The sequence below is a fragment of the Bos indicus x Bos taurus genome, chromosome 16, assembly GCF_003369695.1.
Source record: "Bos indicus x Bos taurus breed Angus x Brahman F1 hybrid chromosome 16, Bos_hybrid_MaternalHap_v2.0, whole genome shotgun sequence".
Classification (NCBI taxonomy): domain Eukaryota; kingdom Metazoa; phylum Chordata; class Mammalia; order Artiodactyla; family Bovidae; genus Bos; species Bos indicus x Bos taurus.
In genome coordinates this window covers 38,028,311-38,086,188 of record NC_040091.1, presented here as the reverse complement: position 1 = coordinate 38,086,188, position 57,878 = coordinate 38,028,311, and the positions used below count along the sequence as shown (strand labels likewise).

General features: G+C 39.2%; 1 protein-coding gene across 1 annotated transcript; it reads right to left on the bottom strand.

Annotated features, from left to right (window-relative positions):
• Positions 1-20,526: 20,526 nt before the first annotated feature.
• Positions 20,527-51,073, bottom strand: LOC113906523 (putative dimethylaniline monooxygenase [N-oxide-forming] 6). Its single transcript, XM_027564779.1, has 8 exons — positions 49,394-51,073; positions 42,474-42,662; positions 41,099-41,261; positions 38,281-38,423; positions 36,308-36,507; positions 26,646-27,001; positions 23,195-23,267; positions 20,527-21,489 (listed from the first exon to the last, which is right to left on the bottom strand). Exons 1-8 carry the CDS (start codon positions 49,523-49,525, stop codon positions 21,147-21,149), a joined length of 1,599 nt encoding a protein of 532 aa, XP_027420580.1. The 5' UTR covers positions 49,526-51,073; the 3' UTR covers positions 20,527-21,146.
• Positions 51,074-57,878: the final 6,805 nt, after the last annotated feature.

Genomic DNA, 57,878 nt, shown 5'->3' with positions numbered 1-57,878 from the left:
CTTTGCATGAAATGTTCCCTTGGTATCTCTAATTTTCTTGAAGAGATCTCTGGTCTTTCCCATAGTATTGTTTTCCTCTATTTCTTTGCATTGATCTCAAAACCACCATGAGGTACCATCTCACGCTGGTCAGAATGGCTGCTGTCAAAAAGCATACAAACAATAAATGCTGGAGAGGGTGTGGAGAAAAGGGAATCCTCTTACACTGTTGGTGGGAATGCAAACTAGTACGGACACTACGGAGAACAGTATGGAGATTCCTTAAAAAACTGGAAGTAGAACTGCCATATGACCCAGCAATCCCACTGCTGGGTTTCCACACCAAGAAAACCAGAATTGGAAGAGACAGATGTACCCCAAAGTTCATTTCATCACTGTTTACAATAGCTAGGGAATGGAAGCAACTTTAGATGTCCATCAGCAAACGAATGGATCAGGAAGCTGTGGTACGTATACACAATGGACTATTCAGTTCAGTTCAGTTGCTCAGTCATGTCCAACTCTTTGTGACCCCATGAATCGCAGCATGCCAGGCCTCCCTGTCCATCAACACCACAGTTCAAAAGCATAAATTTTTTGGCGCTCAGCTTTCTTCACAGTCCAACTCTCACATCCATATATGACTAGTGAAAAAACCATAGCCTTGACTAGACAGACCTTTGTTGGCAAAGTAATGTCTCTGCTTTTGAATATGCTGTCTAGGTTGGTCATAACTTTTCTTCCAAGGAGTAAGCGTCTTTTAATTTCATGGCTGCAGTCACCATCTGCCGTGATTTTAGAGCCCAAAAAACTAAAGTCTGACACTGTTTCCGCATCTATTTCCCATGAAGTGATGGGACCAGATGCCATGATCTTAGTTTTCTGAACGTTGACCTTTAAGCCAACTCTTTCACTCTCCTCTTTCACTTTCATCAAGAGGCCTTTTAGTTCCTTTTCATTTTCTGCCATAAGGGTGGTGTCATCTGCATATCTGAGGTTATTGATATTTCTCCTGGAAATCTTGACTCCAGCTTGTGCTTCTTCCAGCCCAGCGTTTCTCATGATGTACTCTGCATAGAAGTTAAATAAGCAGGGTGACAATATACAGCCTTGACGTACTCCTTTTGCTATTTGGAACCAGTCTGTTGTTCCATGTCCAGTTCTAACTGTTGCTTCCTGACCTGCATACAGGTTTCTCGAGAGGCAGGTCAGGTGGTCTGGTATTCCCATCTCTTTCAGAATTACTCAGCTATAAAAAAGAATGCATTTGATTCAGTTCTAATGAGATGGATCAAAGTGGAGCCTATTATACAGAGTGAAGTAAGTCAGAAAGAGAAACATCAATATAGTATATTAATGAATATATGTGGAATTTAGAAAGACAGTAATGATGATCCTATATGCAAGGCAGCAAAAGAGACACAGATGTAAAGAATAGACTTGTGGACTATGTGGGAGAAGGTGAGGGTGGGATGATTTGAGAGAATAGCATTGAAACATGTATATTACCATATGCAAAATAGGTGACCAGTGCAAGTTTAATGTATGAAGCAGGGCACTCAAAGCTGGGTACTGGGGCAACCCAGAGGGATGGGTTGGGCAGGGAGGTAGGAGGGGAGTTCAGGTTGTGGGGACATGAATGCACTTGTGGGTGATTCATATCGATGTATGGCAAAAACCACCACAATATTGTAAAGAAATTATCCTCCAATTGAAATAAATTAATTAATTTAATAAGAAATCATTCTTACTAAAAAAAAAAAGTGTCTGTCTTTTTATATTGCACCAGTCCTTAAAATGGTGCCCAGTTCTTCAAATTCCTTGTATTTAAAGTTCCTTTCCTCTAGTCTGTACTCTGGTCTGCCTAGATGCTTTTCTGGTATTTTGTAATGCATGGTGAATGTAATTAATCTAGAGATTGTTCAACTCACCTTTAGCCTCCTTCACTATCTCCATCTTTCTTTCATGCAGTTTTTCTTGATCTGCCTCTACAAAGTCTTGCAATTTGAGGAGGAGGGGTGGCAGAGTGTTGCACACTGTTATTTGGTGATCTTTCTCTCTTACTCACAATTACTTTGCAGTTTTGGCATCCTCTGTCCTCAAGTTATACTGAAGGAATGTTTTGGTGTAGAAATTACCTTTTATTTCTGCTTGTTTCAATTTTTTTTGATAAGGAGATCCTTGGAGAGGGGTCATATACAGCTGTCACTATCCTCAACTGCTCCGGATTTTTTTTGCTTATATGTAGCTTGTGTGTATGTGTTCATTTAGATAAATTCTTTTCAAGCAGGATTAGCTATTTTTCCCTTACTAGCAAAATGCTTTGCATGTCCTAGTTGTTGAATAATGATCACATTCAGGATCAATTGATTTTGAATGAAATGGTACCTTAATCCACTAGGATTTCTTGAGGATTATTGACATAGTCCTACCAATTTTAAATTTAAGGCAAATAAAGTGATTAGTATTTGCCTTTGAAGGTATCAGTGAAAAATCAATGAAAAGTTTGAATAATGATTACTTTTAAAGTATATAACATGGTTCACTTTTTAATGTGCCACGGACCTCAGCAGGCATTTTCTTAGCAAAGAGATCATCATTTATAATTTCCATAATTCTAATTTTATGCATTTTGTGCTGTAATAGTAAATAATTAGTTTTTCTTAATTAGGCTAAGTATTCTCCATTTAAATATTGTTCTTTTATTCATTTTCTTTTCAATTTGAAAAACAGAAGTCATAGTTAGCAAGTACTCTACTCATGACATTATGAATTCTACATAGAGATTTAGTGAGATTTATGACAGAATGTGGTCCACTGGAGAAGGGAATGACAAACTACTTCAGTATTCTTGCCTTGAGAACCCCATGAACAGTATGAAAAGGCAAAATGATAGGATACTGAAAGAGGAACTCTCCAGGTTGGTAGGTGCCCAATATGGTACAGGAGATCAGTGGAGAAATAACTCCAGAAAGAATGAAGGGATGGAGCCAAAGCAAAAACAATACCCAGTTGTGGATGTGACTGGTGATAGATGCAAGGTCCGATGCTGTAAAGAGCAATATTGCATAGGAACCTGGAATGTCAGGTCCATGAATCAAGGCAAATTGGAAGTGGTCAAAGAGAAGATGGCAAGAGTGAACATTGACATTCTAGGAATCAGCGAACTAAAATGGACTGGAATGGGTGAATTTAACTCAGATGACCATTGTATCTACTACTGCGGGCAGGAATCCCTTCGAAGAAGTGGAGTAGCCATCATGGTCAACAAAAGAGTCCGAAATGCAGTACTTGGATGCAATCTCAAAAATGACAGAATGATCTCTGTTCGTTTCCAAGGCAAACCATTCAATATCACAGTAATCCAAGTCTATGCCCCAACCAGTAATGCTGAAGAAGCTGAAGTTGAATGGTTCTATGAAGACCTACAAGACCTTTTAGAACTAACACCCCAAAAAGATGTCCTTTACATTATAGGGGACTAGAATGCAAAAGTAGGAAGTCAGGAAACACCTGGAGTAACAGGGAAATTTGGCCTTGGAATACAGAATGAAACAGGGCAAAGGCTAATAGAGTTTTGCCAAGAGAACACACTGGTCATAGCAAACACCCTCTTCCAACAACACAAGAGAAGACTCTGCACATGGACATCACCAGATGATCAACACTGAAATAAGATTGATTATATTGTTTGCAGCCAAAGATGGAGAAGCTCTATCCAGTCAGCAAAACAAGACCGGGAGCTGACTGTGGCTCAGATCATGAACTCCTTATAGCCAAATTCAGACTTAAATTGAAGAAATTGGGGAAAACCACTAGACCATTCAGGTATGACCTAAATCAAATCCCTTATGATTATACAATAGAAGAAGAAAGAAGAGAAACAGATTTAAGGGACTAGATCTGATAGAGTGCCTGATGAACTATGGACGGAGGTTCGTGATGTTGTACAGGAGACAGGGATCAAGACCATCCCCATGGAAAAGAAATGCAAAGAAGCAAGATGGCTGTCTGAGGAGGCCTTACAACTAGCTGTGAAAAAAAGAGAAGCAGAAAGCAAAGGAGAAAAGGAAAGATATAAGCATCTGAACACAGAGTTCCAAAGAATAGCAAGAAGAGATAAGAAAGCCTTCCTCAGCGATCAATGCAAAGAAATAGAGGAAAACAACAGAATGGGAAAGACTAGAGACCTCTTTAAGAAAATTAGAGATACCAAGGGAATATTTAATGAGTTGACTCATTGGAAAAGACCCTGATGCTGGGAGGGATTGAGGGCAGGAGGAGAAGGGGATGACAGAGGATGAGATGGCTGTATGGCATCACCGACTCGATGGACATGAGTTTGAGTGAACTCCGGGAGTTGGTGATGGACAGGGAGCCTGGCGTGCTGCGGTTCATGGGGTCACAAAGAGTCGGACATGACTGAGTGTCTGAACTGAACTGAATTGATTATCTTTATAAAGCCTCTTAGAAAAGGAGATGCTCAATTCCCTTTGTAACTCATTCTCTTTTAGCAGTCCTCACTCTCAGGGAGTTCTTTATTATGTTTAACTAAATCCTTTAAATCTTATTAGCAGTACACTTTCCGTATCACTAATTCTTAAGAAAACAAACAACTTGAATTTTTACTGGTTTTCTTCTCTGCGGACACATCTGTAACTTTTAATTCTAGTATATTTTGTGTAATTTAAAACTACATGATTTTACTTTATAAATAAAGGATGATTTCTGGTCTATTTTTGCATATTCTAAAATACATACTTGGATTATAGCTCATATATTTTTTAAGGAGATTATTTCATGGATTGAAAGCTTAATTCATAGAATCTTGGGTAAAAGGGTGAAGCTGGTCAACTGTTATAATATTTGAATGAGGGGATATTTTTAAAGAAATAATGAATATGTGCAGTTACTTAGTAAATATTAATTGAGTGCTAAGTGTTTGCCAAATATTGCACATACTTAAACAAGTTATCAAAGTACAATTTGGGCTGGTTGTAGCCCAATCAGAGTCTTTCAAGAACATACTTTCAAAAATAAACAGTCATTTAAAACTTCCTCATTAGTCATGTAAACATGATTGCTACCAAAGTATTTAAAATGTTCTGTACTTTGTAATATTTGTTTTCTCTTACAACTTTTTATAGTACTAACTGTTCATGAAATTTCTGTTTTATAGAAAAGAAAAAGGGATACTTTACTCACATCCTTATTGGAATTATCACATCTTCTGAATTATTGAAATAAGGCCTGAATTATTGCAATAGGTTTCTAACTAGTCTTGTTTCCACCATTGTCCACTTACAACACATTCTCCATCCTGAAGCTAGAGAAATTTCTCATATTGCTAGTTTAACTTATGCCACTTCTTTGCTTAAAAAACGCTATTTGGTTTCCCATTAAAATTTTTTGAGCCTTTTAGTATATGTTATAAATATTTTAGGCTAGTCACATTTTGCATGTGATTTGTGTGTAACAAATTTACAAAACAAAATTTTCACTATACGGATGAAATGATGAATCTAGTCAACATCAAACTGTGTCACAACTAGATAATTTAAAAAATGCACAAACCTAATAGAGATGTGGAGAAAATCTCCACATTTTAGAACAAAATCCATAATCACAGTCTCTGTGGCTCTAAACTCTAGACAAAGCAAAGTCATTTACCTTTTTCTTCTTTCTATATTATTCCTCCAGTTTTATGATTCTACTTTGTGTTTCCTTTAAGCTTTCAAGGCTGCCCTTGATTTTTTTGTGACTGGACAATTATGACACATGGGGAAAATTAGAAAGGTTGTTGTTATGGTTCAAAGGAGAATCCTTTGTTGACTGAGATGGTTGAGGAAACTAGAGAAAATGGGACTGTACTAATAAGAAAGGAGTAAAAGATTAGTAGGGAGAAGGTAGAGGAGGTGGTTTGTTTGGTACTGGAGAATGCAGTAGCAGGGGGTAGAAAGGGTTGAGAAGATGATGAGAATGACATGATAATCAAAGAGAAGCTTTGAGAGCAAGTAGAGGTGTCTGATGATTTTTCGATGAAGTTTTCCCTTATGGTGCCAGATGTATCCCTCTGTTTTCCAACAGGACAATCTGAATTGTTTGCTAATGCTTCATGGAATTAGATTTATTTAAGGGAATAGTGAGAACAAGAGCAAAGGTTGCCAACAAAATTAATTAGTTTATTTTAAGAACAATGTGGAGAAGGCAATGGCACCCCACTCTTGCCTGGAAAATCCCATGGGTGGAGGAGCCCGGTAGGCTGCAGTCCATGGGGTCGCCAAGAGTTGGACACGACTGAGCAACTTCACTTTCACTTTCATGCATTAGAGAAGGAAATGGCAACCCACTCCAGTGTTCTTGCCTGGAGAATCCCAGGGACGGGGGAGCCTGGTGGGCTGCCGTCTATGGGGTCACACAGAGTCAGACACGACTGAAGTGACTTAGCATAGCATAGCATAAGGACAATGTACTCCACAGTCCAATTTGTGTATGTCTAGATGGAGGAGAGCAGGAAGAATGTGCATATGTTTGTTTGACCTTTTCTATTTTCAGGACCTGATGACTTAATAATAGCTATAAATAGCTAAGGAGAGAGAGGGAGAAAGTAAAGATTATTTGTAAGATTTTTGGCCTTGTAGACCATCATGTACTTGGAACAAGAGCCTTCTTGGTGTAGCCTATTTGGAATTGGCTTTAGAAGTGCTGCTAGAATGCCTAAAAGGCAGCAGAATATCTGGGCCTGAGCAATAGCCAGGGTAAGGGCTAAAGATAGATGAGGTGAGAAGTGAGAGTCATGGCAAAGAGAAAACTCACAGAAGAATGAGCATGTGAGCACTCTAAGGTTGGACTTAGGAGAAAACCTTCTCTCAGTATTTTACCCAGGAGTGGTGGGAAGGCTCTGATCAGATAAATGCCTCTCCATCTGCTGACAGATGCTCAAAGTCCCACTCTTGGGTCTTTATCCATTTCATTTAGGTGAAGTCTTTGATACTTTTTTCCCTCCTGTAGCATTAGCACAACACCTTACCAAATAGTCGCTACATTGATGATTCAGACACCCTGGTGTTGGAGTTTCCAGGTGAAATACAAATAATCCATAGGCTGCATTTATACTAAAACATTATTTGTTGTTTACCTGAAATTTAAAATTACCTGGATGTTCTGTATTTTTATTTGCCAATTTTATCAGCCTTCTTTGGAAGGGCTCACCAGTGTTAGCAGATGTCAGTCATTGAAAATGGAGTGTAAATTAATTTGTCAGATTTTTTTTTTACTGAAAGAAGTTTTTTTTTTTTTTTTTTTTAAGAGGAGAAGTAAATGTATGGGCCAACTGTGAGCAAAAGAAGAGTCAGGTCAATGACCTCCAGGAATAACCACTATGGAGAAAAATAAATAATAAAATATCAGGAGTTATCCAAGGGGTTGTAGAAATGAGTATGAGGTCATGGGGGCTATCTGGCAAGGGGAACAGCATGAACTGTTGAGGCAAAGCAATGAGTCATTATGGTATGAGTTTAGGAAATATGACCTGTCCAATGTCACCAGAATATAAAGAGGGCAGCAGGGAGGGGTAAGAACAAGGTAGGCTACAGCCAGATAATGGGTTTTGTATGCTATCAAGCTTGAACATTATCCAAAGGGTATGGGAAGCTTTTGAAGGATATTAAGGATGGGCTTGCTGTGCCAGCCTTGTAGCAGTGTGAAGGAGGATGGATGGGGGTGGCAGGGCATTATCAATATCCTATTATTATCTCTTTTGCAGTCCTGTGCATTTTTCTGGATGATGTATTATGAAACATCATTTATATCAGTTACCTGGAGACTTTCAGAATTCATTTTTTCTTACCTTTCTCTTATCTATAAGGCAATGTATACTGTTATTGGCTTGTGACACTCTGACCCCAGAGTATTTATCCCACAGGCTGGGCATTGTGAGTTTGTCCACAATCTTGCCTGAGCTTTTGTTAACTCATCTATGACTGTTTATTCTAATGAAGTGCATTCTAGTAGTGAGTACAAAACTCTCTAATTACAGTGCTCTAAGATAGAATTACAGTAAACATTGTTATATAATGGATAAAGCTCATATTATATGGTATCATATTACCACAGGGAGTGGTAATATGATATACACCACAAAGGAGTGTCACTGAGAAAGCACGAAAATTAATTTGCAGTTGAGGCTGGAATTCTTAAACACAAAATCTTTCATTTCCTCTTGTCTTCATGAAGTTAACCAATCAAACATCTTGTAGGTGCTTTGTAGGCTGAATGATACCTCTTAAAAAATCTTAAGAAAGATATATATGAACATAATCATATTGAAAACATATATGTACATATATATACATGTGCATGGCACCCCACTCCAGTACTCTTGCCTGGAAAATCCCATGGATGGAGGAGCCTGGTGGGCTGCAGTCCGTGGGGTCGCTAGGAGTCGGACACGACTGAGCGACTTCACTTTGAATTTTCACTTTCATGCATTGGAGGAGGAAATGGCAACCCACTCCAGCCCTCTTGCCTGGAGAATCCCATGGAAAGAGGAGCTTGGTGGGTCGCACAGAGTCAGACACGACTGAAGCGACTTAGCAGCAGCAGCATTTACATAAATGAGAAAACATTGCACATATTATTTAATTACTAGTTTTTTTTCATTAAACAATATGTTTTGTAGAGTTCCATGTCAAGTTGATTTCATATATTTTACAGTATATTATTTTACATTATGGTGGATATTTGACTTGTTGCAGTTTTTCATGATTACAAACAAAGCTGCATTGAATCTCCTTGTCCATCCATCTTTGTGCATTTATGCAAACATTTGTATAGGATAGTATCTGGGAGGTAATCCTGCCTTTTTCAATATTCGTTTAAGTAATTAAAACCATAGTTTGGAATTAATTCAGTGCTTTACTTTTGGTTGTTGAGCAAGTAGATAGAACATGACTCCTACATTTGACTCTGAAAATTACAGACATCGCAGGGCTAGTCACCACTGTGAATGAATAGTAATCATACTGGATATGTGACTAGAGGCAGTCAGTAATCTGAAGGCTGCTCCAGAAGGTCATGAATGAATCATATGCCTAAATAGGTATCAAAGAGGAGGCTGGATATTGTGCAGAAAACACAAACCTCTATCAAGGAATGAACTAGGCAGTCTTTCAAATTCCTTTGAACTTTGAAATGGTGACTATATGAAGGCAATACTTACTGTTTCAAGGAAGGCAAGAAAGATATCTTAAACTAGAAGCCCCTGAAAACTGTATTTACTGGCCTGTCCCAGGCTGAAAAATCTCAAAAAAGTTGCCATACACTAAAAATCCAGAAAATAAAATAACAGATATAAATATCAATACTAAGCTTTCAAAAATTTTAGAAAATTTGATTGTAATGGACCTGCATTCTTCCCTTTTCAATTTATTGGAATTATTTGAGATGGATTGGTGTTAACTCTTATTTAAATGTTTGGTAGAATTCAACTGAAGCCATGTGTTCCTGGATTTTTGTTTTAGAAACTTTAAAATTATTAATTTCATTACTGATAATTTGTCTGTTTATACCTTCTATTTCTTCCTGATTTAGTCTTAGGAGATTTAACATTTCTAGGAATTTATTCATTTCTTTTACCTTGTCCATTTAATTGGCATATAATTGTTTATATATTCTCTTAAGGATCCTTTGAATTTCTGTGGTATCAGTTATAACTCTTGCATTTTATTTATTTGGGCCCTCTCTCTTTTGTTCTTGCTGAATCTGGCTAAGGTTTTCATCAATTTTATCTTTTCCAAAGAACCAGCCAGCTCTTAGTGTTATTGATATTTTAAATTGTTTTCTAAAATTTCCATTTTGTTTATTCTCTGCTCTTTAAACTTATTCCTTCGACTAACTTTGGATTTTGTTTTTCTTTTTCTATTTCCTTTAGGTGTAAGATTAGATTATTTATTTGAGATTTTCCTTGTTTCCTGAGGTAGATTTGTATCACTATAAACTTTCATTTTAGATCATCCCATAGATTTTGGATCATTGTGTTTTCTTTTTCATTTGTCTTAAGGTATTTTTGGATTTTCTCTTTGATTTCTAAAGTGACCCATTGATTGTGTAGTAATGTATTGTTTAACCTTTATGTGTTTTTGGGTTTTGTAGTTTTTCTCTTGTAGTTTATTCCTAATCACATCCTGGTATAGTTAGAAAATATACTTTGATATGATTTCAAGCTTCTTAAATTTATTGAGACTTGTTTTGTGGTCCAGCAAGTGATCTATCCCAGAGATTATTCCATGTGTGCTTGAAAAGAATGCGCATTTTGTGACTTTTGGATGGATACTGAAAAAAGCTTGAATTTCCAGATGATTTTGGGGTAAGTATTTTTAAAGGCAACATTTGGGGTGATGGCTTGATGGCTGCATGATGTGTGACTTTACTTTTATTAATTGGTGGTGAGGTAGCAGGGTGGTGTTCTAGGAATCTTGTGCTCGGAAGTTACCACCCTCTGTCTCATCTCCCTGATTATTGGGTTGGCCAAAAAGTTTGTTTGGGTTTCCCATCATATCTTATGGAAAAACCTGAATAAACTTTTTCAACAACCCAATAGCAACTGTTAGAATCTGCCCTTTGGAACTCAGGGAAGATCTGGGAGGCTGAAACATTTTCTCTTCAAATATGAATTGAATCAGTTCTAATGAGGTGGATGAAACTGGAGCCTATTATACAGAGTGAAGTAAGCCAGAAAGAAAAACACCACTACAGTATACTAACGCATATATATGGAATTTAGAAAGATGGTAACAATAACCCTGTATACGAGACAGCAAAAGAGACACTGATGTATAGAACAGTCTTTTGGACTCTGTGGGAGAGGGGGAGGGTGGGATGATTTGGGAGAATGGCATTGAAATATGTATAATATCATATATGAAACAAGTCGCCAGTCCAGGTTCAGTGAACAATACTGGATGCTTAGGGCTGGTGCACTGGGACGACCCAGAGGGATGGTATGGGGAGGGAGGAGGGAGAAGGGTTCAGGATGGGGAACACATGTATACCTGTGGCAGATTCATTTTGATATATGGCAAAACCAATGCAATACTGTAAAGTTAAATTAAATAAAAAAAAAACTACCATTGTGGAACTAAAAACAAACAAACAAACAAAAAAACCAAATATAAAATGGAGAGAACAGAAAGGATTTTTTAAACAAGAGGGACCCATAGGGTTCTACTGTTTCAGTGACCCCTTTTCTTTGATACTCCTCAGTCTTGGGACTGTAAGAAGACAGGTTAAGGGGTCCTCAGAGAAAGAGAAGCTTAAAATTTCTCTGATTTTTGCTGTTTGAGGAAACGTCGCTTTGGGAAAGATCTCTAGTGTTCTTACTTGCTGCTGCTGCTGCTAAGTCGCTTCAGTCGTGTCCGACTCTGTGCGACCCCATTGACAGCAGCCCACCAGGCTCCCCCATCCCTGGGATTTTCCAGGCAAGAGTACTGGAGTGGGTTGCCATTGCTTTTCCATCTTACTTGCTGCAAGTAATAATAAATACTTCCTTTCCCTGACCTTTGGTGTGGCTGTATCTTTTGGCTTGACAGCCACCAAGAGGTGAACCTGGCTTTTGGGTAATGGGACAAGAAAGGGTATAAAATTTTGGATAGAAAGGTTAACTTAGCAGAGGAACTAGGTTTTAGGGGGAGTTGGTTTCAACCACTCCTGTTTCAACCTTCTCCCAATCTTTGAGGGAATGGGGTGGTAACTACTCTGGCTATTTCCTGCTTAAATGGGACATAGTTCTGCCTCAGTTTGTGGAATGGACACCAAGGGGTTGGAAATTCCCTGAATTCCAGGTTGTGAATCAGAGTTTTGCGATTAATACCTCAGCCCCCCTTGTACACCATTTTGAAGCTATTAGACCCAATTAGATTTAGGAGGAGATGTGACAAGCTGAGTTTTAATAAACTTTGGAAAATAAACCTTGTTCCCTTGTGGATTCAGGGGAATAAGTCTAAAAACAAGTCTGGACTTGGCATTTTGGGTTAGGCTTGTTGCGACCAACACAGATTTTCTCCTGAGGACTTCATGTTTTAGTGGATCATTTTTTCTGATCCATAAATCTGTGTATTCATTTGAAATAATAGTATAATTATCATATTATATCTTTACACAATACTTAAACACCTGACAGAGAAATATTTTCTCCCAGATTTGTCTTCATCAAAATTTTCCAGGCTCCTTTTTTTTTTGACTGATTTCAGATTAATTTTGGAATTGTCATTTAATGGACAATTTGTATTTGTTGGGTTTATAAACACCTCAAAACTCCTTTCTTCATATTTCAGCATGTTACTTATTCCTAGTTTCTACTCCTATCTTTCTAAGTATTTCTTTTTAATTTCCTTCTTTTACTTTTCCTACTAGGGCTGTCTATTTTCTTTTGACACTACATGTTCTCCCTAGCTGATTTCACTCGTGGTTTTAGCTTCAACAACTGTTTTTGCCCATGTTAATTTTGAAACTCTCACTTTTGTCTTCTAGAACTATGCTTCCAAATGCCTTTGGGACATTTTCAAAAGAATTTCAAATTTCGCTCACCCTAACTTGTCATCACTGTTTCTAATCTGAACCTGGTCCTTTGAGATTATTTAGTTCAGGTGGAAGAGTTACCATCCACTTAGGTTCCCAATGGAAACTGTAATGTTGTCTCTGTCTCTACCTTTCTATGTGTTATTCTACATGTTCAGGTAGACACTAATTCCATCAGTTCCCCCTGGAATTTAGCCTCTCATCTCCAATATCATCACCATCACATCAGTTTAAGTTAGGAGATTACCATCTTTGGTTTCCAGAACAGTCTTCTAACTGTGATCCTTCGTACCAAACTGTTCTTTTGTGAGGCCATCCTCCATTCAACTGCCAGAGTCTTTTCCTAAAAAATTCAGGTCATTGAAATTATAAAACTCATAGAAAGAAACTTAGGCAGTATACTCTTTGACATTGGTCTTAGCAATATCTCTCTAGATATGTCTCTTCAGGCAAGGGAAACAAAAGTGATAGCAAACAGATGGGATTATATAAAACTAAAAAGCTTCTGCACAGCAAAGGAAACCATTAATAAAATAAAAAGACAACTATTGAATGGGAGAAGATAGTTGCAAATAATATATCTGATAAGTAATTATATCCAAAATACATAAAGATGTCATACAGTTCAGAAAAACACCCCAAAGAGCCCAATTACAAAATGGGCAGAGGAATTGAACCAACATTTTTCCAAAAAAGACATGCAGATGGTCAGTTCAATTCAGTTCAGTTCAGTCACTCAGTTGTGTCCGACTCTTTGGGACCCCATGAACCACAGCACGCCAGGCCTCCCTGTCCATCACCATTTCCTGGAGTTCACTCAGACTCGTGTCCATCGAGTCGGTGATGTCATCCAGCCATCTCATCCTCTGTCATCCCCTTCTCCTCCTGCCCTCAATCCCTCCCAGCATCAGAGTCTTTTCCAATGAGTCAACTCTTCACATGAGGTGGCCAAAGTACTGGAGTTTCAGCTTTAGCATCATTCCTTCCAAAGAAATCCCAGGGCTAATCTCCTTCAGAATGTACTGGTTGGATCTCCTTGCAGTCCAAGGGACTCTCAAGAGTCTTCTCCAACACCACAGTTCAAAACCATCAATTCTTCGGCGCTCAGCTTTCTTCACAGTCCAACTCTCACATCCATACATGACCGCTGGAAAAACCATAGTCTTGACTAGACGGACCTTTGTTGGCAAACTAATGTCTCTGCTTTTGAATATGCTGTCTAGGTTGGTTATAACTTTCCTTCCAAGGAGTAAGCATCTTTTAATTTCATGGCTGCAGTCACCATCTTCAGTGATTTTGGAGCCCCCAAAAATAAAGTCTGACACTGTTTCCACTGTTTCCCCATCTATTTCCCATGAAGTGATGGGACCAGATGCCATGATCTTCATTTTCTGAATGTTGAGCTTTAAGCCAACTTTTTTCCTCTCTACTCAACAGGCACATAAAAAGATGTTCAGTATTACTAATTACTAGGGAAATGCAAATCAAAATCACAATGATATATTACTTCATGTTTGTTAGATTGACATTATCAAAAAGCTAAGAAATAACAAATGTTGCCAAGGATATAGAAAAAGGTAGGAATGGAAATTTGTGCAGCCATCTTGGAAGACAATATATAGATTCCTCTAAATATTAAAAATTTAAGAAAAGAACTACTATATGATCCAGCTATCCCACTTCTGCAACTTTATCCAAAGCACTATAAAAAAGCACTAATTTGAAAAGCTATATCCACCTGTATGTTTACTATGGCATTAATTACAATAGCCAATATATGAAAACAACCTAAGTGCCCATCAGTGGATACATGGATAAAGAAGAAGTGGTGTATATAAAGGTGTGTGTGTGTGTGTGTGTGTGTGTGATGAAATACAAAAATAACATCTTGCCAACTGTGACAAAATGAATGGACCTTGGTATTTTGCCAAGTGAAATAAGCCAGACAGAGAAAGGCAAAGCCATATGATTTTATCATATGTGAAGTATAACAAAGTAAAAGAACAAACTCAACAAAACCCCCCAACCTTGTAGGGAACAAAGTAGTGTTTACCAGAGGGAGAGGATCAAATGGGTGAAGGGGATCTAATGTATGGTGGTCAATGGAGCCTAAATTTTTGGTGTTGAGCACACTGTAGGGTATATAGAAGTATAGATACAATGTTGTATGCTTGAAAAAATAAATTGAGGTTAATTTTGAACTCCTAAAGTTTCAAAAAATTCAGATTGTATGATCTATTTTTTCCTCTATTAACTCTTGGCAGTAGACATTCTAGGGAAGGGAAAATAATTTTCCCCCTAGCCTTCTGAGATCTTGGCTGAGACCCTTGTAATTAAAGATAAGTTCATAAGAGAAAAAAACAGAAGTTTATTAACATGTATGTCTCATATATACATGGGAAATGCCCAGAGGAAAATGAGTAATTTCCCAAGATGGCTTAGAATTCCAATTATACAGCATTTTCAACAAAAAGATAATAAATTTGTGGAGAAATGACAGGACAAAATAAAGCAGGTTTTTGCTTCCAAGGGTGAAGATAAGCACTATTTAGTAGCGTTTGTTATGTAGATTCCTCTGGTGGTTTTTCCAGGCTGATAGAGTCTAAAGTTGTCTTTAGGTATTAACCTTTGTTCTTTGTGAATTTCTGTCCTGCTTTTAGGCAGATAGCTTTTCTTGTGTCTGATTCCCAATTGGCTTCACCTCAAGATAATCCTTATGCCATAGTGGCATATTTTGGGGTGACATGTACTGCACTTCAATGTCATAAAACTGAAAGCCCTTAGTATAAAATATAACACTGTATCTAGTTTGGCCTACCTTCCTGTTCATCCTTATTTTCTATCACTTGCCTTTTTATATCCTTTACTTCTGTCACTGAACTTGAAATTGTTTTATTCATGGCTTTGATGAGTTCATTCCTTCTTATTAGAATACTGTTTTCCATCTTCTCCTGTGTATTCTTCATATGTCCAAACAAATGACACCTCCTCTGGGAACCTTTTCTAGAGAAGTCCAGGAAATATTTCTCTGTTTCCTACACTACTCCCCTCACATTGTCTTTGTAATCATGGTTACATTTTTGCTATGTTTAATATATGTACACATACACACAAAGACATATACAGTAATTCACATATGAAGTATAGTACTCCTCAGAAATATAATTAAATGCATTGTGCCATATTTATACGTACACATGCAAACAATATATATGTATATATGCATTTGTATATACAAACATGTATATGTGTATTATATATATACACACATATATGTGTATATACCCATACACATATATAATGTACACAGTGCATTTAATCATATTCCTGAAGAGTACTTCTGTGTATGAAGAATGTTATTAATACGTGGGTGGTGACATAAATATGTCCTTTTTGTTCTCAATGCCCTCATGTGTTGTTTAGAGAAAACAATAGGAACTAGTCAATTAGCTCTTGGAAAGGACTCCTTAGTGCTACCCTTAATCCTCATGTTACCTCAAAGTTTCCACTTCATTGTAAAATGGGGCAAGGTGATGATAATAGAGTCACTCAGTTGTGTCCAACTCTTTGTGACCCCATGGACTGTTAGAGGGAATGCCACAAAGATTAATGAAGTACTCTCAAACATGAAAGAGAGTCATGTTAATGAGTTCTGTGATGGTCACACTAAGTATATTATCTCAATTTAATTTATTACTGTATGCTAGGATTTTAGGTTGGAGAAGGAAGTGGCAACCCACTCCAGTGTTCTTGCCTGAAGAATCCCAGGGATGGGGGAGCCTGGTGGGCTGCCGTCTATGGGGTCACACAGAGTCGGACACGACTGAAGCGACTTAGCAGCAGCAGCAGGATTTTAGGAGTAAAGGAGAACATTAAAAATAGTTCGTGTATGGCTGAGTCCCTTGGCTATTGACCTGAAACTACCACAATGTTGTTAATTGGCTGTACCCCAATACAAAATAAAAGTTTGAGGTTTGGGGAAAAAGAAGTTTGTGTTTGATGGGAAACCAGCAGTTGCTTAACTGTTAGACTTTCTCCCAATCTGATGTAAAAAAAAAAAAAAAAATCAGTGGTTATCAATGATAACGAACAGTTAAAAAAGGTTTTGTTTCTTAACTTTGTTAATGAGTTTGCCTGCTATAATCCTCACACTGGATTCAGTCACAAACATATTCACACACCTACATATACATATTCTTACACAACATGAATTTCACCAAAGATCCAGCTAAGTACTAAGTCAGGAATATGAATTGCCCTTGAGTTGCCTTGCTCTGTAGACCCCTGTTGCTCCTCATTGTTCCTTGTTCTCATCTTATTTTGCATAACTGATAAATATGATGGGAAAAAGACATACTTAAGTCTGTTTACTACACAGGACTAAGTACATAGACGTTGTAAATAGCATCCCATCAAATTTAGTTTGATAAAAATCAGTATAGTCCTTTTGACTGAATAAGATACCAACTACTCCAATTTGCCAATGAAATTTCCAGTTGGCTTAGATTTTTTTTTAATCAAAAGAGCCAACACTGTACTTATCCACACTTCCACGAGAATCTTGGTTGGGGAAAGCATCCCTGTAGCATTGGGTCTGGATTGGGAGGAGACTCTTCACACCCTGAAACATGTTCTTGAAGCATAGATATCTTTACTCAGAATATCACTTTTCTTCTTTTTTTAAAAAAATATTTCATTCCATTCTCTTCTATTTATTTGTTTTTATTATTTTTATTTTTGCTGCATTGGGTCTTTGTTTCTGTGCACAGACTTTCTCTAGTTGTGTATGGGGATTACTCTCTAGTTACTGTGTGTGAGCTTCTGCTTGTTGTAGTTTCTCTTGTTACAGAGCACAGGCTCTAGGTAATGAGGGGTTTGAAGTTGTGGCACATGGTCTCAGTAGTTGCAGCTCATGGACTCTAGAACATGGGCTCAGTATTTGTGGCACACAGCCTTTGTTTCCCTGTGGCATATGGAATCTTCCTGGACCAGGGATTGAACCCATGTACAGGGATCAAGACCATCCCCATGGAAAGGAAATGCAAAAAAGCAAATGGCTGTCTGCAGAGGCCTTACAAATAGCTGTGAAAAGAAGCAAAGCGAAAAGCAAAGGAGAAATGGAAAGATATAAACATCTGAATGCAGAGTTCCAAAGAATAGCAAGAAGAGATAAGAAAGCCTTCTTCAGCAATCTGTGCAAGAAATAGAGGAAAACAACAGAATGGGAAAGACTAGGGATCTCTCCAAGAAAATTAGAGATACCAAAGGAACATTTCATGCAAAGATGGGCTCGATAAAGGACAGAAATGGTATGGACCTAACAGAAGCAGAAGATATTAAGAAGAGGTGGCAAGAATACACAGAAGAACTGTACAAAAAAGATCTTCACGACCCAGATAATCACAATGGTGTGATCACTGACTTAGAGCCAGACATCCTGGAATGTGAAGTCAAATGGGCCTTAGAAAGAATCACTACGAACAAAGCTAGTGGAGGTGATGGAATTCCAGTTGAGCTATTCCAAATCCTGAAAGATGATGCTGTGAAAGTGCTGCACTCAATATGCCAGCAAATTTGGAAAACTCAGCAGTGGCCACAGGACTGGAAAAGGTCAGTTTTCATTCCAATCCCAAAGAAAGGCAATACCAAAGAATGCTCAAATTACTGCACAATTGTACTCATCTCACACGCTAGTAAAGTAATGCTCAAAATTCTCCAAGCCAGGCTTCAGCAATATGTGAACCGTGAACTTCCAGATGTTCAAGCTGGTTTTAGAAAAGGCAGAGGAACCAGAGATCAAATTGCCAACATCCGCTGGATCATGGAAAAAGCAAGAGAGTTCCAGAAAAACATCTATTTCTGCTTTATTGACTATGCCAAAGCCTTTGACTGTGTGGATCACAATAAACTGTGTAAAATTCTTCAAGAGATGGGAATACCAGACCACCTGACCTGCCTCTCGAGAAACCTATATGCAGGTCAGGAAGCAACAGTTAGAACTGGACATGGAACAACAGACTGGTTCCAAATAGGAAAAGGAGTTCATCAAGGCTGTATATTGTCACCCTGTTTATTTAACTTATATGCAGAGTACATCATGAGAAACGCTGGACTGGAAGAAACCCAAGCTGGAATCAAGATTTCCAGGAGAAATATCAATAACCTCAGATATGCAGATGACACCACCCTTATGGCAGAAAGTGAAGAGGAACTAAAAAGCCTCTTGATGAAAGTGAGAGTGAAAAAGTTGGCTTAAAGCTCAACATTCAGAAAACGAAGATCATGGCATCCGGTCCCATCACTTCATGGGAAATAGATGGGGAAACAATGTCAGACTTTATTTTGGGGGGCTCCAAAATCACTGCAGATGGTGACTGCAGCCATGAAATTAAAAGACGCTTACTCCTTGGAAGGAAAGTTATGACCAACCTAGATAGCATATTCAAAAGCAGAGACATTACTTTGCCAACAGAGGTTCATCTAGTCAAGGCTATGGTTTTTCCTGTGGTCATGTATGGATGTGAGAGTTGGACTGTGAAGAAGGCTGAGCGCCGAAGAATTGATGCTTTTGAACTGTAGTGTTGAAGAAGACTCTTGTGAGTCCCTTGGACTGCAAAGAGATCCAACCAGTCCATTCTGAAGGAGATCAGCCCTGGGATTTCTTTGGAGGGAATGATGCTGAAGCTGAAACTCCAGTACTTTGGCCACCTCATGCGAAGAGTTGACTCATTGGAAAAGACCCTGATGCTGGGAGGGATTGGGGGCAAGAGGAGAAGGTGACGACAGAGGATGAGACGGCTGGATGGCATCACTGACTCAATGGACGTGAGTCTCAGTGAACTCAGGGAGTTGGTGATGGACAGGGAAGCCTGGCGTGCTGCGATTTATGGGGTCGCAAAGAGTCGGACACAACTGAGTGAGTGATCTGATCTGATCTGATCTGACCCTACATTGGCAGGCAATTTCTTAACCACTATACCACCAGGGAAGTTCAAATTTTCACTTTTCCTGTTCTCAAGTGTTTTTATGTTTCAAATCACTATTTTTATATCATATAAATATCCAATTGTTCCAGTACCACTTGTTGATAAGACTATCATGTCACTATTGAATTATGTGAGGTAAAAGGTACAGATTGCTTGAAATACTCATATTGCCACAACTCTCTTAAGAAGAAATATATAACTTGAATAGCCTTACATCTATGACAGAACTTGAATTTTTAGTTTAAAACTTTTCCCACAAAGAACTTCAGATTAAAGATGGCTTCACTACTAATTCCATTAAACATTTAAGAAAACAATAATGCCAATTATATACAACTCTGCCAGACAAAGAGGACAGAATATTCTTCAATTTGTTCTATAAGTCCATCATTACATGGATACCAAAACCAGACAAAAATATTATGAGAAATTAAAGACAGATTAATATCCCTAACAGACAAAAGTATAAAAATTCTTATCAGATGTTAACAAATATAATCCTATTGCATATAAAATGGATAATATTTATCATGACCAAGTTGGGTTTTATTTCAGGAATGCAAGATTGGTTTAACAGACAGTGGAATTCACCATATTTATAAACTAAAACAAACAAAAAAAAAAACAAAAAAGAGACCGTCTCAATTGATGCAGAAAAAAGCAGTTGAAAAAGACAAAATCCATTCTTGATGAAAATTGTCTGAAAACTAGGAAGAAAAGGAATGTTCTTCAATTTAATGAAGGACATTTATGAAAAATCTATAGGTAGATCATGTTTAATGGTAAGAGACTGAATGTTTTATTCCTAAGATCAAGAACAAGGCAAGGATGTCTGATCTCCCCACTTTTATCCATAATACTGGAGTTTCTAGTCAGTGCAATAATGCAGAGAAAGAAATAAAAGACATTTAATTTTAAATGAGAGAAGTAAAATATCTTTAATTTTATTTATTTATTTTTACTTTACAATATTGTATTGGTTTTGCCATACATTTACATGAAATCTTTATTTTTAGACAACATGATTATTTATGTAGAGTATATAGGTCTATATAAAGTTCCTAGAACAAATGAGTGCATTTCTATATATTAGCAATAAACAATAAGAAATTTAAAAAATTAAACTATAATATTCAAAAATGCTTAATACTCAGGATAAACATGACATAAAATGGGCACAGTGCTAAAAACTACAAGAGGGAGAAATTAAAGATCTAAATGGAGAGATATACAGTGTCATGGGTTATAAGACTCAACATTTTTTGTGATGTAAATTCTCCCCATGACCAAACACACTTTAAAAAGCTTATTAAACTTTATTCAGCCAACAAATCTGGGCTCACTCCCATATACCCTCCCATCTTTTTCTGTATCTTAAGCATGTCAAAACTTGCCAATTCAGTATGTGAAAATCTATTTAAAGTATAGATTCTCATCATAAAGAGAGTTATTATTTTGCATTTTATTTAGACTTTAGTCAGATTGGCTAGGATTTATTCTTACATCTGCAAGAAGGGAAACAACAGCTATAAAATTTAATATATGTGTATACATATCTGCAATTAAACTTCTAGGCTGAATTCTGAGACCCAAATAAATTTCTTATCAATAAAATTCAAGTAAAACAGCCAGAAGAAGCACTGGGAATAAAAGAATTTTAAGCAAATTGTAAAAAGGTTGGGGTCTTTTAGCTTCACCGACCGCTCTTGTCCTGGTTGGCTTTAATGTCCTGTCCCATTGGGTCAGGATGGCATTTCTGGCCCCATCCCACTTCCCTGGTCCCATCAGTCGAAACTGGTATGGGCTACAAGGACCAAAGAACACCTCCAGGGCCAGCTGGGGATCAGTCAGGAAGAGCCATGGTATGTTAGGTTTGGCCCCTATGAAGGAGCCCAGTTCGTCCATGTATGTGATGTAATCTGTCTGCAAAGTCTGGCTCTGGCCAAACCTGAGGAAACAAAATAACACATTGCAGTGAGTGCCACATTTGTAAACAGAGGCACAAATTTCATTTTTTTTACTTTCAGAAAAGTAGCGTTTTAGTCAGCAACTCCAGTGATACCCCATGACTCCTCTCTTTTCTCACAACATAGAATGCATCATATGTTCTTTGACTTAAATTACCTGTTTTTGTTTTTTCCTCTCCTTTCTAACCTCTGTTCAACTATGATGTCATTTTTGGTTTTTGCCTCTAGCCATGAAGCCGAGAGTGAACTGACCCTAGGGTCTCAAGGTGACTGATTAACTTAGTCTTTGATACATGATATTCTTTATATGACACTTGCGTAAGATCTTCTCCAGAGTTAGTTTTTTATATTGTTGTGTTTTAATTGGTGATAGACAGGGAGGCCTGGCCTGCTGCAATTCATGGGGTCACAAAGGGTCAGACATGACTGAGCGACTGAACTGAACTGAACTGAAATTGGGTTTATGAATAGTTTTAATATTTGCTGCAATTTATAAATTGTTTCATGCATTTAGCTGGAATGTGATCTCATTTGCCTTTAGAAACTCTTAAGAATAAGATTGACATTGAGGCCTCTCTTTCCCCTCCTCTTTATTCTTATTGGCTTCAGTCATAAAGGGTGGTAAGCAGAGTAGAGTAAGCTGCATGAACTGTTAGCACATAGGAGTGCTCATTTCACAGAGCTGTCCTGTGAACTGGAGGAGGTGCAGGGGAGGTTTTTTTTGGCTGATCTTTTTATTTTTTAAAAAATTATTTATTAATTTTAATTAGAGGATAATTACAATATTGTGATGGTTTTCTGTATGAAAGGCTAATTACAATATTGTGATGGTTTTCTGTATGAAACAGGGAAGGTTTTGTTGAGTCTGAGTATACCCATGTCTTCTCTTCTTTAGGCCCTTAGCCAATGACTTTCTTGGGCCTTTAATGAATGGCATGTTAGAGACTTTAAAGTAGAAATACTTCCTATATGGTCACTTATTCATCTATATGTGATCCATTACCTAATTATTTTTAATAGATTTTTACATTTAATTTGAAAAGGACTGACTTTTATAGGAGTGATTAACACAAAAAAGAGTACATTTATACATCTGATGTTGAGTCACTTAACTTCCTACAAATCCCATTTATGGTTACTTGAAAACTCATGATTGGATGAATCAGAAGCGACTATTCTATTAGTAGAAAATATTAGGGCAGGTGAACTCTATTTAATTCTGTATTTGGTTTTCTTGTTACAGCATTGCCACCGGTCACTTTCCAGTTAGCTAATTAGTGATAGACCTGTGGCTGATGGGAAATAAGCTCTTGGGAAAACAGTCATTTCTCAACCTCAGCACTATTGACACTTTGAGATGGATAATTCTTTGTATAGGTGGACTGTTCTCTGCATCCCTGGTTTCTACCCATTAGCATGACCTCTTCACTTGCAATAACCAGAAATGTCTCCAGATTCTGCCAAATGTCCCCTGTGGGGCAAAATCACCCCTGTTTGAGAACCTGTGTGCTAGAGTTATAGAAGAGAAATATAATGATTATTATTTGCCCATCTAATACTGCTTGATTATAGCAAATGTTTCAATAATGTAAACTGACTAATGACAAGGTTATAGAATCTATTAATGTTTCCCTACATATAAAGGCAAATTTTAAGATTTGTTCATTAGCGAGTACCATCTCTTACCATTTGAGTTTCTTCCCCATTTTCTCCTCAATGTCATCCATCATTTCATTTGTAGTTGGCAAGGTACATGAATCTAAAAAAGAAATGAAGTCAGAGATATTGAAAAAGAAAAAGAAATCAGAAATATGCAATTACACATGATGAATTTCATTCAGTGTTTATGAACTATATCCCTAAAAGATTTTCTATCAAGAGGAACTATCTTTAGTGTGCTTAGCAGAATAACAATTCACAGAAACAAAGATTTGAGAAGCCAATGAACTTGCTCTGGGAATTGCAAAACTGGCTTTCTGTGAGATAGTGACCGTGGAGAAGTTTGTAGCTTCAAGTGACTCAGTCTTATACTTCTGATGACATAATGAAGGGCCTAATCCTCAACATGCCTCATGCATATAATAGCTTACCAGTGTCTTCATATTTTTTTCTGCATCCTCTTACTAAGAATTATCTCAAGAGATAGTCTGGTAAAGTAATTCAATCTAAGGTCCATGGCAATTCAATTGGGACAATGGAAGGAAATCTGGATTTTCCAGCATCAGCCTGGAGGATATTTTAAGGCATGACAGAAAATTTTTAGTTTTTTGTAAATTTCACATTAATGGAGGCCTCTTCCAATTGCTAACTATAGCTAATTTGCCTCTGTAATAATGGCAGGGGATATTATGACATTCTCATGAATACTCCCCAATCATTGTTCATATCTCGCCTCAGCCTGCTGGTACCCTGTGGTCAGATATTTGCTATGCCCCTATGAGAAAGTAAGGGACCAGAATTCTGGTCATTTTGCTCAATGTATCTTAAGTGCCAAGACAGAGCCTTGCACACAGCAGGTGTTCAGTGAATATTTGTTGAATGAATAAATGATGCCCTTAGTTTTATGTAAATTTCTTGGATATATGAACTGTATCTGATATTCCCATAAGAGTGTTGTGCCTTTCAAGAGAAAAAAACAATAGGATCACTTACAAAAGATTTCATGATGGGTTTTTGAAAGTAATCATCCTTCATGGTACATTTGAAACAGAAACTTGATTACCCACAACATGTTAAGAAAACATATACATATGCTCTATGATTGTAACTTTTTCTTTATTACCTATAGTCTAAATTTCTATGGACAGTATGTTAGGTAAGGTACAACTATATTGGCCAAGGTTCTTGAATCCTTGAATAAAAGCATACTTTAACAGTGGCGATCAACATGATTCAGTTCAGTTCAGTTCAGTTGCTCAGTCATGTCCAACTCTGTGACTCCATGAACCGCAGGACACCAGGCCTCCCTGTCCATCACCAACTCCCGGAGTTTACTCAAACTCATCTCCATAGGGTCGGTGATGCCATCCAACCACCTCATCCTCTGTTGTCCCCTTCTCCTCCTGCCTTCAATCTTTCCCAGCATCAGGGTCTTTTCAAATGAGTCAGCTCTTTGCATCAGGTGGCCAAAGTATTAGAGTTTCAGCTTTAACATCAGTCCTTCTGGCTTTCAATTCTTCACCATTGAGGATAATGTTTGCTGTGGGTTTGTCATATATAGCTTTTATTATGTTGGGGTATGTTCCTTCTATTCCTGCTTTCTGGAGAGTTTTTATCATAAATGGATGTTGAATTTTATCAAAGGCTTTCTCTGCATCTATTGAGATAATCATGTTGATGTATGGCAAAACCAACACAATATTGTAAAGTAAAAAAAAAAAAAAAAAATAACATCAGTCCTTCCAATGAATACTCAGGACTGATCTCCTTTTGGATGGACTGGTTGGATCTCCCTGCAGTCCAAGGGACTCTCAAGAGTCTTCTCCAACACCACAGTTCAAAGTGTCAATTCTTCGGCACTCAGCTTTCTTTATGCTCCAACTCTCCCATCCATACATGACTACTGGAAAAACCATAGCCTAGACGAGATGGACCTTTGTTGGCAAAGTAATATCTCTGATTTTTAATATGCTGTCTAGATTGGTAATAACTTTCCTTCCAAGGAGTAAGTGTCTTTTAATTTCATGGCTACAGTCACCATCTGCAGTGATTTTGGAGCCCCCCAAAATGAAGTCAGCCACTGTTTCCACTGTTTCCCCATCTATTTCCCATGAAGTGATGGGACCAGATGCCATGATTTTAGTTTTCTGGAGTAAATTAAATCAACATTTGAGACATTGTTTTTCTCTGTGTAACCCTTATATTCTTTTTAAAAAAAAATTTATTATTATTATTATTATTTTTTACAATATTGTATTGGTTTTGCCATACATCAACATGCATCCACCACGGGTGTACACGTGTTCCCCATCCTGAACCCCCCTCCCACCTCCCTCTCCATACTATCCCTCTGGGTCATCCCAGTGCACCAGCCCCAAGCTTCCTGTATCCTGCATCGAACCTGGACTGGCGATTCATTTCTTATATGATATTATACATGTTTTAATGCCATTCTCCCAAATCATCCCCCCCCCTCCCTCTCCCACAGAGTCCAAAAGACTGTTCTATACATCTGTGTCTCTTTTGCTGTCTTGCATACAGGGTTGTCATTACCATCTTTCTAAATTCCATATATATGTGTTAGTATACTGTATTGGTGTTTTTCTTTCTGGCTTACTTCACTCTGTATAATAGGCTCCAGTTTGATCCACCTCATTAGAACTGATTCAAATGTATTCTTTTTAATGGCTGAGTAATACTCCATTGTGTATATGTACCACAGCTTTCTTATCCATTCATCTGCTGATGGACATCTAGGTTGCTTCCATGTCCTGGCTATTATAAATAGTGCTGCGATGAACATTGGGATACACCCTTGTATTCTTAATTTGTCCACATAAACATACTCGTTGCCCCTGAAGCCCACAGGATCCAGGTGGAGGAAGGGGGAGAAGATTATCAACAGAATATAGGAGTGGCCTGACACTGTTATTTTGACAGCATTGACACCAATAATGTCTCCAGCATGCCCTGACACCCACCAGGGCCCTTTCAATCTTTGCAGGGTAACTTGACATTGCAGTGACCCACTGCTGTCCTTTTGCTTTTATAGGCTTTCAAAGTCCTATCAATCCCCCAATGAGAAGTTTAAGCTCTCTGACATAGCTTGTAAGGCCCTCCATGCTCTGGTTCCTTCCTTACTTTCTTTCTTGCTACTCTCTACCTCTGCTTTGTATTTTGTTACACTAAAATGCTTCTCATTCCTCACACAGTCCATGCTGTCTCTTACCTTTATACCTTTTCTCAGACTGTTCTATTTTTAGACAGTAACTCACATCCCAATTATCCTCACCACAACACCCTAAACCTTTCCCTGTTGTAGCATTCCCCCTACCCTGTTTTAAGCTCTGTGAGGTCAAGGCTCATGTCTGTCTTATTGCCTTTATATCCCTAGCGCCTATCACAGAGCTTGGCATGCAGTATGTCCTTAGTAAATATTTGTTGACTAAATGAATGAAAGACAGAATGGCTCACTTACTTGCAAATACTTTAACAGCCCAGCGGGCCTGCAGGTCAGCCGTGGGAATGGTAGCACCAAGGGACTGGACAAGGCCAATCACAGCCAAGGTTGGCTTTTCCAAGAATGGGGGGAAGATGCCTTTGTACAAGGTGACCTCATTATTTCTGCTTTTGATGATGGAGTCCTCAAGGAAGGGGTAGGCATAACCGTAGCCTGTTGCAAAGATGACATAGTCAATGGCCTCAAACACTGTCCCATCCTCAAACATGGCTGAAGTCTCTGTAAACTCCTTCACACTGGGTTTGATGGTTATAGTGCCACATAGGATGCGGGAGGGGAGCTCATCATTGAACACAGGCTCTTTCCTCAAGGTGCTGTGGAGAAACAAGAGAAAGAGGCCCATGCTATAAAGTACCTCATTTCCAAGAAATATCTGCAACAGTCCATAGCACTGAAACCAAATTTAAACAGTTGAACATCAGCATGAACACATAGAGGGCAACTAAACTCTCTTCTTTTGGAAAAGTTCTTTCCTGTAGATATTAATAGTCCTTAAGAACATCTGTTTGACATACAGATGGCCAACAGCCTCATGAAAAGATGTTCAACATTTCTAATTTTTAGAGAAATAATAAACTAAAATGATGTACCAACTCACACCAGTTAGAATGGGAATCATCGAAAAGTCTATAAACAATAATTAGGGATTTCAGATACATACTACTATATAAAATAAGCACAGGGAAATGTATTCAGTATCTTTTATTAACCTGTAATGGAAAAGAATATGAAAAAGAATATATTTTAACTGAATATATCTAAATGTTCTCCATCCCTTAGAAGAAACAGAGTAGCCTTCATAATCAACAAAAGAGTCTGAAATGCAGTAATTGGGTGCAATCTCAAAAACAACAGAATGATCTCTGTTCAGTTCAGTCACTCAGTTGTGCCCAACTCTTTATGACCCCATGGACTGTAGCACACCAGGCCACCCTGTCTATCACCAACTCCCTGAGTTGGTGATGCCATCCAACCATCTCATCTTCTGTCATCCCTTTCTCCTCCTGCCTTCAATCTTTCCCAGCATCAGGGTCTTTCCAGATGAGTCTGTTCTTCGTATCAGGTGGCCAAAGTATTGGAGTTTCAGCTTCAGCATCAGTCCTTCCAATGAACATTCAGGACTAATTTTCTTTAGGATGGACTGGTTGGATCTCTTTGCAGTCTAAGAGACTCTCAAGAGTCTTCTCCAACACCACAGTTCAAAAGCATCAATTCTTCAGCGTTCAGCTTTCTTTATAGTCTAACTCTCACATCGATACATGACTACTGGAAAAACCATAGCTTTGACTAGACCAATCTTTGTCAGTAAAGTAGTGTCTCTGCTTTTTAATATGCTGTCTAGGTTGGTCATAACTCTTCTTCCAAGGAGCAAGGGTCTTTTGATTTCAAGGCTGCAGCCACCATCTGCAGTGATTTTGGAGCCCAAGAAAATAAAGTCTGTCACTCTTTCCATTGCTTCCCCATCTATTTACCATAAAGTGATGGAACCAGATGTCATGATCTTAGTTTTCTGAATGTTGAGTTTTAAGCCAGCCTTTTCACTCTCCTCTTTCACTTTCATCAAGAAGCTCTTTAGTTCTTCTTCACTTTCTGCCATAAGGGTGGTGTCATCTGCATATCTGAGGTTATTGATATTTCTTCTGGCAATCTTGATTCCAGCTTGTGCTTCATCCAGCCCAGTGTTTCTTATGATGTACCCATTTCAAGGTGAAAAAGGACATCTTTTTTGGGTGTTAGTTATAAAAGGTCTTGTAGGTCTTCATAAAACCATTCAGCTTCAGCTTCTGTCTAAAGGACAGAAATGGTATGGACCTAACAGAAGCAGAAGATATTAGGAAGAGGTGGAAAAAATACACAGAAGAACTATACAAAAAAGGTCTTCGTGACCAAGATAACCATGATGGTGTGATCACTCACCTAGAGTCAGACATCCTGGAATTTGAAGTCAAGTGGGCCTTAGGAAACATCACTACAAAGAAAGCTAGTGGAGGCTATGGAACTCCAGTTGTGCTATTTCAAATCCTTAAAGATGATGCTGTGAAAGTGCTGCACTCAATATGACAGAAAATTGGAAAATTCAGCAGTGGCCACAGGACTGGAAAAGGTCAGTTTTTATTTCAATCCCAAAGAAGGGCAATGCCAAAGAATTTTTAAACTACTGCACAATTGCACTCATCTCACATGCTAGCAAAGAAATGCTCAAAATTCTCCAATCCAGGCTTTAACAGTATGTGAATGGAGAACTCTCAGATATTCAAGCTGGATTTAGAAAAGACAGAAACTAGAACTAGAGATCAAATTGCCAAGATCCATTGGGTCATAGAAAAAGCAAGAGAATTTCAGAACATCTACTTCTGCTTTATTGATTATGCCAAAGCCTTTGACCATGTAGATCACAACAAACTGGAAAATTTTTCAAGAGATGGGAATATCATATCACCTTACCTGCCTCCTGAGAAATCTGTATCCAGATCAAAAAACAACAGTTAGAACCAGACATGGGACAACAGACTGCTTCCAAATTGGAAAAGGAGTACATCAAGGCTGTATATTGTCACCCTGCTTATTTAACTTATATGCAGAGTAATCATGCGAGATGCCAAGCTGGATGAAGCACAAGCTGGAATCAAGATTGCCGGGAGAAATATCAATAATCTCAGATATGCAGATGACACCACACATATGGGAGAAAGTGAAGGGAAACTAAGGAGCCTCTTGATGAAAGTGAAAGAGGAGAGTGAAAAAGTTGGCTTAAAACTCAACATTCAGAAAACTAAGTCATGACATCTGGTCCCATCACTTCATGGCAAATAGATGGGGAAACAGTGGAAACAGTGACAGACTTTATTTTCTTGGGCTCCAAAATCATTGCAGATGGTGACTGCAGCCTTGAAATTAAAAGGCCCTTGCTTCTTGGAAGAAAGGTTATGACCAACCTAGACAGCATATTAAAAAGCAAAAACATTGCTCTACTGACAAAGGTTGGTCTAGTCAAAGCTATGGTTTTTCCAGTAGTCATGTATGGATGTGAGTTGGACTATAAAGAAAGCTGAGTGCTGAAGAATTGATGCTTTTGATCTGTGATGCTAGAAAAGACTTGAGAGTCCCTTGGACTGCAAGGAGATCAAACAAGTCCATCCTAAAGGAAATCAGTCCTGACTGTTCATTGGAAGGACTGATGCTGAAGCTGAAACTCCTAGTACTTTGGTCACCTGATGCAAAGAACTGACTCATTGGAAAAGACCCTGATGCTGGGCAAGATTGAAGGCAGTATGAGAAGGGGACAACAGAGGATGAGATGGTTGGATGGCATCACTGATTCAATGGACATGAGTTTGAGAAAGCTCTGGCAATTGGTGATGGACAGGGAAGCCTGGCATGCTGCAGTCTATGGGGTCATAAAGAGTTGGACACAACTGAGCGACTGAACTGACTGAATATGTATATATTTAACAGAATCACTTTGTATACCTGAAATATTGTAAATAAACTATATTTCAATTAAAATGTCTGCAAATATTAAATACTGGAGAGGGTGTAGAGAAAAGGGAACCCTCTTAACGCTGTTTGTGTGAATGTAAATTGATGCAGCCACTATGAAGAACAGTATGTATTTTCCTTCAAAAACTAAAAATAGCACTTCCATATGATTCAGCAGTCCCACTCCTGGGCATATATCTGGAAAAGATAAAAACACTAATTCTAAAAGATACTTGCACCTCAATGTTCATTGTAGCACTGTTTATAATAGCCAAGACATGGAAGCAATCTCAATGTCCATTGACAGATGAATGGATAAAATAGATGTGGTACACACACACACACAGAGGAATATTACTCAGCCATAAAAAAGAATGAAATAATGCTATTTGCAGTAACATGGATGGACCTAGGGATTATCATACTAAGTGAAATAAGATAAAGGCAAATATCATATGACATCACTTACATGTGGAATCTTTAAAAATGGTACAAATGAACTTTTTCACAAAGCTGATATAAACTCACAGACAGAGAAAGCATCCTTATGGTTACTGAAGGGGAAACAAGGAATGGATAAATTGGGAAATGGGGTTTAACAGATATACAACTACTATGTATAAAATGGCCTTCTCTAGTGCTTCAGATGGTAAAGAATCAGCCTGCAATGCTGGAGGCCCAGGTTTGATCCCTGAGTCAGAAAGATCCCTTGGAGGAGGGCCTGGCAACCCACTCCAGTATTCTTGTCTGGAGAATTCCATGGACAGAGGAGCCTGGCATGCCACGGTCTGTGGGGCCACAAAGAGTTGGACATGACTGAGCAACTTCCACTTTACCTTTTTAATATTCAAAATAGGTAAACAGTAAAGACCTGTGTAGCACAAAGAACTATATTCAGCATCTTATAATAATGTATAGTGGAAAAGAATCTGAAAAAGAATACATATGTGTAACAATCACTTCACTACACCTGAAACATTGTAAATCTACTATACTTAAAAAAATAAAGAATATCTGAGCTGTTTCTTTTGGCTTCTTGAAACTTGAATATTCTCTTCTGGATAACTTAAACTATTTGAAGACTCACCAAATAGATGAGGATAAAACTAATTCCTAGTCACAATAAAGTTGTTAAGAGTGCTGACTGTGGAATCTGGTGGCCCAATTTCATAACCTAGTTCCTTCTCTTACTAGCTGCTACTTCTCTGTATTTGTATTTTGTATTATATGGAAAATAGGGATAGTACAGAAGCTATCTTTTACAGTTGTTTTGAGAGTCAAATGAACAGTTATCTGTAAAGCACTTAAAACAGTGCCTGGCATGTGCAAGCATCATTATTCTAAGCGAACTATTATTATAAATAAGCTCTCATCTTACATGAGGAAATCAGATCTATTGTGGTGAGATGTTTTAATGCCACTCCAGTAGCTCAGACGGTAAAGTGTCCACCTACAGTGCGGGAGACCCGGGTTCAGTCCCTGGGTTGGGAAGATATCCTGGAGAAGGAAATGGCAACCCGCTCCAGTGCCCTTGCCTGGAAAATCTGATGGACACAGAAGCCTGGTAGGCTACAGCCCATGGGGTCGCAAAGAGTCGGACTCCACTTCGGTTTCCTTTCATTAACTGTAGTTGCAAAAAAAAAAAAAAAAAAGTACAACGTTGATACTGCACTTCAGTTGCCAAAATTCTAGGAATGCTGCTTTTTGATGTCATTCTTCATTTTGACTTAAGTTTCCTTCAAGGATTCTGGAGTTTCCTCTAACTATTTCAAAGACTAAGAAACTTTATAAGTCTTAGAATTTGTTTTTATATTCCACACTGTTCTCTACCTCTTTAATTCTGCAAACTGTTCTTTAACCCTATAGGTGGCGATAAATAGGTCACAGCCAAACCTGTTTTTCTCCCCTGTTACCCTCCCTACAAAGGGAGGAGTGAGAAGGTATCATCAACAACTTTTGGTAATTGGAACCCTTCCTGGATGAATGGATTTCCAATTCTGTTTTTATTGTCTGAAGGAAAAAGCCAAAATATGGTTTGCAGTTACTATTACGAGACAAAAAATCTTTACCAGTTCAAGCTCTGAAATTTCTATTACATTAAAAAAATAATTTTAAATGCATGAAATCAACATTTTTCTCGAGGGATATAGCAGTCTGCCAGACAAAGTAAGATAAGTGCTACAGAGTGAGAATTTGCTACTAAACCTTGTATTTAGTACTAAAGTTTGCAATTTGTTCTCACTTTTTAAGCCTGTATTTCTAATCACAGTGAAAAGCTTTTGCTTTTCATGGACCAAAGATGAAATTTCTAAGGAATTCTTTTTTTTTTTTTTCCTTACCCACTTAAATGTTACTTTTTTTTTTTTTTTTGATATACTGATTCATCTACCTAGATACCTTTTTAATTAGTAGGTATTGGACTCTGTCTTTATAGAGAAGTAAATAGTGATTCATTAATTTGCCAGGTTACATCAGTTCTGTGTCTCTCCCCTGCCTTACATGCTCCATGCCTCCTCACTGTCCTGCAGAAATGTCAACCCTTCCGTGGAGGCATGCACATTCATTTTCAGACTATCTACTTGCTGAGACATGTTGCTTAACACTACTTTGTTAATTGCTCCTCGTATGCCCATTAGTATGAAAAGTATGAAAAGGCAAAATGATAGGATACTCAAAGAGGAACTCCCCAGGTCAGTAGGTGCCCAATATGCTACTGGAGATCAGTGGAGAAATAACTCCAGAAAGAATGAAGGGATGGAGCCAAAGCAAAAACAATACCCAGCTGTGGATGTGACTGGTGATAGAAGCAAGGTCCGATGCTATAAAGAGCAATATTGCATAGGAACCTGGAATATCAGGTCCGTGAATCAAGGCAAATTGGAAGTGGTCAAACAGGAGATGGCAAGAGTGAATGTCGACATTCTAGGAATCAGCGAACTAAAATGGACTGGAATGGGTGAATTTAACTCAGATGCCCATTATATGTACTACTGTGGGCAGGAATCCCTTAGAAGAAATGGAGTAGCCATCATGGTCAACAAAAGAGTCTGAAATGCAGTTCCTGGATGCAATCTCAAAAATGACAGAATGATCTCTGTTCGTTTCCAAGGCAAACCATTCAATATCACAGTAATCCAAGTCTATGCCCCAACCAGTAACACTGAAGAAGCTGAAGTTGAACGGTTCTATGAAGACCTACAAGACCTTTCAGAACTAACACCCAAAAAAGATGTCATTTTCATTATAGGAGACTGGAATGCAAAAGTAGGAAGTCAAGAAACACCTGGAGTAACAGGCAAATTTGGCCTTGGAATATGGAATAAAGCAGGGCAAAGTCTAATAGAGTTTTGCCAAGAGAATGCACTGGTCATAGCAAACACCCTCTTCCAACAACAGAAGAGAAGACTCTGCACATGGACATCACCAGATGGTCAACACCGAAATCAGATTGATTATATTCTTTGCAGCCAAAGATGGAGAAGCTCTATCCAGTCAGCAAAAACAAGACCAGGAGCTGACTGTGGCTCAGATCATGAACTCCTTATTGCCAAATTCAGACTGAAATTGAAGAAAGTAGGGAAAACCACTAGACCATTCAGGTATGACCTGAATCAAATCCCTTATGATTATACAGTGGAAATGAGAAGTAGATTTAAGGGACTAGATCTGATAGAGTCCCTGATGAACTATGGATGGGGGTTCATGACATTGTACAGGAGACAGGGATCAAGACCATCCCCATGGAAAAGAAATGCAAAAAAGCAAAATGGCTGTCTGGGGAGGCCTTGCAAATAGCTGTGAAAAGAAGAGAAGAGGAAAAGCAAAGGAGAGAAGGAAAGATATAAGCATCTGAATGCAGAGTTCCAAAGAATAGCAAGAAGAGATAAGAAAGCCTTCCTCAGCAATCAATGCAAAGAAATAGAGGAAAACAACAGAATGGGAAAGACTAGAGATCTCTTCAAGAAAATTAGAGATACCAAGGGAACATTTCATGCAAAGATGGGCTCGATAAAGGACAGAAATGGTATGGACCTAACAGAAGCAGAAGATAGTAAGAAGAGGTGGCAAGAATACACAGAAGAACTGTACAAAAAAGATCTTCATGACCCAGATAAGCACGATGCTGTGATCACTGACCTAGAGCCAGACATCCTGGAATGTGAAGTCAAGTGGGCCTTAGGAAGCATCACTACGAACAAAGCTAGTGGAGTTGATGGAATTCCAGTTGAGCTATTTCAAATCCTGAAAGATGATGCTGTGAAAGTGCTGCACTCAATATGCTAGCAAATTTGGAAAACTCAGCAGTGGCCACAGGACTGGAAAAGGTCAGTTTTCATTCCAATCCCAAAGAAAGGCAATGCCAAAGAATGCTCAAACTACCACACAATTGCACTCATCTCACACGCTAGTAAAGTAATGCTCAAAATTCTCCAAATCAGGCTTCAGCAATACGTGAAGCATGAACTTCCAGATGTTCAAGCTGGTTTTAGAAAAGGCAGAGGAAACAGAGATCAAATTGCCAACGTCCGCTGGATCATTGAAAAAGCAAGAGAGTTCCAGAAAAACATCTATTTCTGCTTTATTGACTATGCCAAAGCCTTTGACTGTGTGGATCACAATAAACTGTGGAAAATTCTGAAAGAGATGGGAATACCAGACCACATGACCTGCCTCTTGAGAAACCTATATGCAGGTCAGGAAGCAACAGTTAGAACTGGACATGGAACAACAGACTGGTTCCAAATATGAAAAGGAGTACGCCAAGGCTGTATATTGTCACCCTGCTTATTTAACTTCTATGCAGAGTACATCATGAGAAATGCTGGGCTGGAAGAAGCACAAGCTGGAATCAAGATTGCCGGGAGAAATATTAATAACCTCAGATATGCAGATGACACCACCCTTATGGCAAAAAGTGAAGAGGAACTAAAAAGCCTCTTGATGAAAGTGAAAGAGGAAAGTGAAAAAGTTGGCTTAAAGCTCAAGATTCAGAAAACTAAGATCATGGCATCCGGTCCCATCACTTCATGGGAAATAGATGGGGAAACAGTGTCAGACTTTATTTTGGGGGGCTCCAAAATCACTGCAGATGGTGATTGCAGCCATGAAATTAAAAGATGCTTACTCCTTGGAAGGAAAGTTATGACCAACCTAGATAGCATATTGAAAAGCAGAGACATTACTTTGCCAACAAATGTCCATCTAGTCAAGGCTATGGTTTTTCCAGTAGTCCTGTATGGATGTGAGAGTTGGACTGTGAAGAAACCTGAGTGCTGAGGAATTGATGCTTTTGAACTGTAGTGTTGGAGAAGACTCTTGAGAGTCCCTTAGACTGCAAGGACATCCACCCAATCCATTCTAAAGGAGATCAGTTCTGGATGTTATTTGGAAGGAATGATGCTAAAGCTGAAACTCCAGTGCTTTGGCCACCTCATATGAAGAGTTGACTCATTGGAAAAGACTCTGATGCTGGGAGGGATTGGGGGCAGGAGGAGAAGGGGACAAGAAAGGATGAGATGGCTGGATGGTATCACTCACTTGATGGAACTGAGTTTGAGTGAACTCCAGGAGTTGGTGATGGACAGGGAAGCCTGTCGTGCTGCAATTCATGGGGTTGCAAAGAGTCAGACACTACTGAGCGACTGAACTGAACTGATGCCCATTAGAAGACACTAATATGAACTGATATTTGTAAAGCTTTAGAGTTCACAAAGTAATCCTTACATATTAAATTTCACTGAATACCACAACAGTCTTGAGGAGTACATCTTACTATTGCTATGCATATTCATCTATAAGCATGGACAAAATATTCCTCAAGAAAATCATTTATGAGATGTCTCAGCCCTCAAAATTCTGTGCTATGGCTTGTGCAACCCCAAATGAATCTTGCATGTTAGGGTAATCTAGTTACCAGATCCACCCCCATTTTGTATTCTTTCTTACTACTTTTACCACTAGACTAATTTCAGTAAGATTTTCATCCCATTCATGGTCTCTGATTATACCATGTCATCTATGCAGTCCTTAATTTAATTTCACCAGGCTTAATGCAGTAACTAAAGCAAGACTTAGAAAGAATTCAACTTAAACCAGTGCTTCACTTTTTTTAATAGTAAGATATGTATTATTTTTAGTACCTATTTAAAGGCATCAGGCCATAGTTCTCATGTTTAAACCACGTGTTCATCTTCTTGACATATAACCAGTCAGAGACAAATGAAGGAAGGGCATTCTGAAGAAAGGATGCAAAGCGGGTAACATACAGCATGTCCCAAGGATAGCCGTCATCCCAAACCCGACTCATGACCCAGGAACCACTTCTGGTGCTGATAATGACCTGGTAGGGAAGGTAACAGATTTCAATATCACTCTGTAAGAATTAAGCAGATACAACACAATTCCATGGACATCTCTATACATTATTCAGGTAGGAAAACTTTTAAAGAGGTAGGTCAAGATGAGTAGTCCATGATAGAAGCTAGATAGAGGCAGAACTACCCTCTCTTGCTCCACCCCAGAGGGCGAGTGCATAGATGTTGAAAGAATGAGTATCCGACACCTTGGAATATGAGAGTTCTCTGTTCCCTGGTGGCTCAGTGGTAAAGAATCTGCCAGCAGTGCAGTAGCCACAGGAGAGGTGGGTTAGATCACTGGGTGGGGAAGATCCCCTGGTGGAGGGCATGGCACGCCACTCCAGTATTCCTGCCTGGAGAATCCCGTGAACAGAGGAGCTTGGTGAGCTACAGTCTGTACGGTCACAAAGAGTCATGCATGACTGAAGTGACTTAGCACGCATGCATTATTCAACTGTGACAAATATAGTGTTTGCAGACCTTTAAGACTAAAACGGTAGGTCTAGTAAAGATCAGTCAATGGTGGTGGCTGGTGGTAGTTGCTTGGCTGAGTGGGGGTAAAGCATTTAACTTGCTGGCCAAAATTAGTCTGAGGAAATGCCAAGGATTTAATTCTGTTCTCTGTGCCTGGTCTCCTTTTCCAGTCCTCACTACACATACACTCCAGGACCTTGGGCAGCTGCTTTAGCCTAAGACAAGCCCGACTGCTTATCTATTTTATCACTTTTGTGATAAGCTAAGGGAGCCTGACTTTGAATAATCCTTAGGTATTTTTAAATATCCATTTACGAATTTATTTATTGAGCAACTATTTCCTTAGAAATATGTTAGTACGTATCTATGGATATTTCCATATACATTTCCCTTAATATCCAAGTAGGAGCACTTTTAAAGAGGTAGGTCAAGATGAATAGTCCATCTTTGAAACTAGGTATTTAGAGGCAGAACTACCCTCTCTCCACCCTAGAGATCAAGTGCATAGGTGTTGAAAGAATGACTACCTGACACCTGGGAGTAAGAGAGCTCTTTATTCAACTGTGACAAGTTTAATCTTGTATTAGAAATATGTTAAGTTCTTTTGGGTTTATTGGTTATGTATGACTCAGCATGGAGTCCTCTGGGAAGACTTCTTTGACAATTCATCCATGCAAAGTTCGATTATCTAGTCATGGTGCTGCCACGGCCACAACTAAAGTCTCATTGCTTCCTTTCATGATGATCGTGTACCTGTCATCCTATTTCTACCCATTGATTCCTCCTTGAAATCAAGAAGTAGCTTGACTTACTTCTGTGTTTATTTCTAGCCTGATGGAGTGCTGACACATAAAAACAGCCTGTTATTTGTTGGCTGTTGAATGGGTAAACAATAGTAAAACCTAAATTTTGTTTCTTCCAGTGTGGTAAGCATAGTACTGTTGCATGGTAGGTGACAAGAAATACTATTAAATAAATAAAGGCAGAGCTTGACTAGCAACCAGTTTGCTTGGAGGTGATCAGAACATAAAACTAAAACCAAAAATGCATACTTACATATATATACATGTACTTAACTCTGGTTTCAGCAGACTATACTTCCTTATTAGCATGGGACACATTACATTGCTTCACAGGGAGTGTCTCAAGTCCTTGATTTGATTGGCATATACAGCAGGTAGACTGTGGTATGACATGGTCAATGCCATCCTCAATGCTTTGGATACTGCTGTTGTAGCATAGCCATCCTAAGTTTGTTTCCCCAGACCTTTTAGATCTCATACCTGTGTAACCAGACGACTGAGCTCAACAGCAATGTCACATCCTGAGTTCCCCAGGCCAATCACGAGGACCCTCTTCCCCTTGTACACTTCTGGGCCCTTATAGTCCCGGCTGTGGAGGTAGTGGCCTTGAAATCGGTCGAGGCCTACACAGAACACGGAGAGTGGTTTGAGTTGACTTCCAGAAGAAATGATTAAGTGCCGGGGTCCAGCCCCGGTGGATCCAGGGAATTCGAAGCGGGGACGGCGTCGGCGAGGATCAGGAAACAATTGCTTAACTAAACGTTAATTAAGGATATAAAGAGTGGTTAAGTAAGGATAGCTCAGTGAGGAAATTCAGTGGAGAAAAGAGGCTGAAATAAGGATAGCTCAGTGAGGAAATTCAGTGGAGAAAAGAGGCTGAATAATTCAGCCAGAAGGTGAGAGAAAGAACGACATGGGGAGACCAAGTTTTGGTGAACAAGGCCTGCACTTTATTTTCCAAAGTAGTTTTTATACCTTAAGTTATGCATAGAGGATAATGGGGGAAGGGGTAGAGTCATGCAGTATGCCAGGCTTTCTTCCTGCAAACTTATCATATGCAAAAGTTTAGGTGATTTTGCATCATCTTCTGGCCTGGAGGCCTGTTAACATTTTAAGACCCTTTCTTCAGAAAACTTATTTTTCTCTAAAGGTGATTAGTCAAGCGCCACCCTCCAAAAGCATTAGATAAAGTTACATTCCTATAGGGCAAAGGTGTGGTGGGCTATAACAAGAAAAAGAATTAACTCAAGGGTCCAAGGTTGCAAACATTAAAGCTACTACTTACACCAATTATATTAATCAATACACTGCCAGGGACACAGCAGGTGAGGGATATGGAGACTTAGCAGCAAACATTGGCCCAACAAATGAAAAACCCTTCACCAATACAATTTCTAATCAATCTTTTAACTGCTCAAAGGAATCTGTGTTTAGACAGTTTAGAACATCTCCTGCCTCTCACAGCTGGGAGGCTCTGAACAATCACATGTGGCCAGAAAAACCTATTCAGGTAGGCTAGAGGATTTCCAAAGGAGTTTGTAGGTTGAAACACTGTCACACTCAGGAATTATTAACTGGAGCTGTAAGTTAACTCTTGTTTCAGAGAGAGGTAGTGGGGAACAGCCCCCCGTAAAGTCAGAGGTGTAGGTGAGAGCACAAAGCAGAAAGTAGGCAGACTCTGGTTTTGGGGGTAGATGCTCGAGAATTTCCAGGGGGACTCCTGAGGCTCGATCTCGCCTTTGTGTATGCCAAGCCTTCTTCCTCATGACCTTTGCCAGGGGCAGAGCTCCTGCTACCAGCAATTAAGAGTCACTTTTCTTCCCCCCACTATTTTTAAATGTTTGATTCTCCTATTAGCAATTTTAATTTAAAAAAATTTCCCTAATTGAAATGCACTTATCCTTTTGGAGATTTTTGGCACTAAATCCCTAACTAATTACTTTTAAAGACGTCATAAAAAACTTAAGGAATTTGAACTTGTATTTGCTAATAACCGTACTATTTGTTGGAGAAGGCAATGGCACCCCACTCCAGTACTCTTGCCTGGAAAATCCCATGGACGGAGGAGCCTGGTAGGCTGCAGTCCATGAGGTCGCTAGGAGTTGAACACAACTGAGCGACTTCACTTTCACTTTTCACTTTCATGCATTGGAGAAGGAAATGGCAACCCACTCCAGTGTTCTTGTCTGGAGAATCCCAGGGATGGGTGAGCCTGGTGGGCTGCCGTCTGGGGTCGCACAGAGTCGGACACGACTGAAGCGACTTAGCAGCAGTAGCAGCATACTATTTGTTGAGGGTTTACTTGTCTTAGTCATTTAATCCAGATAACACCTCTGAATGGTAGGTACTAGTATTATCTCTATTTTAAAAGAAAAGGAAATTGAGACAAAGAAGTTTAGTGAGTTGTCTAGGGTTACATGGTAAGTATCTAGTAGAATAAGGAGTTGAGCCCAGGTATTCTACATTCAGAACCCCCAAATATGCTGCCTCTTAGCATTAGTTATGTCAATCTACTATTCTTCCTTAATCTCTACTCTTTTAATTACCTTGGTTTATGAACAACGTGGGCTTCCCTTGTGGCTCAGCTGGTAAAGAATCTGCGTGCAGTGCGGGAGACGGTTTGATCCCTGGGTTGGGAAGATCCCCTGGAGAAGGGAAAGGCTACCCACTCCAGTATTCTAGTCTGGAGAATTCCATGGACTGTATAGTCCATGGGGTGGCAAAGAGTTGAATACAACTGAGCGACTTTCATTTTCACTTTCATGAACATCAGCCTCTGAGATATGAGCTCTAATATTTTTGAGGGGATGCATTCCTGTTTCAAAGAAAGAAGGAAGGAATGAGGGAAGGAAGATAGGAAGGAAGGAGAGGGGGAAGAGAGGAGGAGGAAAGAAGGAAGAAAGATGAAGAAAGGAAAAAGGAAGGGAGGTTGCTTATGTATTTATTTGCTATTTGCCACTTCTGCAGAGTAATGAAATGTATCACTACACACTCACACACATAAATACTTACATACTTACTGTGATTTTTAAAGTTAATTTGCAAAATGTGGATATAGATGAAATTTTAAGACCCAAGTTTCTTCTCTACAGACCTGTGTCTTCATTTAATCTCTGACCTGCAAGTCCTTGTTTCTTTTAGGATGAGGCCAATGATGAGTATATTTGACATATCATCAGACAAATTTTTAAAAAAATATTTGGAACATTAAGAATGATTATTATGTGCAATCTGTGGAAAACTCTATCTTATTCCATGATGTTTGTGTTTAAGATTCTTATATATTTTCCAAACTTACCAGGAAAGGAATCCGTTGGTAGATTGGGGTACACATGATGTCCTGAACAGATCATTACAGCATCAAAAATAGTAGATTCTTGTTTCTCATCCTTTTCTGAAACAACTTCCCATTGGCCAGTGATCAAGAAGTTGGGACATTTCTTAATACTAGTAACCAGGGTCTTAAAGAAAACCAGAAAGAAATTGCTTCTATTTACAGTTCTATGAGGTTTTTTGTTTGTTTGTTTCTTGCAGTATTTCTGTGGAGAAAATAATTGCTGTGTTCTCATGTTCATTGAGGATAGTGTGGAAAGGCATTAAAATAGGAAGTCACAGTGAATCTTCAAACTTCACAAGAATAATTACTCACTGGGGTATATTTATTTTTTTTGCATGTAGTTAGTAGATTTGGGATATATTGCAGTGAGTATTCTTATGAATCTTATGAAGGTGCCATATCATTTGCTTGCTGTCACCCTACATTGACATCCATGGCTTCTTCCTCTCTAGCTTCCTCTTCTATCTACTCCAATAATATGAGATTATCTCAGGCTTCAATCCTTGATTTCTGTTTTGCAATATAAGGACACTATCCTTTGGAAATATTAGTCACTTCCATTGTAAGACTGTTATGTTGATATCAGCTCAGTTCAGTCACTCAGTCGTGTCTGACTCTTTGCGACCCCATGGACTGCAGTATGCCAGGCTTTCCTATCCATCACCAACTCCCAGAGCTTGGTATAAGTAAAATAATTTAAAATATAATAAGATAAATAAATAAAATGTTAAGTAAAGTTCAAATTTATGATTTTGCTTCTTTTTTTCCCCACTATATATAGGTGCTCTGCACATAACTAATGGATTGAAGTTGAGTTCTAAACAAATGTGAAGAATTACTTATAATTATGGAAACAATGCTGCTATGCCATAACTCGTAAGGCTTCTAATCTAAGGGACTAAGTGTGTGAAGAATGATGGCAATAAAATTATCCTTTTACATTGTTACTCTCTTATTAAAGGCAGAATCTCTAACAAATGCCACATCTATTAGAATCACAACTTGGGCATTGGACTTACAGAAGTCTAAGTGTGAACTAGAGACTTTGGGGTTGTTTCTAAAACATAAGTGTGTGAGGGTGGAAGGTTCATTAGGCTGGTACAGCTGCCTCCACCACTTTCTATGATGTTTTGAAAGCTCTTAGAGACTTTGGAGAACATGTTTTAAGGAGAAATAAAAACAATTCATGAGTATTTTATAATCTGAACCAACAGTTGGTTGGTAAGGTGTCCAAACCTTTGACTCTATTTTCTAGGATAATGTATCCCTGTATCTCTGCTTTTCCTCTAATCCTTAAACATATTGATGTCAACAGCACACGTTATAAGGTCCTTACCTCAAACTGTATATATCTTAAAAGATTCTTCTTTTGAGCAAATGTCTTTATGTAGTCCTGGACCTTGCTTTGGTGCATGTAGTTCGGGTAATCGTCAGGGTATGGGAAGTCTGGAAAGCACATCATCTCTTTGGAAGAGTTGGTGAACACAGACTTGTAGATGCTGGCTCTGCCTTCTTCTGAATGGTCCTAAGGAGAATAAGACAACAGAAGAATAGATGGTTGGATGGCATCACTGGCTTGATGGACATGAGTTTGAGTAAGCTCCGGGAGTTGGTGATGGGCAGGGAAGCCTGGTGTGCTGCAGTCCATGGAGTTGCAAGGAGTTGGACATGACCGAGCGACCAAACTGAAGAAGAATAATAAGGCTTAAAAAGGAAACCAAGAATGGTATTCCCCTAAGTGACTATTCAATGCTCAGTTGATTGAAACTTTTTCCATATGTTTAAAAAAAAGAAAACAACATGAAAAAAATTGAGTGCTGTCTGTAAGACATGGAAAGGAAAGCCTTCAACAACACCTGCCACAGAGCTGATGAATCTTCCATCTTGGTCCTTTTACTCTGTTTAGCTCCAGTTTAGCTCTCTCCCCACCCCACCCCCAAGTCACAGCACTGGGTCTGATCTCACTCATTTTCAAGAACATAATTAAATGTCCAATGGATGCTGTGGCTTTTAGCCTGTTTGATTGGCTGTATGGAATTCGGTGAACTCTTCTCTTCACTAGCCATAGAACTCTCTAAAGAAATCATTTCTTGAAGGGCTCCTTAGACTGTCACTTCCTGGGTCCCACTTCTGAATTTCTGGCTCATTGTGTCTGGGTTGAGGCCTGAGAATGTGTATTTCTGATAAGATCCCTGTGCTGCTGATGCTGTTGGTCCAGGGACCAAGCCTGAAGACCACTTCTGTAGTGTAAATGAATTCTGTGTTTGAGGAATTCCTGAACTCACCAACTAGTGGCATTCACTCCTCACCAAAGAAACAGAAGAAACAAGAAGTCTTAGAACTGGTGTTAAATTTTGGCATCTTATAGTAAAACCACCATGTAATTGAAAAGTGGCTTCTTTTGAGGAGCAGTGGAAGGCTAAGTTCAAAACAAACATTTCCTCTCTGTTTCAAGAATAGGATAAAAATTCACAAAATGTGCTGCCTTGAAAGTACATCTAAAAGCTGGCAAGCCATCTTTCCCCAAATCTTGAAGGAATTCTCATGAAAGGAAGGAAAAAGATGAAATGTTATATTGCTCCTGGATTCAAGACAGCTAACTCCCTCCAGTCCAACAACCCCAAATGAGAGAACTGTGTCTATGGGGGGCTGCTTGAGTCTTCACTGTTTCCCCTTAAGTGACAAAAATAAACTTCCTATACTCATGGTTGCTGCATTTCTCACGATAACTAAGCCCAGAGATTTTAACATTTTAAACCACACTTGGAAATTTCTGCTAAGGTCAGAGAAAGAGTGAATGCTTTGCCTTGGTGGGTTCTCATGTTTGGGTCTGTCACTGTTCACCCCTAGCCAGTAACTTGTGTTAATGTTTGTGAGAAAGAGTTTTCTAAGCTGCCCACTAAAGGGAGGGCTGAGCTGTGGGTTGGAGACTGGTTTAAAAAATGTACGATTTTGCTCTGAGAGGTGATAAGACCATGAATTATTTCCATCATTAATGAATTACTAGACTCTTTCACCACTGGACTCCAGCCGAACTTAACACAAGAAGAGAAGACTATGTTCCCTATAGCTCCTTAGAATTTTCCCTAAAAGACTGTTCTACAAACAGAGGAAAATAAAAATATTATGTAACAACAGACACTAACTAGTTCCAGAGAGTTCATATTTTTATTATTTAAATATGTGGGGTGGTTTGAGCCAGTAGGGAAGAAATTAAGCTCAGATGCTCCCCACTGGCTGGGAGAGCTTGTCCTCGACCTAGATGTCTAGGACAAGATGTCATGCTATGGGGCATGTTAGCATTGTCTGTCTTGGGTTGTAATTGTGTCCATCTCCTATCATCCCCACTAGAACATAAGTAACTTGAGGGCAAGGTCAGAGACTAATTCAAAACTATTGTGCATGCATTTTAGCAGTCTGGTTGATCATCTTTCATATTCCCATTTTATCAGTCCCGTTTTTGCTTATATCTAAGCAAGCTTGCTTAGATAAACCTTCAAGATCTAGCTCAAAAGTTGTCCCTGTCTCTTGCCTTTCCTTATCTTCCATCCCACCCACTGGAAGTCATCTCTACTTTCACCAAGCTCTAATTGTATTTACTATCCTAATCATATTCTGTTTATTCATTTGTATTATGATTACTCTAAGACTTCTTTTCTCTCCACTTTTAGAATACTGCATGCCTGCTCTACCTCTTCTTTGCAGCCATGCCTAATGTAGTACCCTATGCATAATGAACTCAAATATGCATTTGCTGAATGAATAAAGGAATGAATGAGTGTTCATTCATTCAGATAGTTCTGGTTCAATACTTTTCCCTTTGGAATCCAAATGACCTATTGTATGTGGCTTGTTGAGCAACCTTTTATTATAGGCACACAGAATCTTTTGAGGTCATGAGGTCCTATATTAGAGTGTATAAAATTTAAGACACACTCACATTCAGCCTGCTGGTTTTTAAATCCCATTTGGTTTTTATTTTACAGAAAAAGCACACAGAGAAAAGTGCAGAATTCTTAAGTTTCTCTCTTCCAGAATACCTTCTACATGACAGAACTTGCAAGATAAAAGATTAACGTAACACACTTTTCAAAAATTCCTCTCTGATAATACAGCATACCAAGGAACTTTTCTTAGAAAAGAAGGAAGAAGTGGGGTGTATGGAGAGGGCTAAAGTTTAGAATATTTGTATATGTTTATACTCCCACACGGAGAAGGCAATGGCACCCCACTCCAATACTCTTGCCTGGAAAAATCTCATGGGCGGAGGAGCCTGGAAGGCTGCAGTCCATGGGGTCGCTAAGAGTCGGACACGACTGAGCAACTTCACTTTCACTTTTCACTTTCATGCATTGGAGAAGGAAATGGCAACCCACTCCAGTGTTCTTGCCTGGAGAATCCCAGGGACGGGGGAGCCTGGTGGGCTATTTATGGGGTCGCACAGAGTCAGATATGACTGAGGCGACTTAGCAGCAGCAGCAGCAACATACTCCCACAGGGCTTTTGAGAATAATTCTGCTTATACACAATGACTTTATGAAAAAGATATCTTTCCCTCTTGTGGATAACCCAGAGTCTGACTTTGAATCATATTGATCTATCATCTAGTGCTTCCTAAAATCAATTTTCTGATCTAGCTGCACTGGTTAAGTTATAGATCCGTGGACACACTGTATTCATTGCCTTCCCTGCACCTTCCATGGATTGCTGATCACTGCTACCTAGAAGCCTTTCCCACCTGATGCTGGCACACTGTTGGTGTCTGTACTGTTGGGAATGCCCCTCTTTCTGGAGCTGTGTCACATGATGGTTCTTTACGTTTCTCATCTGAGAACATCCTTCAAGTCTCAGCTAAGTGTTATCCCTATAGGAAATTTCTCTTGACTTGCTAGTATTTTAGGAGTCCAGCCTCATCTCAATCTCAAGGCACTTGTTTATTTAACTAACAGTCACCACAGGCTATCTTGTTATAAACTTTAACTTAAAAGTGTTTTATATATATATATATATAAAAGACTATATAATCTTTTGTTTGTACTCTTAGGACCAGATATATTAACATTTTGGAATTTGTAGATTTTTGAAGTTTTTCCTTAATATTTCTAGTGAGATCTGGTGCAACACCTTATCATCAAATGTAATAAAGTTATTACAGCAAAACACAGAGTTGGACAAAGACCATATATATAGCATCGTATCAGTTCAATCATGTTTCCTGACCATATGACTTCAGGACAGGTTTTGCTATTAAATGAGTTTTTCTGTCACAAGATTGTGGACCTTTATTAAAGCTTGCTACACCAAATGAAGTAGAAACCATTTACATAAAGTGGTTATGACATATATTTGTCATCCCAGAACTTAGTACAAAACTCTGTCAAAATAGATGCTCAAGCAGCACTTAATTACTTCTAATAAGTCAATGCAAAGAAATAGAGGAAAACAACAGAATGCAAAAGACTAGATATCTCTTCAAGAAAATTAGAGATACCAAGGGAACATTTCATGCAAAGATGGACTCGATAAAGTACAGAAATGGTATGGACCTAACAGAAGCAGAAGATATTAAGAAGAGGTGGCAAGAATACACAGAAGAACTGTACAAAAAAGATCTTCATGACCCAGATAAGCACGATGGTGTGGTCACTCACTTAGAGCCAAACATCCTGGAATGTGAAGTCAAGTGGGCCTTAGGAAGCATCACTACGAACAAAGCTAATGGAGGTGATGGAATTCCAGTTGAGCTATTTCAAATCCTGAAAGATGATGCTGTGAAAGTGCTGCACTCAATATGCCAGCAAATTTGGAAAACTCAGCAGTGGCCACAGGACTGGAAAAGGTCAGTTTTCATTCCAATCCCAAAGAAAGGCAATGCCAAAGAATGCTCAAACTACTGCACAATTGCACTCATCTCACACACTAGTAAAGTAATGCTCAAAATTCTCCAAACCAGGCTTCAGCAATACGTGAAGCATGAACTTCCAGATGATCAAGCTGGTTTTTTAGAAAAGGCAGAGGAACCAGAGATCAAATTGCCAACATCTGCTGGATCATTGAAAAAGCAAGAGAGTTCCAGAAAAACATCTATTTCTGCTTTATTGACTATGCCAAAGCCATTGACTGTGTGGATCACAATAAACTGTGGAAAATTCTGAAAGAGATGGAAATACCAGACCACATGACCTGCCTCTCGAGAAACCTATATGCAGGTCAGGAAGCAACAGTTAGAACTGGACATGGAACAACAGACTGGTTCCAAATATGAAAAGGAGTACGCCAAGGCTGTATATTGTCACCCTGCTTATTTAAGTTATATGCAGAGTACAGCATGAGAAATGCTGGGCTGGAAGAAGCACAAGCTGGAATCAAGATTGCTGGGAGAAATATTAATAACCTCAGATATGCAGATGACACCACCCTTATGGCAGAAAGTGAAGAGGAACTCAAAAGCCTCTTGATGAAAGTGAAAGAGGAGAGTGAAAAGTTGGCTTAAAGCTCAAGGTTCAGAAAACTAAGATCATAGCATCCGGTCCCATCACTTCATGGGAAATAGATGGGGAAACAGTGGAAACACTGTCAGAATTATTTTTGGGGGCTCCAAAATCACTGCAGATGGTGATTGCAGCCATGAAATTAAAAGATGCTTACTCCTTGGAAGGAAAGTTATGACCAACCTAGATAGCATATTCAAAAGCAGAGATATTACTTTGCCAACAAATGTCCATCTAGTCAAGGCTATGGTTTTTCCTGTGGTCATGTATGGATGTGAGAGTTGGACTGTGAAGAAAGCTGAGCACCAAAGAATTGATGCTTTTGAACTATAGTGCTGGAGAAGACTCTTGTGAGTCCCTTGGACTGCAAGGAGATCCAACCAGTCCATTTTAAAGGCAATCAGTCCTGGGTGTTCTTTGGAAGGACTGATGCTAAAGCTGAAACTCCAATAGTTTGGCCACCTCATGCAAAGATTGACTCATTGGAAAAGACCCTGATGCTGGGGGGGATTGGGGGCAGGAGGAGAAAGGGACAACAGAGGATGAGATGGCTGGATGGCGTCACTGACTTGACCCACATGAGTTTGAGTAAACTCTGGGAGTTGGTGATGGACAGGGAGGCTGGCGTGCTGCGATTCATGGGGTCGCAAAGAGTTGGACACGACTCGGTGACTGAACTGAACTGAACTGAACTGAATAAGGCAATAAACAACCATTTCATGGTTTAGATTAATTGGTCATGTCTCCTTAATAAAATGTAAATTAAAAATTGAATTCATAAAAAAAAATACATCGGTTATTTCATAGTGGAAAATACAAATTTATGGTCTGTATTTCATGCAATATTTTCAGAGTTATAGGACCCCCAGAGCAACCTATTGTTGCAGGTTCCACAATACAGAGATCAGGACAGACTGAGGTTACAAGATAAATGATGTGGCTAGAATATCTTCAAGCCAAATAAGTATCATCTATATCTAATCCTAATGGCTAAGAAGTTCAGGACAGAAAGTCTGGAAGTTTCCCAAAGCTGTTTTTTGAAATTTAAGAATTGGGTTTATAATGAATATTTCCTGATTACATTGTTTTTCTAGCAATGAACCGAATGGCAGAGATAATCATTTTTCTCTCTGGATATGGCCTGACAAGAGTATTTAATATCCATGTACATGCCACACACAATCAACATTTATAATAACTTATAATATGTGCCTAATAGACATGAATTAATTAAAAAATCATATCCTGCTATAACTAGGAGGCAGGTTAGAATAAACTTAATTTTCAACTCCTGCATTTGACTAATGAGCATTTGAAGGGTGGGAAAAAAAAAAGTGACTTTCCTGAAATCTGTCTGCTTAAAAAATCAGAGTTGATACTGGAACTCAGGACTTCTGACCCCAGTCTAGGTTTTTCTTTTTCACAAGTCCCCCACCCCCATGCCCATGTTCTCAGGATTTAATAGCAATAGGCACAGGATCTTTCAGTTACATGGGGAAGCTCTGTTAACTACTGACCCTTTTACCCCTTAAAAGCCTAGAGATTTGGGCTCTGCCATGTAGATGGCTACACTTAATGAGCTGGAGAAGCCCTCTTCAGGATAAGCCTTGCTGGTATGACATAGTTTTAAATGATGGGACTTGAGTAGGATGGGAGAGAGAAGATTTTAGTTTCCAGAGCATCTGGAGCATTGTGATCAAGTCTGAAAGAACTGTTCACATTTGATTTGCAGTGTAAACCCATCACTTTCTATTGTCTTACTCACCGAGAATTCCCACAGACCTCCAACTTCATTGCTCCTTTCAAAGCAGATGAGCTCCAGCCCCTCTTCCAGACAACACTGTATGGAGGCCAAGCCACTGACACCAGCTCCAATGATGGCCACTCTCTTCACCATTGTTGCCTGTAGGAGGATCTGGAGAGAACTTCTTCAGAACATATCCCTAAATGCTTAAATTTTTTTCAGTAGAAATAATCAGCTGAAGTTTGTATGTCACGATCCTCATCTTAACACTCAAGAAGACATAGATATACATTAAGAGTTTATGCTAAAAAAAAGTTTATGCTCTTTTTTCTTTTTTTACCACTTTTGCTGTAGTAAGATACTGAATCTGACTTCTTCTGGTTATTCAAGATGCCAAAAATAGCAGAGCCAGTGAACCCCAGAGCAGTAAGAACCTTATAAATCATCTATCTAATGCTCTCAATTGCAAATGAAATGGCTGTCATTCCAAGAAGTTTAGAAATTACTTCTTCAGGGTCTCAGAGTTTATAAGTATAAGAACTGGAACAAGAATTCAAGCCTTCTACATAAAAACCTACCATAACAGATCACTTATACTTACTTGGAATGTTTGGCGCTAAGTGGCCTTACTCTTAATCAACCACCTTCTTTCCCCAGAGAAGTTATAGTTCTCTAAACATAGAAGAGAATGGCTTTTAAGAATGTCTTTTGATGTAAAAATTGGGAAAGGGGAGGAGTTATTTTTCTTAAAGTAAAAATTCCTTTTTACTTGTATTTTTCATGACGTAGAGCCCTGGAAAGAGAAAACTTGGAAGAGAAAAGTTGAGTGTGGTAGGCATAGGAGAACAGGGGCAGGGAAGTTGGTGCGGGGCAGAGGAAGAAAGGAAAAAGGTAAAGGCAAAAATGAAGTCTGTGGTTCTAGTTCCAAAAAAATAAAGCAGTAACTATGATATGGTTATTAAAGCTGTAAAATAAACCTCCTGGGAGATTAGAGGAATAATGGTTTTTAAACATTTTTTTTGCTCTGGAATTATAGAATATGTAAACAAAGGCTATGCACCTGGACTATAATGAAAGGTTTTGCTTGGCCAACAGTGGAAAAAAAAGTCTCAATTTTCTAGAAATTTAGGAGGGCTTTATGAGATGAGTTAACTCTTGGAGAATATGAGTTTCAAAGTTTGAAACAGGCAGAATTTCAAAGTCACTGAATGTTGGCTCTGTCCCCGTCTCACTTTTCCTGTTTTTATATACCTTCTTCCTACTCTTCCCCCCTTCCCTTCTGTCCACTTCCCTGAGTGCTTCCAATGTCATGCATTGTAGTAGTCTGTTGGGGGCTCAAAGATGGAAAGAACAGTTTTACCATCTAGAAATATTTAGTCTAATGGAGAGAGGTGATCAGAGTCACAGTGGAAGTATGATTCAGTGGAGTGCTCGCACTCAGGTAGGAACATCTAGGTCCACCTGGAAGAGGAGTGAGAGAAACCTCAAGAGGAAGTGAGAAGAAAGCTGAATCTTGAAGGAAGAATAGAGGTTTCTTAGGTAGATGATGGGCAAGGAACATAAAATAGAAAGAAAAATATGTGCAAATGCACAAAAAAGAGAACAAGATAGAACAAGCTACAATTAGTTCAGTGTTGCTGAACTGTAAGGTGATGGGATCATGGCATCTGGTCCCATCACTTCATGGCAAATAGATGGAGAAACAGTGGAAACAGTGTCAGACTTTATTCTTTTGGGCTCCAAAATCACTGCAGATGGTAATTGTAGCCATGAAATTAAAAGACGCTTACTCCTTGGAAGGAAAGTTATGACCAACCTAGATAGCGTATTGAAAAGCAGAGACATTACTGAACTGTGGTGTTAGAGAAGACTCTTGACAGTCCCTTGGACTGCAAGGAGATCCAACCAGTCCATCGTAAAGGAGATCAGTCCTGGGTGTTCTTTGGAAGGAATGATGCTAAAGCTGAAACTCCAGTCCTTTGGCCACCTCATGCGAAGAGTTGACTCATTGGAAAAGACTCTGATGTGGGAGGAATTGGGGGCAGGAGGAGAAGGGGATGACAGAATGAGATGGCTGGATGGCATCACTGACTAGATGGACATGAGTCTGAGTGAACTCCGGGAGTTGGTGATGGACAGGGAGGCCTGGCATGCTGTGACTCATGGGGTCGCAGAGTCGGACACGACTGAGCAACTGAACTGAACTGAACTGAAGGTGATGGGAATAGCAGGTGAATTAATCAGGCAGGTCCCAGATTATGAAGGGCATTGAAGTGCTACATTCAAGGGTTTGGATACCATCCTCTGGGTTGTGGTGATGCATTCAGGAATTTTGCACAAGGGAGTGATAAGATCAGAAAAGATCAGATTCACATGGAAACTAGAATGGACAATAACCACAATCGAGGATATCAAAACCCAGGAGGTTATTTCAGAAGTCTAGGCAGAGATGTGGGGGACCTAAATTAGAGCAATGTCAGCAGAAAGGAGAATAGAGATTGGACATATGAGATATTTAGGAGGTAGATGTTTGGGGATTTGCTGGGTAATTATAGAGTTGATGCCTCAGAGAAGGTCCTTCCATCTTTAAGATTTTATATTCGTGGCCTATATGCATATCACTCATGATTTAGAACAGGAAGCAGAAACTATTCTATTTCACAAAAAAAGGAGTAGATAAAAGGGCAAGAGGAGCAGAAACTGGAGGACTGCCACAGGCCTTGTAAGGTTGTATCACTAGAGCTACCACCCAAAGGACAGGAAACTTCTGCTATTACCACAGATGCCTTCAAAAAGTGACGTATGGAGTCTGACTGATGTAAACACATCTGTTGGAACGTGTTTGCCTACCAACATGTCACAGAAATGTAGCCTCTCCTTCCCTTTGCCTTACAAGTCCAGATGTTTATCTCAATGGGAAAACCTAAATTGTATCCAAGCTTTAACTGCAAACAAGTCTTAGAAGTGTAGTTTGAACCTTCAAATCCTTGGGATGCAGGAGTGACGCTACAGGAGTGGGTCGATGTCACTGAGCAGTGTCTAGCACAGGGGGTTATGTATGAAGTGGAAGCCAGGAACTTCCCTGGTGGTCCAGTGGTTAAGAATCCACCTTCCAATGCAGGGGACAAGGGTTCAATCCCTGGTTGGGGAACTAAAATCCCCCATGCTATAGGGCAATTAAACCTGTGTGCCACAACTAGAGAAGCCCACATGCTGCAACTACTGAGCCCATGCACCCTACAGCCTGTGCTCCCCAGCAAGAGAAGCCCTTGCACCGCAACTAGCAAAAGCCCATGTGCTCCAAAAAAGACCCAGCACAGTCAAAAATTTAAAAAAAAAAAAAAAAAGAATTGGAAACCAGTTTTGTATTTCTAGAACCCCTAAACACATTCATACTCTTCTCTAATGGCTATATAATAAATACTCAGTGATTTACCCTTTGGTTGTATATTTTGTGTTAATTCTTAGAAGACTTCAGATCTCTACTCTGTAAAATGAGAAAATTGAACTATTAATAGCATCCTTCCAACATTCTCTGAATCTGTTGATTTACTGAATGCATGAGTGCATGCTAAATCTCTTCAGTTGTGTCTGACTCTTTATGACCTCATAGACTGTAGCCTGCCAGGCTCCTCTGTCCATGGAATTCTCCAGGCAAGAATACTGGTGTGGGTTGCCATGCCCTGCTCCAGGGGATCTTCCCAATCCAGGGATGGAACCCCTGTCTCCTGCGGTTCCTGCATTGCAGGCAGATTCTTTACTGCTGAGCCACCAGGGAAGCCCAATCTACTGAATAAATCAAAGTAAACTTTTCAAAGATAGAAAATGTAAGCTAAAGACAATGCAAATACATTTAAACTGCTTAAGAGATTGTTCTATATGACTCTAATGTCCAAAAGTTGATTTAATTTGGGTGCTAAGAGCCAGGTTAAATTGGAAGTTTCAGCTGATGCAACTGAAAGTGTAAGAGTGTCAAGAAAATGGAACTTGAGAGAGAATCTTGAAATGAATCTCTCTGGAAAGAGCTGGAGGTATGCTCTGTGTCCATTTTCCATCAAAGAGACGGGATCAGAAGACCTTCTTGCCACATGCATAAAGGAGCTCCATTCGATCACTTAGAGGGAGGAACTTTGTCTACCTGCCTCCTTCCTGGGAAATCTAGAGGATCAGATTCTGGCTGGCTACCTAGGAAGGACCTTCTGTGTTGGCTTTGGCCTGCACTCCCAGAGGGTGTTACAACAAAATGTGTGTAATGGTTTCTTGAGGGCCAAATGTGAGCCTCCCAAGATGAGCTAAAATGGGGTTATATTAAATTCTGTCCAGTACAGCTGCCTAGAAGCAGCATGGGACCCCAGTGTGAGGAGATGTTGCTGAGGAAGTGCCTCCCAGTTCCTCCTCTTCTAGGTCAAGGGGATACTGTGGAGAGACTACTACTGTTTGAGGCCTCTGAAGTATAAGCCAAACCAGCTATATAAGGATTGTTGTTATTGTTGTTCAGTCACTAAGTTGTTTCTGACTCTTTGCCACCCCATGGACTGCAGCACACCAGGCTTCCCTGTCCTTCTCCTGGAGTTTGCTCAAACTCATGTCCTTTGAGTTGATGATGCCATCCAGCCATATCATTCTCTGTTGCCCCCTTCTCCTCCTGCCCTCAATTTTCCCCAGCACCAGGGTCTTTACCAGTGAGCTGGCTCTTTGCTTCTGGTAGTCAAAGTATTGGAGCTTTAGCTTCAGCATCAAGTCTTTCCAAGGAATATTCAGTATTGATTTTCTTTAGGATTGACTGGTTTGATATCCTTGCTATCCAAGGACTCCCAAGAGTCTTCTCCAGCACCACAGTTTGAAAGCATTAATTCTTTGACGTTTAGCCTTCTTTATGGTCCAACACTCACATCCGTACATGACTACTAGAAAAACCATAGCTCTGACTAGACGAAACTTCATCAGCAAAGTGATGTCTCTGCTTTTTAATATGCTGTCTAGGTTTGTCATAGCTTTTCTTCCAAGGAGCAAGCATCTTTTAATTGCATGGCTGTAGTCACCATCTGCAGTGATTTTGGAGCTCAAGAAAATAAAATCTGTCACTGTTTCCATTGTTTTCCCATCTATTTGCCATGAAGTGATGGGACTGGATGCCATGATCTTAGTTTTTTGAATGTTGAGCTTTAAGCCAGCTTTTTCATTCCTCTTTCTTCAATTCTCCATTTTCCAAATTCCATAGGTGGTTTGTAGTTTGAATGCTGGACAGAGCAGAAGTAGTTTGGACAGGCTGCCTGTTGTCTGGCTTCCCTGGGAAGCAGACTAGAATTCTTGGAGACTGGGGGAGAATAAGAGAATTTACTGTGAGCCTTGTATAAGGCGTGAGAAGCACTGATGCTTGACAGACAAGCTGATTATTGCAGAATAGGTGAGGGTTTGGGAAGATTTTCCAGATCACTTCATATCTTGTAATTCTCATTATTGTATTTTGCTGAACCTAATGGAGTCTTGGGAGACTCACAACTGTAGCCAGAGGCCTTGCTTTACTGTGATTCTAGATCCCTGGGGTTCATGTCATTGTATCTCCAGAACTGCTCAGACCACAGAGTTACGCCCTTACTCCTTTCCCTGAGCTGATGTCTAGCTCTACCTGGTTTATGCCAAATATAGAAGAGGGAGACAGGAAAAGAGATTTAGGTTTCTCTTTCTTGGAAGTTTCCTTCAAGCACAAGATTTTATGGCAATTGCCTTGAAGGTGACCCCTCAGGGTTATCTAAGGGGAGGCCTTGGGCCACAGAGAAGAAAGCTGTTCAGTCAGAAGAAAGTTTGAAGGGTCAGAATGGCAGTATCCCCTTTCCTTTCTTCAGTGACGACTTTACCTTCTTGGCCCCAGCCTGTCCCAATGAACGAACTTAGACTCAACTGCATTCTCTTTGAGTGCTCTTCTGCGGCTAGCATTGTTTCTTTCTTTTGCTCTTTCCCAAGGGCCATTCTTCTGAAGCTGGGACTTCAAGTGACTTTGAGAAATTAATCTTCCCAAAGCACCTATTATGTCATGCCCCTTCTTAGGAGTTGAAGATCATTTCCTGCTGGCAGTCACACTCTGCCCTGCTCTACCCATCCCACCATTTCTCTGCACACACCCTGTCTGCCCATCACATACACCCTACTCCTTCTCATCTCTCTGCTTGTGATCATGCTCTCTCCTGGTGCAGGCCCCTAAATTCAGGGGTGGAGGAACTCTTCCACCGTCATTTGGTCTGTACAAGTCCTGTGCATCTTTCAGACCCTGAATAAACTTCAGTCTCCTCAAGAAGGCTTCCTAGTACCTAAACACTTTGCTGATGATTTCCTGTAGGTCAAATATGATGTCTCACACTCCCTTACCTTGGAGACTTCTGGGGTTGTGTGCTCATTGTCTCATGAGTTTTTTTTTTTTTTTGTCTCATGAGTTTTAAGTCTTACCTCCGTTCGACTGATTTGATATTTCCTATCACAGACTATAATGTGCACCTAAATTTTATCTTCCTCAACACCTAGTAGAGTTGGGTATTCCGTAGGAGCTCTATAAGTAAATGTTGATTTAACTTGGTGACCCTATTCTGAATATTTTCTTATTAGTAACACAGAACAGTGATTCAGTTCATCTGCCAGAAGTATTTTTTGGTATCTTGGGATTTGGAACAGACTTCATCTCTTTCCACAAGAATGCTTGGAGCCATCCTTCCTTTGTTCTGAGTATAATATTCTGTTTAACTTTTCAGATAAGTCTACACCAGATGCTTTTTTTTTAGTTTGTTTTTCTTACTGGTTGCAAAATATGTTGTCTCTGTTTGTTGTGTTATGTGAAACTGGCTTCAGTTTTTGGATCCACTTAAGTCTGTGAAATTTTCATATATCTCCCTTCTGACATGGCCAGGAGGATAAGGAGGAAGGTGCAGTGAATTAGATACTGAGAATTTTCCTGAGTTTGAAATTAGGTCAATCACTCCACAAAGAGGCCATTTTCTTCTATTTCTTCAAAGGATATTTGGTTTAACCAAGGCAATATATTGTTAAAATTTAGGTACACATTATGGTCCTATGTTCAAAAACCCCTAGTGTTATCCAAGTCTGATTTCCCTAGACTGATACTCAATCAGTTAAATTTATTCACTAACTTAGTCACTCATTAAAATATGTATACCTACTATGTGGCAGTGAATCTATACAACTAGTTATTGGGAAGTCACAGGGAATGTGGAGAGAGGTGAATTACTGTTTCAGTATTCACGAACCAGCATGGATGTGTCCATGTATGGAGGAGAAGGACAGTGGGGAGGGGAGAGATTAAGATAAGTACAAGCATAAATCTACTTCAGGGAAAAATACAAGTGACACCAAAAGGAAACCAAGTTACTATATTGACTCAAATGAGAGAGAACAAATATTTATATGCGAGTAACTTGAGAGGCTTTATGGTGGAAGTGTGGTATTTGACAGAGAAGGCAATGGCACCCCACTCAAGTATTCTTGCCTGGAAAATCCCATGGACGGAGGAGCCTGGTGGGCTGCAGTCCATGGGGTCGCTAAGAGTCAGACGTGACTGAGCGACTTCACTTTCACTTTTCACTTTCATGCATTGGAGAAGGAAATGGCAACCCACTCCAGTGTTCTTGCCTGGAGAATCCCAGGGACAGGGGAGCCTGCTGGGCTTCCGTCTACAGGGTCACATGGAGTCAGACACGACTGAAGCGACTTAGCAGCAGCAGCAGCAGTGGTATTTGGGATGGGTTTAAAGAATGCTGGCTGATTATTATTTTCCTTTGACTCAAAGTCGTTAAAAATTTTTGTCATTGTTTTTAATTTTTATATGATTTAAAAGTTAATTTTCATTCACTGTTATTAAAAAATATTGGCTATATTCCTCATGTTGTACAATACATCCTTGAGCCTGTCTTGCACTCAGTAATTTGTACCTGCCATTCCCCTACCCCTATATTGCCCTCTACCCATAACCACGAGTTTGTTCTCTATATGTGTGAGTCTGCTTCTTTTACATTATGTTGACTGGTTTGTTGTAAGTTTTTAGATTCCACATATAAATGATATCATACAGTACTTGTCTTTCTCTGACTTATCTCACTTAGCATAATGCCTTCCATGTCCACCCATGTTGCTGCAAATAGCAGAATTTCATTCGGTGACTGAGTAGTATTCCATTGTATATATGTCACATTTTCTTTATTTATTCACCTGTTGGTGGACACTTAGGTTGCTTTTATCTTTTGGTAATTGTAAATAATGATGCTATGAACATTAGGGTGAATGTATCTTTTTGCCTTAGTGTTTTTGTTTTTTTCTTGTATATACCCAGGAATGGAATTGCTGGGTCATATAGTAGTTCTGTTTTTAGTGTTTTGAGAAACGTCCATGCTGTTTTACACAGTAGCTGCACTAATTTACTCTCCCATCACTAATGTATAAGGGTTCCCTTTTATCCACATTCTTGCCAACATTTGTTATTTGTAGAGTTTTGGTGATAGCC

What these genes read in the sequence shown, in the direction of transcription:
- LOC113906523 (XM_027564779.1), bottom strand. Translation starts at nt 49,525, where the DNA reads ATGGTGAAGAGAGTGGCCATCATTGGAGCTGGTGTCAGTGGCTTGGCC. An exon ending in GAGGTCTGTGGGAATTCTCG is followed by an intron (nt 42,663 to 49,393) that starts GTGAGTAAGACA and finishes TATTCTCCTTAG; the next exon opens with GACCATTCAGAAGAAGGCAG. An exon ending in TCAGTCGTCTGGTTACACAG is followed by an intron (nt 36,508 to 38,280) that starts GTATGAGATCTA and finishes CTTCCCTACCAG; the next exon opens with GTCATTATCAGCACCAGAAG.